The sequence below is a fragment of the Salmo salar genome, chromosome 26 (assembly GCF_965601325.2).
Source record: "Salmo salar chromosome 26, fSalSal1, whole genome shotgun sequence".
Classification (NCBI taxonomy): Eukaryota; Metazoa; Chordata; class Actinopteri; order Salmoniformes; family Salmonidae; genus Salmo; species Salmo salar.
The window spans coordinates 23,832,563-23,904,651 of NC_138316.1; the positions used below are offsets into that span (position 1 = coordinate 23,832,563).

General features: G+C 43.4%; 2 protein-coding genes across 6 annotated transcripts in view; both read right to left on the minus strand.

The window, feature by feature from the left end:
- Positions 1–13,502: 13,502 nt before the first annotated feature.
- Positions 13,503–14,204, minus strand: LOC106587443 (ribonuclease inhibitor-like). Its single transcript, XM_014175841.3, has one exon. The coding sequence runs from the start codon at positions 14,202–14,204 to the stop codon at positions 13,503–13,505; it is 702 nt and encodes a 233-aa protein (XP_014031316.3).
- A 38,710-nt stretch (positions 14,205–52,914) lies between these two features.
- The window catches only part of ppfibp2a (PPFIA binding protein 2a), a 26,756-nt gene continuing 7,581 nt past the window's right edge, over positions 52,915–72,089 (minus strand). Inside the window, exons 1-22 of one of the 5 annotated variants that reach the window (XM_082969534.1) lie at positions 70,919–71,082; positions 70,611–70,742; positions 68,970–69,152; positions 68,402–68,494; positions 67,467–67,575; positions 67,219–67,251; positions 66,551–66,612; positions 63,318–63,393; positions 63,021–63,145; positions 62,705–62,772; positions 62,531–62,591; positions 62,345–62,383; positions 62,020–62,149; positions 57,552–57,687; positions 57,282–57,410; positions 55,415–55,565; positions 54,990–55,101; positions 54,769–54,857; positions 54,490–54,612; positions 54,194–54,319; positions 53,812–54,000; positions 52,915–53,626 (exon numbers count right to left, since the gene is read on the minus strand). In XM_082969534.1, coding sequence (XP_082825660.1) covers positions 53,423–53,626; positions 53,812–54,000; positions 54,194–54,319; positions 54,490–54,612; positions 54,769–54,857; positions 54,990–55,101; positions 55,415–55,565; positions 57,282–57,410; positions 57,552–57,687; positions 62,020–62,149; positions 62,345–62,383; positions 62,531–62,591; positions 62,705–62,772; positions 63,021–63,145; positions 63,318–63,393; positions 66,551–66,612; positions 67,219–67,251; positions 67,467–67,575; positions 68,402–68,494; positions 68,970–69,152; positions 70,611–70,742; positions 70,919–71,065 — 2,517 coding nt within the window. In that variant the 5' untranslated portion in view covers positions 71,066–71,082 and the 3' untranslated portion in view covers positions 52,915–53,422. Of the gene's footprint in view, positions 53,627–53,811; positions 54,001–54,193; positions 54,320–54,489; positions 54,613–54,768; positions 54,858–54,989; positions 55,102–55,414; positions 55,566–57,281; positions 57,411–57,551; positions 57,688–62,019; positions 62,150–62,344; positions 62,384–62,530; positions 62,592–62,704; positions 62,773–63,020; positions 63,146–63,317; positions 63,394–66,550; positions 66,613–67,218; positions 67,252–67,466; positions 67,576–68,401; positions 68,495–68,969; positions 69,153–70,610; positions 70,743–70,918; positions 71,083–72,089 lie in introns of those variants that run through there. The other 4 variants (XM_082969532.1, XM_082969533.1, XM_082969535.1 and 1 more) reach the window with 4 other exon arrangements.

Consider the following 72,089-nt stretch of genomic DNA (forward strand, 5'->3'; position numbering starts at 1 on the left):
TGAGGTGGGAGGGCTGATGAATACATGTGGATGGGAGATCTGCTTCAATTGGCCCAATAGTTTTCTGTTGAGGGATAGCATACCGTGTGCTGTACAGTATGGGCTTTGTGCGGTAAGATACAGTTTATCTGTGTGGTGGACAGAGACCACAGGTCATACAAGGACAGAGTTTGTGAAATGTGGAATATGTTTATTGTCATGAATTGTGAGCTGAACATATAGATGCTATGGTATTTTTCAACATACAGTAGCAGGGATTAGAATTTTTCTAAATTCCATTTTCCCAGTCAATTGGTTGAGGATACATGCTAATTTATATGCAAATGATTCATTCCCTCACTGTAGTGTCTGCATTATGAAGCAGCATACTATATGCCAACACAACCCATAACAGGTATCATAACACATTACCCCTATCATCAGTCATAATACAACAGTCTACTGTGTATGTTCATCCAGGCTCTTTTCTCCGTGTTCAGTGAGGCGTGGCCCGTGCCTGGCCCAGGCCAAATGAGCACATACCAGCGTGCCATGATTTGGCCCCCCTGCCTCTCTCTCATTTCATTTGATCCTGTAGTGCTGCCAGTCTCAGCCCGCGCTCCCGGAGACACACTCACCAGATTAATGCCCCTTAATTAACAGTACAAAGTGACTAATTGGGGAGCATGTCAGAGGTATGTGTATAATTTGCACATCAGTAATGATAAGTTTGGGGAGATCCCCAGTGTCAAGAACACATCTAATTGCATCAGGGAATTATAGATACTGGTTGTTAATGCCACGGTAATTATACAGACATAGAGGGGGCACACACACACACACACACACACACATACACACACACACACACACTCACAAGCATACACACACACACACACAAATGTGCGTATACAAACATACACACACACACACAAGCACTGAAATGGTTGCTATACCGGTGTTTTACATATAATCTCTAAGCTAAAAATATCAGTAAAGTTCTGTGTTTGCCTAAACATTCCACAGGCTAAACTGCAATTAACAGCAGCGCTTTACCACACCTGATATTGTCCTTCTCTTCCCAACCTAATATTAATAAACCAACCAAATATTCATTAACCAGTGCAGGGCCAAACAAGTTAAAAACAAGAACCAATCATTAAATGACAGTTATTAGTTATTAGTGATTTTGTTCTTGTCAGTAGAAACCAGTTACCCAGTATGTGTAATTCCTAGCTACCATTACTGAAGCATTGAAGAATAAGATATGGTTAACCACAAAACATGGAAACATACAGTTGTTCAGAGACAGTCAACCATAGGCCTATCAATACCTGGCCAAATCTAAGGCTGTATGTGTGTGTGTGTGCGGGTGTGCATACCTCTTAGTGTATATGTGTGGGTGTACATACCTCTTATTGTATATGTGTGGGTGTGCATACCTCTTATTGTATATGTGTGGGTGTGCATACCTCTTAGTGTATATGTGTGGGTGTGCATACCTCATAGTGTATATTTGCGGGTGTGCATACCTCTTATTGTATATGTGTGGGTGTGCATACCTCTTAGTGTATATGTGTGGGTGTACATACCTCTTAGTGTATATGTGTGGGTGTGCATACCTCTATTTGTATATGTGTGGGTGTGCGTACACATGTGTTTGTGTGTGCATGAATCTGTGCCCTGTAAAAATGGCTGCTGTATGGGCAATTGCCAGACAGTCTGTTGCCAGACAGTCTGTGGCCACACAGAGAGAAGCAGCAGGGGCCCGACTCTTCCCCTAGTTTACAGCCCTCTGTGGAAGGAGGCTCATTCTCTCCCCTGACTGTCTGCTCCTGCTGCTGCTGGCTGCACTCTTTATTTTGCTGCTTATGCTACGGACGCTAATATTAGATCAGCCGAGACTATTGCTCAATAGAAAATGCTTTATGCTCGTTAAAATAATTGCTCTCAGTTTTCCAACCAATAAAATTGCCTTTGTAATTTGGTGAGGAATGTATCTTCTGAGACAATCACTCTCAGGCCGGAGCGATGGCAACAGTTTTAATTAGTGGCATCGGATTTCCACTGAAATGAATCCTGGGTTCTGCGCATAGCGGTAATTGCTGGATAATAGTCTTATTAATTCTGCCACACTAAAGGGGGTGAACAACAGCTCCACACCCCTCGCACCTCTTCGGGGTAATTTGGGCATTCCTACTTAATGGAATTCCGATCCAATGAATACTTGGCTACTCATTTTATGCAAGCACTCTCTCTCCAAAGGATGGAAACATGGGTGACTGCCGGGAGCATCCCGCTGTTCGGCTCACAAAGGCCGGGGCTCCCTTAGTCCCGCTGAAGAATTCCGGAGTGCCACGGGGCTGCCGGCCCACGCTGGTCGCCGCGGTGGGCTTTCACAGGAGTGGACCTCGCTGTTGTAATCCCATAATCCTGCTGCACAGGGGTCGGGGAGAGGGGGGAGGGGGAGTGGGGGGAGAGAGCTTTAATTAAGATCTGGAGTAGTGGAGGTGAGGGGGAGAAAGGAGACGTGTGGGGGTGAGAAGGGGGAACCATGTCAGGTTGACTTTGCGATGCAGAGTGAGAGGGCTACTTGTTCAGGGAAGGGGCAGCTCCACATTACTCCTGGTCCCTCATTGTTCCTTTATATTCAGAGAGTCTCTTACATTCAAGCCTCTACGTGGTCTGTGGTCAGAAATAACAGTGTGTGTCTTAATGTTCTCCCCAAACCAGCTGGATCACAAAATAGGTCTCATGCTTATGTATTTTACAAACATGTTCAACATGTACATTTGTCTAAAGTGGATTCAATTTAAAGTACTTACATTTTAATAACAGTTAACATGCTGTGAGTAAAATAAACAATATTTTTCTAGCCTCTGCAGTTGGGTTTGAGTTCCTTCAGGGGATCATATAATTCCATTGTTGACCACATGAGGCCACTGTCCTGTGTCGATGTGTGTTGTTCGTTTAATATGCTAAACCCTGTAGAAGAGGAATGGTTTACATTCCAAAATGGTGAAAGTCACACTGTGGAGCTTCAGATGTTGTCAAACTCCATCCTTCTTGCTATCATTTTGTAGAAGCATTGTCTCTAAGTAAAATTAATCATAACACATTTGTCATTCAATTCATTATTTGTAAATAAGAATGTGTTCTTAAATGACTTCATGATGATATTTTGTACGGGTGATCGTTTTAATGAGATTTATGAATCTTCTTGTTAGCCACATGGATATCTGTTCAGTGAATTTGATCTTGTCATGTTTTGGGGAATTATTTGCAGCCGATTTAATGCATAATACTGCTTATTTCTGTGTTTATGTACATGTGAGAATTAAGCCTAGTATTCAGCTAGCATATAATAAGTCCTACTCGTTGGTCTTTTCCTTCTATATTTCAGTTTTACTCATTTCAGTCACTATTACTGTATCTACGAAGCGGCGGCAATAAATTATCCTTCAACACTACAGTAGCTGTACCGGGTTTATCTATCTGCTAAGCTTAAAAAGGGGACTCTTTTGCGAGGGGCAGAATAAATATGGTAATTATATATAAATGGATCATTGTATTTGATGTGTCCTAATGTGCAATGGTAGTAAAAAGCATAATACTAATGCTGTGCTGTAGAACCTGGTCTAAAATGTAATGTTACAGGGCCAACTCTCACTCGGTCTCTCCGTAATGAAATGACATCATTTCAGTACAAATCCCTTTACTTCCCCCACCTGGCCCCTCTCCCTCAGTGAGATTTCATTTCCTGCAGTTAGCCTGTATTATTGCCTCCTCTCCGGGGCTATTGATTTTACTGAATATGGTTATCACAATGCAAAAGCCTGCTAGCTCTCCAACCATTCATTCTACAGCATCTCACAGCAACCAATCTCCTCTCAGATCTGCATTAAGTTTAGCTGGAAAACATTCATTTCTGTTTAGACGATCAATATTTCTTACAGACTAATTGGAATATTATTAATCTAATATGATTGTAACATTTTGTGTAATATGGATGTTCTACTCTTAGGAAAGTAGGGGAAATAGCTAAACAATTGTTTGAATATTGGGCTTTCAGCAGTGTGTGTGTGTGTGTGTGTGTGTGTGTGTGTGTGTGTGTGTGTGTGTGTGTGTGTGTGTGTGTGTGTGTGTGTGTGTGTGTGTGTGTGTGTGTGTGTGTGTGTGTGTGTGTGTGTGTGTGTGTGTGTGCACATGGGCGTGCATGGGCGTGCACATTCTGCATCTATATGTTAACCGATGTGTGTGAATAGGATTTGCACTTATATATTATCTTCTGTAATGCAGCGATAGTTATGGACCCAATGAGAGTCCAATTATTTGTCCTTCAGGTTACTCCAGCTCCCTTCCACACCATTCCCAGCTGAGAGTTTGTCAGGGCAGGGCGTAGGTAGGTCGGGGTACTGAGGGGCCTCCAGGGCCAGGAAGCAGGAAGCACCTGGGGTCTTCTTGGGGTCCTCCTGGAGCCGGCAGATACGCCCGGCCTGCTTTAATACAATCACACACTGACAGCAGGGCGACCTCAGCTCTGCCTGATGGATATTGCTCTTGTCAACACCGTGCCACAGATCCCAGGCTCTCCTATCAGGAGCATGACCTTGCCCACTGTTTGCGTTTGTGTGTACATGAGTGTGATGTGTGTGCGTCTGTGTATGTATGTGTGTACATGTGTCTTTGTATCCAGTATGTGTGTGGAGGGAATAGATCTGAGTGTGGCCCCTCTGATGACCTACTTCAGTTTCATCATGTTGGCTTTGTGTGGCATTGTCCACATTCCCCTGATGACAGATAGACAGGAGGGGGATGCTGTCTGTTTTGCCCCACACACAGATTCATCGAGCAGGTGCTTCACTTTGGGCACTTCCTTAGAGGTTTCCACCACTTCTGGTGTACCCTTTTGATCTTGACCTTTGATCTTGACCCCTTTGAGTATGGTGATCTTGACTTGTATCATTTATTAGCTCCTTTATGCATTAATACAGCTGTTGACTTCTGTGAGAGTACCAGGGCAATGTCACCACCGACCACATGACATGAATCAAAATCAAATCAAATGTATTTATATAGCCCTTCGTACATCAGCTGATATCTCAAAGTGCTGTACAGAAACCCAGCCTAAAACCCCAAACAGCAAGCAATGCATGTAAAAGAAGCACGGTGGCTAGGAAAAACTCCCTAGGAAAAACTCCCTAGAAAGGCCAAAAACCTAGGAAGAAACCTAGAGAGGAACCAGGCTATGAGGGGTGGCCAGTCCTCTTCTGGCTGTGCAGGGTGGATATTATAACAGAACATGGTCAAGATGTTAAAATGTTCATAAATGACCAGCATGGTCAAATAATAATAATCATAGTAGTTGTCGAGGGTGCAACAAGCACGTCCAGTGAACATGACACTAAACAGGTAACACATTAACTCTCCATGGACTGGATCCATCAAATCATTGTGACACAGTTCATACTGACAAAACAGGTTATCACACAGGAAAGGTCCAATGCTAAAGTCATTTGTACATAGCAACATAACATACTGTATATAGGTAAAAATATGCTGTAGATAATCAGACTACTCTTCTATCAGTCAGACCACCTCTCATATCAGTCAGGTTATCAAAGGGGAGACCCTATGTCATAGTGCCTGTATGTTATCATAAACCTGACATAACCTGACATATAGAGATCCAATGTCATCCACACAACGGTATCCTCACTGTAATTGCAGATTGCTAAAATGAAAGGTTCATTTCCCTAACTACCCTCATCAGATCAGATGTATCTATCCCCTATCTATCTCCATACATACAGGTACAGACACAGTTACATCAGGCGTGACAGGGAGCACACTCTCTCCCAGGTATATGTCAGAGGATGACTGTGAGCCTCGGGTGTTCCCTGGAGTTGTGCTTTGCTCTGCATTGGGAACCTTTGAGATGTCATTAGATTTTATCACCCTGTAAAAGAATGCTGTTAGGGCCAGCCGTGCGTGTCATGTGATTACAGCATGGTATTCTGAAGGGGCAATAAGAGAGAGGCATCTCTGGTTGGGGAAGAGGCAGGGATCTGGAATAAAGGGGCTTGGTTGTATTTCAGTGGGATAAAGAACACGTAAGAGTTATCGCAGTAAACCTTCAGTTTCACTATGAGCTGCAGGTACAGTATTACAGCTAATCTGAGGGGCAGTCTGAGTGGGACTTCAATCTGAGATTTTATGTCTAGCAGTTCAGCACCTACATTACTACACCAGGAGGTTTCTGCTGTTATACCTAGGATGTTATATTGTGTTTGTCATGTGCTAGGTTACATCGATATTCAATATTGTTATGAGTAGCTTTCATGGGCAAGCTACAGTAGAGGCTCCAATGGGAAATGGTAGGCCTGTAAATGATTTCACCAACATGTATTAAGTCAGAGAGCTAGAGTGATTCTCTGGCCTCCGTGTGAGGAAGAAGAGGATTCACTGAAAACCCCCAATAATTAGCTGATCTGATGTAAGGCTGATGGTAAAACTAAACTACATTACATTTACCACTCATTCTAAAGGCTCACAAACCCACAGCTAAACGGATAAAAGCAGGGCCTTAGAATGAAACAGAAATACATTTAGTCTCCTTCTGAGTGCTGAATACAGAAACTCAAAGCGAACGGGTTGTAAATTAGGAGATTCATTCATTACGCCGACTGTGAAGCTTGGTAGTATCAGTTGATAAGAGCAGGTTGAACACTGGATGATTCCCCAGTGCCCAGGCGGGATTACTCCCCTAATCTCTTCTGTCACATCCAGTGATGGCCCAAATCTCCCCTCGCTCTGAGGGGCGTTCAACCTGTCAATTCAAATGAGCAGGGTCTTAACCAACACCTCTCTCACACTCGCAGAGCACTCACATGCACCGAGACTTGTTTAACATAGGCCACGTAGTGTCTGCTAGCGGCATGCATGCTAAAGCCAGGAGATCAGAAACTCACTCCAATGAGGGGCAGGGTATTCAGGTTTAGGCTTGATGTTCCCTTTAAAATATAATTTGTGTGTCAGCCTGTGAACATGTGTGTGTGTGCATGTACAGTATGTGTGATATGTGTTGTGTGTGTGTGTGTGCGCGTGCGCGTGCGCATGTTTTTGTCCCATGTGTACTGTAAGTTCAACTTTATAAACTTCAACTACCAAAAGGGCTTGATGAGACTGACAACCATCAAACCACAAACATATTTACAAGACATTACAACATAGCAACTGCATTCTTCCTTATGACTCAAAGATACATCTCATTATTAGTTTCAACGGAATATCCCTGTAAATGTTGAGGAAACTACACAGAGTTGAGATAACACGTACAGTAGATATACCCATAACTTGGAAGTTTTTTGAAAGCCAAGCCCATGATTCCATGGGATATAAGAGTACTGACAAAGTGTTGCTCTTCTAATCTGCAGGTAGGGTTAAGGGTCTGAGGGTAGGAACACTGCGGCTCTTATCATTATCATAAATCATAGTATTTAGTCATTCAATATCACGCTGTCCCCCAGGACCATAATCTGTTTACAGGAGCGCTGTAGCTTTACATAGCACCTCCAAATCCATACTGAATGCATTTTTAATTGGTAAATAAATGCAAAATGCATGCTAACAGGCAACTGTAGTGGTGCTCCTGAATGCTTGAATATCATTCTGAACATGATGTGCCCATTATGGATTTTGTATCAATGTGTGTTTCCAAGGTGATTTATAATATGCAAAGTCTCCAGTCTTTTGAGGAAGCATCATGGATACTCTGGAACTGACATATTATTTCATCTAGCCCTTGTACAATGTCCAAAATCTAGACTGAAATGTGATGCCTTGTATACCTGTGAACCAAATAAAATGTGATCCAAATTGTTTTTTAAAACATAAAGTTTTAACCTGACCATTATGAAGGGATGAGAAATAGCATTGTTTTAAATTGTAATGTATTTAATTGCTTTTAAGAGAGTTTACAAATCAAGCAACATAACAAATAAGAATATAAACAAAGTACAATATAACAAAAGTGCCATAATAAAACAGTGGTATGTATAACAGATATGTCAGATACATTAGTAAAGCCAATGTATGATGACAGTTCCTTAATTCTTTCTCATTTTAATCAATTGTACAACAGAGAAGGACAGTGCTAGGTGTCAAATCCTAACAATGCCCAATCTCATATTTATATGAGTAGGGCACCAGGTCAAGCATAAACCCTGGGTAGAGGGGCTGATTGAATGTGGTCTGGAATGTATACAGGTGTGTCACTGTGTCAGAGGAGACTCTGTAGAAGGACAAAATGCCGGCCGGACAGTTCAGATAAACCTACTCTTTTGGCGGGTTGGGAGTCTCCCTGGGGTTTAAGGGAGTTGTTGGCGGGTGGGACTGTCATCGACGTGTATGTAGGTGGCAAGGAAGTCAGGCGCAGGAGAAACCAACTTAGTATAACTGGAGTTATTTAACCTGTTAGGGCTAGGGGGCAGTATTGACACGGCCGGATAAAAAATGTACCCGATTTAATCTGGTTACTACTCCTGCCCAGTAACTAGAATATGCATATAATTATTGGCTTTGGATAGAAAACACCCTAAAGTTTCTAAAACTGTTTGAATGGTGTCTGTGAGTATAACAGAACTCAAATGGCAGGCCAAAACCTGAGAAGATTCCATGCAGGAAGTGGCCTGTCTGACAAGTTGTGTTTCATCTTGGCACTTTTTATTGAAGACTGAGGATCTTTGCTCTAACGTGACACTTCCTACGGCTCCCATAGGCTCTCAGAGCCCGGGAAAAAGCTGAACGATATCGAGGCAGCCTCTGGCTGAAACACATTACCGCTTTTGGCAAGTGGCCGATCAGAGTACTATGGGCTTAGGCGCGTGCCCGAGTCGACCGAATGCTTTATTTTCTTTCGTCTGTTTACCTAAACGCAGATTCCCGGTCGGAATATTATCGCTTTTTTATGAGAGAAAAATGGCATAAAAATGTATTTTAAACAGCGGTTGACATGCTTCGAAGTACGGTAATGGAATATTTAGAAATGTATTGTCACGAATTGCGCCATGCTCGTCACCCTTATTTACCCTTTCGGATAGTGTTTTGAATGCACGAACAAAACGCCGCTGTTTGGATATAACTATGGATTATTTTGAACCAAACCAACATTTGTTATTGAAGTAGAAGCCCTGGGAGTGCATTCTGACGAAGACAGCAAAGGTAATAACATTTTTCTTATAGTAAATGTGACTTTGCTGAGTGCTAAACTTGCTGGGTGTCTAAATAGCTAGCCCTGTGATGCCGGGCTATCTACTGAGAATATTGCAAAATGTGCTTTCACCGAAAAGCTATTTTAAAATCGGACATATCGAGTGCATAGAGGAGTTCTGTATCTATAATTCTTAAAACAATTGTTATGCTTTTTGTGAACGTTTATTGTGAGTAATTTAGTAAATTCACCGGCAGTGTTCGGTGGGAATGCTAGTCACATGCTAGTCACATGCTAATGTAAAAAGCTGTTTTTTGATATAAATATGAACTTGATTGAACAAAACATGCATGTATTGTATAACATAATGTCCTAGGCTTGTCATCTGATGAAGATCATCAAAGGTTAGTGCTGCATTTAGCTGTGGTTTGGGTTTATGTGACATTATATGCTAGCTTGAAAAATGGGTGTCTGATTATTTCTGGCTGGGTACTCTGCTGACATAATCTAATGTTTTGCTTTCGTTGTAAAGCCTTTTTGAAATCGGACAGTGTGGTTAGATTAACGAGAGTCTTGTCTTTAAAATGGTGTAAAATAGTCATATGTTTGAAAAATTGAAGTTTTTGCATTTTTTGGGTTTTTGAATAACGCGCCACGGGATTACACTGGCTGTTACGTAGGTGGGACGATTTGGTGCCACCTACCCTAGAGAGGTTAATAAAGAATAAACAAACATGAACTCCAAAACCAACGTACATAAAAATAACATGGGTAAAAAATACCCGTAGCTCACCAATACAAAATACATGAAACCGATAACAAACAAAACAATCTCGGACAAGGACATGAGGGAAAACAGAGGGTTAAATACACAACATGTAATGAATGTTATTGAAATCAGGTGTGTAGTAAAACCAGACAAAACCAATGGAAAATGAAAAATGGATCAGTGATGGCTAGAAGACCGGTTACGTCGACTGCCGTGCACCACCCGAACAAGGAGGGGCATCAACTTCGGCAGAAGTCGTGACAGGGAGAGGTATATCATCCTCTTCCATGTTTTTCTTTCTCTCTTTGAACGAATACAACATCACCCGGTTGGAATATTATCGCTATTTTACGAAAAAAATCGCATAAAAATGGATTTTTAAACAGTGTTTGACATGCTTCGAAGTACGTTAATGGAATATTTTGAAATTTTTTGTCACGAAATGCGCTCGCACGTCACCCTTTGGATAGTTACCTGAACACATGAACAAAACGGAGCTATTTCAATATAACTATGGATTATTTCGAACCAAAACAACATTTGTTGTTGAAGTAGAAGTCCTGGGAGTGCATTCTGACGAAGAACAGCAAAGGTAATCCAATTTTTCTTATAGTAAATCTGAGTTTGGTGAGGGCCAAACTTTGTGGGTGTCAAATTAGCTAGCCGTGATGGCCGGGCTATCTACTCAGAATATTGCAAAATGTGCTTTTGCCGAAAAGCTATTTTAAAATCTGACACCGCGATTGCATAAAGGAGTTCTGTATCTATAATTCTTAAAATAATTGTTATGTATTTTGTGAACGTTAATCGTGAGTAATTAAGTAAATTCACCAGAAGTTTGCGGTGGGTATGCTAGTTCTGAACATCACATGCTAATGTAAAAAGCTGATTTTTTATATAAATATGAACTTGATTGAACAAAACATGAATTGTATAACATAATGTCCTAGGAGTGTCATCTGATGAAGATCATCAAAGGTTAGTGCTGCATTTAGCTGTGGTTTTGGTTTTTGTGACATATAGGCTTGCTTTGAAAATGGCTGTGTGATTATCTTTGGCAGGGTACTCTCCTGACATAATCTAATGTTTGCTTTCGCTGTAAAGCCTTTTTAAATCGGACAGTGTGGTTAGATTAACGAGAGTCTTGTCTTTAAAATGGTGTAAAATAGTCATATGTTTGAGAAATTGAAGTTATAGCATTTTTGAGGTATTTGTATTTCGCGCCACGTGATTCCACTGGCTGTTGACTAGGTGGGACGCAAGCGTCCAGGGAGATTAACTCAATCGGCGTGGCGATCAGAAGTAGCGGCTTACTGTACCCCACCATAATTTTATTGAGACCTCGATAATCAATGCACTGGCGCAGACCTCCATCCTTCTTCACAAAAAAGAAACTTGAGGAGACGTGTGAAATGGAGGGCCGAATGTACCCCTGACGCAGGGATTCGGAGACATATGTCTCCATAGCCACCGTCTCCTCTTGCGACAGGGGATACACGTGACTCCTGGGAAGTGCAGCGTCTATCACGAGATTTATCGCACAATCCCCCTGTCGATGGGGTGGTAATTGAGTCGCCTTTGGCATTTTCGGGGGGAATGCGCACGGTGGAGACCTGGTCTGGACTTTCCACCATAGTAGCACCAACGGAAACCCCTACCTGAGCACTCTCGGGACCACCCCGTGCGAGCGCTCAGTGGCCAAGAAAAAGTGGGGTTATGACAAATTAACCAAGGGAGACACAGCACCACGGGATACGCAGGAGTATCCATAAGGAAAATACACATTTTTTCCTTGTGACCCCCCTGCGTCACCATACTCAAAGGAGCTGTGACCTCCCTGATTATCCCTGACCCTAATGGTCGACTATCTAAGGTGTGAACGGGGAACGGCACTTCCACGGGTACAATGCGGATCCCTAAACTATGAGCAAAAGCTTGATCAATGAAATTCCCAGCCGCGCCTGAATCTACTAGTGCCTTATGCAGGGAAAAATCAGGAAAAGTAACAGACACAAACATAAGTGCAACAGAGGGCTCTGGATGAGAATGGAGCCTACTCACCTGGGGTGGCGCCAGAGCGCCCTGCCTGTTACCTCAATTCCCAGAGGAACCCACCCGGCACCGACCAGCAGTGTGACCTCTGCGGCCACAGATGGTGCACGAGCGGGAACCCCCTCCGGTCTCCCTGTGCACCCCCTCTCCCAATTCCCTGGGTCTAGGAGAGGGGGTGCGGGAGGATGGAACCACCAGACCCTGATCTGGACATCTGCGAGCAGCCAGCAGGTTGTCCAGCCGGATGGACAGATCCACCAGCTGGTCGAAGGTGAGGGTGGTGTCTCTGCAGGCCAGCTCCTGATGGATGTCCTCACACAGACTACAGCGGTAATGGTCAATTAGGGCCCTGTGATTCCATCCCGCACCGGCTGCCAGGGTCCTGAACTCCAGGGCAAAATCCTGGACGCTCCTCATCTCCTGCCTCAGATGGTAGAGGCGCTCACCCACCGCTCTGCCCTCGGGTGGATGGTCAAGGACTGCCCGAAAACGGCGGGTGAACTCTTCATAATGGTCCAACACCGCATCTCCTCCTCCACACACAGTGCTGGCCCAATCCAGGGCTCTCCCGGTGAGGCACGAGACGAGGGCGAAACTCTTCTCATGGTCAGATGGAACTGGATGGACCGTGGCCAGGAAAAAGTCTAATTGGAGTAGGAAACCCCAGCAGGTGGCAGCACTTCCGTCGTACCCCTGAGGCATGGATTGACAAATGCCACCGGGTTCAGGTTGAGAAGGGGCGCTCAGGATAGACCCCGGTTGGGCTGGTGGAGGCACTGGAAAAACTCCCTGTCTCTCCCAGTGGTCCATATTCTGGACAACGCGATCCATGGCGGCGCATAGATGGTGAAGCTTCTCCGCATTCTCCTGGATGCGCTCCTCTACCTCCATGTCCGGGGTACCCTCTCCTGCTGACTTCATGTTTTGGTCCGAGATTCTGTCATCGACGTGTGTGTAGGTGGCAAGGAAGTCAGGCGCAGGAGAAACCAACTTAGTATAACCGGAGTTATTTAAAAAAGAATAAACAAACACGAACTCCAAAACCAACGTACATAAAAATAACATGGGTAAAAAATACCCGTAGCTCACCAATACAAAATACACAAAAATACACAAAACACAAAATACACAAAACAAACAAAACAATCTCGGACAGGGACATGAGGGAAAACAGAGGGTTAAATACACAACATGTAATGAATGGGATTGAAATCAGGTGTATAGTAAAACCTGACAAAACCAATGAAAAATGGATCAGTGATGGCTAGAAGACCGGTGACGTCGACCGCCGAGCACCACCCGAACAAGGAGGGGCATCGACTTCGGCAGAAGTCGTGACAGGGAGAGGTATATCATCCTCTTCATTGTTGTGGCAGACAGAGTAACCATGCCAAGTGATATATTCTCCAGAGCAGTTAAGACACCAGGATTTGTCATTGGATCCAAGTTTACACAGACGGCTATGTCTTTTTCTGCTGATATCTTTATATGTCACCCCGATCTTAGTCTCAATTCTATTCCACTGTACACCCCAATCTTAGTCTCAATCCCATTCCACTGTACCTCCCAGTAACATCGTCCACTCAGACCGTCTTTACACAGCACCTGTGGCCAGTGTTCAAACCTCTCTGGATGATCAGGATATTGTTGATTATTTTCCATCACCCTCACCTGTTCGTTCCTCTCAGAGGGAAAGAGACGTCTGTGTGCTGTGTCTGGGTCCAGTGTGAGCTTGCAAGCATACTTCCTAAGTAGCCATGGTTTCACCCAGAACTCTTCATTATGGTCCACGTCGAGTTTCTCCAATCTACAGTGTGGATCCTCCAGCCTAGCTGAAAGAACCTTTAAGCCTGATTCTCCTGGGTGATTGAAGCTCAGGTCCAGCTCTCTTAGATGGGAGGGGTTGGACCTCAGAACTGATGCCAGATAATTACAGTCCTCTGTCACGCCACAGAATGATAGCCTTAGTATCTCCAGTTTACAGTTTGGATTCTGCAGACCAGCGGAGAGCCATTTCACTCCTGTATCGTGCAGGTCATCGTGACTCAGGTCCAGTTTTCTCAGGGAAGAGAGGCTTGCCTTGAGAGCTGATGCCAACATTTCACAACATTTATTGGTCAGGGAACATCTGTATAGCCTTAGTGTCTCCAATTTAGAGTGTGGACCTTTCAGTGAACTAAGGAGGATTGTCATTCTGCCATCATCATCATCATCATGATCATAATAATAATCATAATCATCATCATCAAACAGTTTAACCTGTTGGGGCTAGGGGGCAGTATTTGCACGGCCGGATAAAAAACGTACCCGATTTAATCTGGTTACTACTCCTGCCCAGTAACGAGAATATGCATATAATTATTGGCTTTGGATAGAAAACACCCTAAAGTTTCTAAAACTGTTTGAATGGTGTCTGTGAGTATAACAGAACTCATTTGGCAGGCCAAAACCTGAGAAGATTCCTTACAGGAAGTGGCCTGTCTGACCATTTCTTGCCCTCCTTGATCATCTCTAACAAATACAGGGGATCTCTGGCATGACGTGACACTTCCTACGGCTCCCATGGGCTCTCAGAAGGCGGGAAAAAGCTGAACGATGTAATTCCATCCCCAGGCTGAAACACATTAGCGCGTTTGGCAAGTGCTCTATCAGAGGGCCATTAGACTGAGGCTCGTGCATGAGGGGATAGCATGCTTTTACTTTCACTCTCTTTGTAATAAAAAACGATTTCCCGGTCGGAATATTATCGCTTTTTTACGAGAAAAATTGCATAAAAATTGATTTTAAACAGCGGTTGACATGCTTCGAAGTACGGTAATGGAATATTTAGAATTTTTTTGTCACGAAATGCGCCATGCTCGTCACCCTTATTTACCCTTTCGGATAGTGTCTTGAACGCACGAACAAAACGCCGCTATTTGGATATAACAATGGATTATTTGGGACCAAACCAACATTTGTTATTGAAGTAGAAGTCCTGGGAGTGCATTCTGACGAAGAACAGCAAAGGTAATAACATTTTTCTTATAGTAAATCTGACTTTGGTGAGTGCTAAACTTGCTGGGTGTCTAAATAGCTAGCCCTGTGATGCCGGGCTATCTACTTAGAATATTGCAAAATGTGCTTTCACCGAAAAGCTATTTTAAAATCGGACATATCGAGTGCATAGAGGAGTTCTGTATCTATAATTCTTAAAATAATTGTTATGTTTTTTGTGAACGTTTATCGTGAGTAATTTAGTAAATTCTCACAGGGTATGAGATTCCTTTGATAAAGTTTGTCAGCAACACATCCACTGATGACATCTCTGTTAGATCACTCAACTTCTTGTTCTGCCAAAAATCTAATGGAAGTTTGCTTTCATCCAGACCATCAAAGATGAACATTACTTTACGGCCAAGATATGTATTTGTGTTGGTTATCTCTTTAAGTTCAGGATGGCAGTAATGTATAAGTTCATGAAGACTGTACTGGTCATTTTTTTTAAATTCAGCTCTCGGAATGGGAGCACAAAGATAAACATCCTGATACGCTTTTCCGTCCGTCCAGTCAAGTATCAACTTTTGTACAGATACTGTTTTCCCGATGCCAGTGATGCCTTTTGTCATTACCGTTCTGCCTAATGTCCACTTAAGGGTTTGAAAATGTCATTGCAGTTGATTGGAATACGTGGTGGTTTGTTTCTCCTGGATTCATTTTCTAACATCTGAACCTCATGTTCTTTATTAACCCTCCCACTGCCACCCGCTGTGATGTAGAGCTGTGTGTAAATACTTTCAAGGAGTGTTTGATCCATTGACATACCTTCAAACACAAATGCAAACCTCTCCTTTAGACTGGCTTTATGTTTCTCTTTAACTCTCTGTATAATGTCACCCACTTTCATCTGTGCTGTGCTCCTAGTCTGTTGATCATGGTCCATGGCTGGCGACGTAGCTCCACCCAGCTCCTGGACCAAGACAGGTTCTGTCTTCAGTAAGATCCTGTGGAAGGCTGATTTGACTTTTATTCCCCCTGAATTTAAGGCCTTGAACAGCTCCCTCATTTGTTCCTCTCTGGTCCGGTCAGTGTGAATGTTTGAATACACCTCTTGATGGATCATACACTTCTGGAGCAGGTGATCTGCTGTGTGCATCACCGTGGAAACCCTCTGAATGAGATACGTGCCTGTCCACAAACTCAGCATCTTCATTTTCCTTTTCATTCAGTCTCTCTAGAGAGTGTCGCTCCATTGTTGAGATAGCCAGTGTTCCTCTTTTCTCTACTCTCTTCTGTGTCCCCATCTTCTCTCTCCTTTCTGACTCCTGTTCTTTCTCCTTCTCCTCTGTTCTTAGGTAGTACCCTCCATATCGCTGTATACCGAGTATCAATGCGAAACCTTTCTTGTAACATTAATGCACTTTTCACAGTGTGGTGTTGTGGTGCTCAACTTTGACTCTCTGCCTTACATTCAGTCTCTCTAGAGAATTGTTTCTCCATTTTTGGGACAGCCAGGGTTCCTCTCTTCTTTCTTCAGTGTCCCCCTCTTCTCTCTCCTTTTCTGACTCCTCTTCTCTCTTCTTTCTCATTCCCCTCCTTCATTTTTAAGGTAGTGCCCTCCAAATCTCTGTATCCCCAGTCTCAATACAAAACATTTCTTGTAACATGAATGCACTTTTCACAGTGTGGTGTTGTGGCGCTCAACTTTGACTCGCTGCCTTACTGTCACTGAGAGCGAGGAGTGTGTGGGCAACCCATTTGAGCAAACAGGAAACCAGCTATGCTGGTTGGGTGAGAGAGAGAGGAGGGGAGTTGAGAAAGAGTGAGAGACTCCTTCCAATTTTGTCAAGTGTGTTTATGTCTATATATAGGTTGCAGCCTATACCAGGGTTTTTTATTGGCCCTCCAATGCGTTGCATAGCACCACCCCATTTGATGCACACAAACACAAACATTCACATTCATTCACACACATTGCTGCTACTCTGTTTATTATCTCTGCAGAGTCATTTTTCACCTACCTACCTACAGTGGGGGGAAAAGTATTTGATCCCCTGCTGATTTTGTACGTTTGCCCACTTACAAAGAAATGATCAGTCAATAATTTTAATGGTAGGTTTATATGAACAGTGAGAGACAGAATAACAACAAATAAATCCAGAAAAACGCATGTCAAAAATGTCATAAAATTATTTGCATTTTAATGAGGGAAATAAGTATTTGACCCCTCTGCAAAACATGACTTAGTACTTGGTGGCAAAACCCTTGTTGGCAATCACAGAGGTCAGACGTTTCTTGTAGTTGGCCACCAGGTTCGCACACATCTCAGGAGGAATTTTGTCCCACTCCTCTTTGCAGATCTTCTCCAAGTCATTAAGGTTTCGAGGCTGACGTTTGGCAACTCGAACCTTCAGCTCCCTCCACAGATTTTCTATGGGATTAAGGTCTGGAGACTGGCTAGGCCACTCCAGGACCTTAATGTGCTTCTTCTTGAGCTACTCCTTTGTTGCCTTGGCCGTGTGTTTTGGGTCATTGTCATGCTGGAATACCCATCCACGACCCATTTTCAATGCCCTGGCTGAGGGAAGGAGGTTCTCACCCAAGATTTGACAGTACATGGCCCCGTCAAATGATGCGGTGAAGTTGTCCTGTCCCCTTAGCAGAAAAACACCCCCAAAGCATAATGTTTCCACCTCCATGTTTGACGGTGGAGATGGTGTTCTTGGGGTCATAGGCAGCATTCCTCCTCCTCCAAACACGGCGAGTTGAGTTGATGCCAAAGAGCTCAATTTTGGTCTCATCTGACCACAACACTTTCACCAGTTGTCCTTTGAATCATTCAGATGTTCATTGGCAAACTTCAGACGGGCATATATATGTATTCTTGAGCAGGGGGACCTTGCGGGCGCTGCAGGATTTCAGTCCTTCATGGCGTAGTGTGTTACCAATTGTTTTCTTGGTGACTATGGTCCCAGCTGCCTTGAGATCATTGACAAGATCCTCCCGTGTAGTTCTGGGCTGATTCCTCACCGTTCTCATGATCATTGCACCTCCACGAGGTGAGATCTTGCATGGAGCCCAAGGCCGAGGGATATTGACAGTTCTTTTGTGTTTCTTCCATTTGCGAATAATCGCACCAAATGTTGTCACCTTCTCACCAAGCTGCTTGGCGATGGTCTTGTAGCCCATTCCAGCCTTGTGTAGGTCTACAATCTTGTCCCTGACATCCTTGAAGAGCTCTTTGGTCTTGGCCATGGTGGAGAGTTTGGAATCTGATTGATTGATTGCTTCTGTGGACGTGTCTTTTTTACAGGTAACAAGCTGCAGTTAGGAGCACTCCCTTTAAGAGTGTGCTTGTTACCTGTATAAAGGACACCTGGGAGCCAGAAATCTTTCTGATCCCCTTTGCTATGAAGCCCCTAAGTAAGATCTGGTGTAACTAATTACCTTCAGAAGTCACATAATTAGTTAAATAAATTCCACCTGCGTGCAATGTAAGTGTCACATGATCTGCCCCATGATCTCAGTATATATGCACCTGTTCTGAAAGGCCCCAGAGTCTGTAACACCACTAAGCAAGGGGCACCACCAAACAAGTGGCACAGTGAAGACCAAGGAGCTCTCCAAACAAGTCAGGGAGAAAGTTGGGGAGAAGTTCAGATCAGGGTTGGGTTATAAAAAAATATCAGAAACTCTGAACATCCCACAGAGCACCATTAAATCAATTATCTAAAAAATGTAAAGAATATGGCACCACAACAAACCTCCCAAGAGAGGGTCGCCCACCAAAACTCACAGACCAGGCAAGGAGGGCATTCATCAGAGAGGCAACAAAGAGACCAATGATAACCCTGAAGGAGCTGCAAAACTCCACCGCGGAGATTGGAATATCTGTCCAAATCAAATCATATCACATTTGATTTGTCACATACACATGGTTAGCAGATGTTAATGCGAGTGTAGTGAAATGCTTGTGCTTCTAGTTCCGACCATGCAGTAATATCTAACAAGTAATCTAACCTAACAATTTCACAACAACTATCTTATACACACAAGTGTAAAGGAATGAATAAGAATATGTACATAAAAATATATGAATGAGTGATGGCCGAACGGCATAGGCAAGATGCAGTAGATGGTATAGAGTACAGTGTATACATATGAGATGAGTAATGTAGGGTATGTAAACATTATATAAAGTGGCATTGTTTAAAGTGGCTAGTGATACATTTATTACATACATTTTTCCATTATTAAAGTGGCTAGAGTTGAGTCAGTATGTTGGCAACAGCCACTCAATGTTAGTGATGGATGTTAAACAGTCTGATGGGCTTGAGATAGAAGCTGTTTTTCAGTCTCTCGGTCCCCGCTTTGATGCACCTGTACTGACCTCGCCTTCTGGATGATAGCGGGGTGAACAGGGAGTGGCTCGGGTGGTTGTTGTCCTTGATGATCTTTTTGGCCTTCCTGTGACATCGGGTGGTGTTGGTGTCCTGGAGGGCAGGTAATTTGCCCTTGGTGATATGTTGTGCAGATCTCACTACCCTCTGGAGAGCCTTACAGTTATGGGCGGAGCAGTTGCCGTACCAGGCGGTGATACAGCCCGACAGGATGCTCTCCATTGTGCATCTGTAAAGGTTTGTGAGTGTTTTTGGTGACAAGCCAAATTTCTTCAGCCTCCTGAGGTTGAAGAAGCGCTGCTGCGCCTTCTTCACCATGCTGTCTGTGTGGGTGGACCATTTCAGTTTGTCTGTGATGTGTACACCGAAGAATTTAAAACTTTCCACCCTCTCAACTACTGTCCCGTCGATGTGGATAGGGGGCTGCTCCCTCTGCTGTTTCCTGAAGTCCACGATCATCTCCTTTGTTTTGTTGACATTGAGTGTGAGGTTATTTTCCTGACACCACACTCCGAGGGCCCTCAGTTCCTCCCTGTAGGCCGTCTCGTCGTTGTTGGTAATCAAGCCTACCACTGTAGTGTCGTCTGCAAACTTGATGATTAAGTATCAACATTTGCACAGAGATGCCAGCGATGCCATTTTTCATTACAGTTCTGATGGTTGCAAAATTATAAACTGTGGATTGGTCAAGTTGATGAGAAAAAAAGTGTTTATTTCAGATTTCTATGCCATTAGACAATTGTCACGTCCTGACCAGTATAGGGGTTATTTGTTATTGTAGTTTGGTCAGGACGTGGCAGGGGGTGTTTGATTTGTGGTTCAGGGTGTGTTTTGTGTATGTGTTTATATAGATAGGTATTTGATTTTTGATTTTTCTATATTCTATCTAGTCTATTGTATTTCTATGTTTAGTTAATTGGGGTTGGACCTTCAATTGGAGGCAGCTGGTTATTGTTGCCTCTGATTGAGGGTCCTATAATTAGGAGTTTGTTTTTCATGGGTTTTTGTGGGAGATTGTTGCTGTGTATAGCTTTGTGCCTTACCGGCCTGTTCTTTGTCGTCGTGTTTTTTTGTATACATGTTTGTTTTGGTTTTTCCTTCTTTGTCCTTTAACCTGTTATGGCTAGGGGGCAGTAATTTCACGGCCGGATAAAAAACGTACCCGATTTAATCTGATTATTACTCCTGCCCAGAAACGAGAATATGCATATAATTATTAGCTTTGGATAGAAAACACTCCAAAGTTTCTAAAACTGTTTGAATGGTGTCTGTGAGTATAACAGAACTCATTTGGCAGGCCAAAACCTGAGAAGATTCCATGCAGGAAGTGCCCTGTCTGACAATTTCTTGCCCTTCTTGATTATCTCTATCCATTACAGGGGATCTCTGCTGTTACGTGACACTTCCTACTGCTCCCATGGGCTCTCAGAAGGCGGCAAAAAGCTGAATCGTGGCTTTGCAGGCTCTGGCAGAAAAAAAGTAGCGCGTTTGGATAGTGGCTGGTCACAGTACTGTGAGACTCAGGCTCGTGCCCGAGTCGACCCCGTGCTTTATTTTCTTTCGTCTTTTTACCTAAACGCAGATTCCCGGTCGGAATATTATCGCTTTTTTACGAGGAAAATGACATAAAAATTGATTTTAAACAGCGGTTGACATGCTTCGAAGTACGGTAATGGAATATTTAGAAATCTTTTGTCACGAAATGCGCCATGCTCGTGACCCTTATTTACACTTCGGATAGTGTCTTGAACGCACGAACAAAACGCCGCTATTTGGATATAACAATGGATTATTTTGAACCAAACCAACATTTGTTATTGAAGTAGCAGTCCTGGGAGTGCATTCTGACGAAGAACACCAAAGGTAATCAAACTTTTCTAATAGTAAATCGGAGTTTGGTCAGGGCTAAACTTGGTGGGTGTCTAAATAGCTAGCCGTGATGGCTGGGCTATCTACTCAGAATATTGCAAAATGTGCTTTCACCGAAAAGCTATTTTAAAATCGGACACCTCGATTGCACAAAGGAGTTCTGTATCTATAATTCTTAAAATAATTGTTTTGTTTTTTGTGAACGTTTATCGTGAGTAATTTAGTAAATTCACCAGAGGTTTGCTGGGGGTATGCTAGTTCTGAACGTCACATGCTAATGTAAAAAGCTGGTTTTTGATATAAATATGAACTTGATTGAACAAAACATGCATGTATTGTATAACATAATGTCCTAGGTGTGTCATCTGATGAAGATCATCAAAGGTTAGTGCTGCATTTAGCTGTGGTTTTGTTTTTTGTGACATTATATGCTAGCTTGAAAAATGGGTGTCTGATTATTTCTGGCTGGGTACTCTGCTGACATAATCTAATGTTTTGCTTTCGCTGTAAAGCCTTTTTGAAATCGGACAGTGTGGTTAGATAAAGGAGAGTCTTGTCTTTAAAATGCTGTGAAATAGTCATATGTTTGAAAAATTGAAGTTTTTATATTTTTGAGGAATTTGTAATTCGCGCCACGCCTATCATTGGATATTGGAGCAGGTGTTCCGCTAGTGGAACGTCTAGATGTAAAAGAAGATAAGTATACATTTTCCCGCTGCGTCTTGGTCTAAACCCTACGACACCCGTGACAGAATCTCTCACTGGACGGGGCTGGACCATGGCACCAGGCTGGGGAATATCGTCGCCCACCGGAGGAGATAGAGGCAGCCAAGGCGGAGCGGCGCCGGTATGAAGCTTTGTATGCGCCAATGGGGAAGCACGAGAGGCACCCCCAATAATTTTTTTGGGGGGGGGCACACGGGTAGTTTGGCTGGGCCAAGGGTGAGCTCTGAGCCAGCTCCCCGTGCTTATTATGGGAAGCATTTGGAGTGGAGAGCGCCGGAGTATGCGGTAGTGCGCCCGATCTCGCTCGTGCGCACGCACAGTCCGGTGCGAGCGATCCCAGCCCCTCGCAAGTGCCGTGCTAGAATAGGCATCCAGCCTGGAAGGAGGATGCCTGCACAGCGCATCTGGCCACCAGTGCGCCTCCTAGGCCCAGGCTACCCTACGCCTGCTCTACGCACGGCAACCATCAGGCCTCTGCACAGCCCAGTTCGCCCTGTACCAGCACTCCGCTTGTGCAGGGCTGCTATTTCCATCCAGCCAGGACGGGTTGTGCAAGAGGTGCGCTCCAGACCTCCAGTGTTTACCCATGTCCCGGTGTATCCAGTTCCTGCTTCTCGTGCTGACCCTGAGGTGCGTAGTCTGACGTCTCCTAAACCAGCACCACGCACCAGGCTTCCAGTGCATCAGCCCAGTCCAACTCGTCCTGTTCCTGCTCCCCGCACTAGCCCTGAGGTGCGTGTCCCCAGTCTGGTACCTCCACTACCAGCCCCACGCATCAGGCTTTCAGTGCGTCAGCCCAGTCCCGAGCTTCCGGCGACAGTACCTCGTCCAGAGCGTCCGGCGACAGTACCTCGTCCAGAGCGTCCGGCGACAGTACCTCGTCCAGAGTGTCCGGCGACAGTACCTCGTCCAGAGTGTCCGGCGACAGTACCTCGTCCAGAGTGTCCGGCGACAGTACCTCGTCCAGCACCGAGTGAGACGGCCTACAGTCCGGCACCGAGTGAGACGGCCTACAGTCCGGCACCGAGTGAGACGGCCTACAGTCCAGAGCTCCAAGAGCCCAGTCCAGGGCCTTCAGTGACTGGCCTCAGGCAGACGTTTGCAGTGGGGGTGGTTGGGTCCGGTAGGGGATTAAGGCCTGAGCCTAAGCCACCTCCACTGTAGGTTTGGGGGGGGGGGGGGGGTGTAGCACAGGAGCCGTCGGTGACGGCAGCCACCCTCCCTTCCCTCCCTTCAGTTTTGGGATTTTTTTTTCTTTTTTTTGGGGGGGGGGGGGGGGGGTTATTTGTGTGAGGTGCATCTGGGGTCTGCACCTTTGGGGTGGGGGGTACTGTCACGTCCTGACCAGTATAGGGGTTATTTGTTATTGTAGTTTGGTCAGGACGTGGCAGGGGGTGTTTGATTTGTGGTTCACGGTGTGTTTTGTGTATGTGTTTATATAGAGAGGTATTTGATTTATTAGTCCGGGGTTTGTTAGTCTATGTTAGTATTTTTCTATATTCTATCTAGTCTATTGTATTTCTATGTTTAGTTAATTGGGGTTGGACCTTCAATTGGAGGCAGCTGGTTATTGTTGCCTCTGATTGAGGGTCCTATAATTAGGAGTTTGTTTTTGTGGGAGATTGTTGCTGTGTATAGCTTTGTGCCTTACCGGCCTGTTCTTTGTCGTCGTGTTTTTTTGTATACGTGTTTGTTTTGGTTTTTCCTTCTTTGTCCTTTAATAAAAGAAGATGAGTATACATTTTTCCGCTGCGTCTTGGTCTAAACCCTACGACACCCATGACAACAATGTTTTCCATCGCATGCCTATTAAGTGTTTAAGGAAATAGCATTTAAGTTGAAAGGAAATTAAATATTTTCATCATTTGGATCTATATTGGGTTTTACAGTATCTCCTCGGAAGTACAACACTCAATGCTGCTCCTGATTCCCTCTGCTTGAAGGGAACATATAACCACCTAACTTCTTATATGACTATGTAGTAAAACAGTACTACTCAGAGGTCAATGTCACATTGGTACAGAAGGAAATACCAGCACGTTCACCTTTATGGAACTACCTACTAAAACTTTATTGCAGGGGACAGTTAGCTTGCAATAACTACTTTTCAACTACTGCGAGAGCTGGACTTGGGTATCCCTGTGCTATTGCAAGGGAGGTTTTCAGAGTCAAATCTAAAAGTCCTAGAATTCATACTATCAGAGTGGCAGCACTTAAAGGTGCACTGTACTGTTCCATAGAAATACCCTCCACTTTTCAGATATTCAGGAGTGCACCTTTAAGTCAGGTTGAACCCAGTGACTGTATGCAAGAAACCCACAGTATGGTATATCTCAGGCAAAGAGCTTATTTGATGATCTCCTAAACTGATGACCTGCCCAATCTCCAACTGCCTAATAACACCCGGCCAACCATACCATTCATTCATGAATGCATGCATTCATTCCCTATCCCTCTCAGTTCATTTATGATAGCACACTGCTATCTGTCCTATCAGGTCATTATCTTCTTATGAACGGAAGTTTCATTCTCCTCCATCCACTTCGAACACGGTTAATTATTTCTAAACTTGCCTGAACTTAACGAGTGTGCTCTGAATTGTGACCAGAACTCCAGAGCTATCACAGCAATCAGTGTCCAAAGGCCAAGGAACAACTCCATGTGTTGCTGCACATGCTCCTAACTCTGGTCCTCTCCAGGTTGGGATAAGGGCAAAGCTGTGAGCTATGGCGCATCAATTCTAGTAATATGTCAGAATGAATTAGACCCAAGGCCAATGGAGTGAATGTGATTCTAGTTGCTGTCACCCTGCATTTTGAAACACACTGTATTATATATTATACTGTATTATGCATATTGAACTATAAATTGCAACTGACTCCCATCAAACCAAATCTCAAGTAGCACATTTTTTTATAGAAACACATTTTAAACAAACATTTTCTCCTTTGCAAATTGCTAAACGGGATTCTCTTCTTAGAAAACAGCCTTTAAAGTTTAGTGAGCCAAGTCTAGCTAAAGCTATCGCTTGCTAGCTAGCTAAGTTACACCCAGACATCTCTCCCTGGTCGAGGTTTCCTTTTTCCTTGGTGCAAAAAGTTGCTGTACATCAAAAGCCGACAGTATTGTACTTGTAATTGTTTTATAGATATACATGTATATGCAATTTGCTGGAGTTGAGTTTAGCTAAATCATTTTTGCATGGCTAATTTCCCTATCTAGCGTGATATCCAAGGCTTACAACAACAATGACTTATCACACCACTTATATTCACTTAATTGATTGGTTATTCTCCTTGAATTTTCTAAGAGATGGGATTTAAGCGTGGTGTCGTACATTTCACAAGGAATCAGCCGTTTTTTTATGACAACCAAGACTTACAAAATGTAGTTACACAAAATATTACATGTCATAGAAGCCATTTTTGCCCCCAAATGATTTTTAATCAGATTTTTCAACTTTGGAGCTATTTTTGGGGCACATATTCTGAAGCAGTCTCCATTATAGTGTAAAATTTTGAAAGCAGCCCTATGCTTAAATTAAATAGTTTCATACATTAATCTAGATGCTATCCATACTCATAAATGACCAATAGTAAATGCATGCCTAACAGTGATAGATTGCTACTATGGCACAAGTAGCCCAGAGTAACTCTGGCAGGGATCCAGCAGACTGCAGCCTGTGTGAATGAGGTCCAAAGTTGAAATTATACTGTTTATTACTGTAATTGGCGAAAAATGGAGATCAACATTGACAGCATTCAGGTGACGGGCAGTAGTTACCTGCCTTTATGGTTTTACTGCTTATGTTTCCTTATTAGCAGCCAGCTATCAGCCTCCCTATAAAAAGGACACAATAATAAAATGTATGAAACATTGTAAAACATTTTACTCAAAGGGGACTTGGTACATACAGCTGCTATACTAAACTCTGGGAATGTGTACAGTTGGACCAAAGAATTCCAGACCAGGTTTACTGTATATCTGACAGATGACAACCGTTCAGCTATCATGCCCTTGAGCTCAGTGAGCCATATTGTGTGGACTATGATATATTCAGAAGAGAGCAGATGAAAGCACACAAACACCAAATAATTATGAGACCATTTACACATTGATTTGTATTCCTGCATTTGTGACAGCTTGCTTTTAATTCAATTGTACTACAGGTGATTAGGGACCAACATAGGTAGCAGCATTCAAGTTCCATTAAAATACTTCTCAATAACCTCACTATAACTAGGTCCTTCATTTAACCCATTAGTGTTAACGCTCAGTGGTTCAACTAGTCCAACCACATTAGGTAATTAGAGGTAATACAAAGACTAGGTGAACATGTCCTATCAGTTTGATTTCAGTTTGATTGTACCTATATTCTTTTACACCCCACACCTGAGGGGAATGTTATTACGTAATGTGTTTTTACCTTTCTGAGATCCTCATATCTTCAGGATGGTTTGGGGAGGAAGGAGAGTAGGGAGAGAAGGGTGCCAGCCGTATACAGACATGCAGTAAATCAATAAATCCACAGATTTAAGATACGGTCCTTATCAAATTCTTATCATGGCCTTATCAAAATATCAGCTCCTAAAGCCTTGTGGGTGATCGGTGAAAACATTTCTACTGCTACTGCAGCAACTAAAGGGCATCCTCTCACAGAGAGAGAGAAGAGAAATATAACAAAATAACCTCACAAATAGTTGGACTCTTCATTCAGTAAGTTAAACCATGTCGAAGCTGATCTAGTAAATCCAATTTCCATGTACTTTATATAGGCCTATATCAGACATTATGATGATTCAGGAATATCTCCTGGCAAAGTTGTCTTCTGGCAGTCAGACAGAGTCGTATTATCCAGGTTGACACTCTGGCCTACTGTTATTACTCTAGCATTCAGTCCCACCAGGAATACTATCAGTGTCTTATCTGTGGTGGAGTAAAGTTGGTGTGGGACATGAGTGTTTGATGAATGATTCACCCAGCTAGATAGAACAGTATGGTTAACATAATCCATAACTGGACAATAAGGACAGCCTCTTCACAATAATACACTTGTAATTGAGAATACTGTAGTGGACCATGTCAACAAAAATATTTTCTCATCAACACAAATATCACTTTTGAGGGAGACATTTTATAGAGCATAATACAACAACATGAGCTCTCACATGTTCACAATGAAAATACACCAAAATGCACCAACTTTAGTCACACATTTTATCCTCTGTAACATCAAGGTTTATAAAATAAAAAGTAGGTTTTGTTTGAACTGAATAAATAGCTGTTTTTAAAACCCAGCGAGCCTCAATGTCATGTAGCCCATGCTGCAGTGCTGAGGACGGAGGCGGAGGTAGACATCTTACACGGCCCCAGCAGAGGATCACCTCATCTGTCACTCACCCAGCGGGGGAGGTGAAGGGTAAGGAGGAGACAGGCACGCCAGCTAATCATTTTGTAATCAGGCGTCAAAACAAAACAAAAAAATGTTTATCTGATCAACGCGGGCGGCTGCCAGAGTTGACACAAGCGTTTTTTTTCCTCTCCCGTGTCAGAGTGTCAGGCCTAATGGACAGCGGTGCGGAGGGGAGTTAATTATTTTTGACGACGTTCACTGCTAATTTCCCATTTATATGGAGCCTCTTTTCTCCTCCACCGTCAGCGAGGATTTATCAATCAAATCAGGGCCCTGAAATGGGCCTGCTGTGTGTCCACACACACGCACGCACGCACGCACGCACACACACACACACACACACACACACACACACACACACACACACACACACACACACACACACACACACACACACACACACACACACACTAGGGTATCTGTACACCATCTATACACACGTGCGCACAAAAACACACACAATGGGTATTGTTCTCTCTCTCCCTGTTACCTCTTGAGGACATTTGTTTTTTTTCTGTCTTAATGAGAAAGGAGAGGCTGCATTGTCTGAGAGAAGGCAAAGGAAACAGGCATGCGTAGACATGCTTATGAAGCACAGACCAATTCCCTTCTGATAGTCAGACATGCTACACAAATGGCTCACTCATAGTGTATGGGTAAATATGCTCTGATTAAGGTACAACATACAATATAACACGTACATGCATTAGGATTGAGGAGTTACCCATGGTCATAAAGCACACATACAGTGCCTTCGAAAAGTATTCAGACCCCTTGACTTTTTCCACATTTTGTTAGGTTACAGACTTATTCTGAAGTTGATTACATAGTTTATTTCCTCATCAATCTACACACAATAACCCATAATGACGAAGCGATAACAGGCTTTTAGAATTTTGTGGTAATTTATAGAAAAACAACAACTGAAATATCACATTTACATAAGTATTCAGACCCTTTCTAAGTACTTTGATGAAGCACCTATAGCAGAGATTACAGCCTTGAGTCTTCTTGGGTATGATGCTACAAGCTTGGCACACCTGTACAAGTTAACCCACTGTTTCTAGGCCATCATTGAAAATACGAATTTGAAACTGACATGCCTAGTTAAATAAAGGTAAAATAAAATAAAATAAAACATTTGTGAAGTTTCTCCCATTTTTCTCTGCAGATCCTTTCAAGCTCTGTCAGGTTGGATGCGGAGCGTTGCTGCACAGTTATTTTCAGGTCTCTCCAGAGATGTTCAGATCGTTGTCCTGTTGGAAGGTGAACCTTCGCCCCAGTCTGAGGTCCTAAGTGCTCTGGAGCAAGTTTTCATCAAGGATCTCCTCTGTACTTTGCTCCCTTCATCTTTCCCTCAATCCTGACTAGTATCCCAGTCCCTGGTTGTGCTTTTAAACTGTTTTTTTAAACAGTCGGAAATAGCAGTGAGTGTGGGAATGGCTACGTCTGACAGGATCTCTCCAGAGGCTGGAGTTCCTCAAGGCTCCACCCTCAGTCCACTCCTATTTGTAATTGACATTTCAGATATTTATTACCCCAATCCTAGAGAGGACCATGTCTCTGTTTGCTGATGACCTGTGCTACTGTGCATCTTCTTTCAACTTCCCCCATGGAGCCAAAAAAGCTTCAAAGAAGCATCAATGAAATTGAATCGTGGTCAAACATGTGGAGAGTAAAACTGAATCCGCTAAAAACCCAGTGTCTTATTGTCAAAAACAAGAAAGACAAACAAAACAGTTGACCTCACTCTCTAAGGGCAAACACTTCAGACCAATCCTACAGCCAAGTTCCTGTGTGTCGCATTCCAAGAAGACATGAAGTGATGCACCCATATTTATACTATAGTAAACTGTAAAAACGACAGTATACTACAGTCATGTCCAAAACACCACAGTAAATACTACAGTCTCTATACCATAGTATACAATAGTATTTTTTCATGTAGGCACACACACACACACGCATGCGCACACACGCGCCAGGACTTTATACAGCTGTCAGGACCTGTGTATTTGGCCCTATTCCTAAACTGTATTTGAGCTGACCGGTCCTGTCGTCACCAGCTCTGTCACTGTCCCATCCAGTCTCTGAATCATCACTCACAAGAATGTTAGCTCCTCTACACAGGCACGCACGCATGCACGCACACACACACACACACACACACACACACACACACACACACACACACACACTCTTACATTTTCTCACACACGACACGACCATACCCACTCATTTTCTGTGAACCATAAAGTGAATCATTGATGCTCCTGAAGATACAATAAATGAGTGCGTGTCAGTGTGTGTGTTACAGGAGTAATGTGTGTGTTACTGAATGATGGTTCCGAAGTGTAAGATTGGTTTAGTTCAGGGTGACTCAGAGAGTACCAGTGGCCTTCAGCTTTGACAGCAGCTGTCTTACAGAGGAAAACCAGCGTGATTGGCAGGCAGGTGGGGCTGCTTGTGTTAGAGAGAGAGAGAGAGAGACAGAGAGAAGAGAGAGAGAGAAGGAGAGAGAAAGACTCCTTTAACAAACTTCCTCTGTCCTTTCCTCTCTGTCATTCTTTCCTTTTGATCCCCCTTTCCTTCCTCCTTGTCTCTCTAATGCGGTCACTTCATCCCTTTCCCTCAATGTATATCACTTTCTTTTGCAGTTCCTGTCATTTTTTCCCTCTATCTCCCTCTTCTCTTCACTCAATATGCCCTCTGCCCCTTTCTCAACCTCTCCATTGGTGAAAACCATTGGGGTTTGCTGACAGATCCACTTTGAGTGCCAAGACCTCTTATGCCCGGAGCAATCACTCCACTCCATCACTGAGCCGCACCACAGATACCCATATTTCACTTTGCCCTACCCTTGCCAATGAGCAGTACTGTATATGAGATGGATGGATGAAGTAATTGATGAGTAGATGGATGGTTTGATGGACCGACCTATGGATAGATTGATAGATGTCCATACCTGGGTTTACCTCAGTATGCAGACCGTTAGTTCATCCAAGAACCCAGAAAGCCCCAACCCCACAGGCTCTGTGGTGCAGAGCAGTCTCATTCCATCTCCCCCTAACGCCGCCAACCAGAGCTAAATCCAACCCACTGACAGCTGGCTCGCTGACCCAAGGAGCCTCTCTTAAACCCTTTTACATTATTATATGTTATCCTAATGGTAGCAGTCAGCATACTAAATAGCAGTATTGTGCCTGATAAACGATGGGCCTTTCAGCTGATATATGTGGCAGGGCCAAAAGTGAGGAGAGACATTTTATTTCAGGCCATCAATCTGGCCCACGATCCCTGGTCCTGGAGGAGATGGTGTTAATTCATTTTAAAGGAACTCGGCGGGGGGGGGGGGGGGGCTGAGGGGTGGTGATGGGCCCTCACCCCATGATTGAGATCCCCAAAGCGGAGCTGCTTTATGGGCCTCTTAATTTAGAGTGTCAGGCATTGCCACAGATGCCTTGTCTGTGAATGAAAGGGGAGAAGATGAGCACTTGGGGCTGACCACAGCAGGAGAGATGAATTAGCAGCAGTAGGACAAGCTCACCTCGCCGTGTGTGTGTGTGTGTGTGTGTGTGTGTGTGTGTGTGTGTGTGTGTGTTTGACTCTCTCCACACATTCAAAACAAAACAGGCCCCTTCAAAGAAACAAGGTGTTAGGGCAGGCTGAGGGACTGAGACCATTGCAGGTGTATTCACTCCACGCCAGACCGCTAAATTATTTATATTCCCCATCCATCTTTGATTGGATGGGAAGTGTTGACATCCATATATCTTGTAGGTCATAGATATAAATGACGATGCGCAGACACGCATGTCCCTAGTGTCCCGTCGCACTCCATATGAGGAACAATAATCAATCTCTCGCTCTGACATCGAATCCCTGGCAATGGAACAAACCAGATGCAGCTGAGAGACCCTGACTAAACAGTGGCACTGTAATACGTCTTTATTAAAACAACAATATATTACAAACCTGAACATTACCACATTTTTGGGGGAGATTGTTTTAAAAGTCTTCTTTTGAACAATTGACTTTTAGACTCATTCACTCCTCAAAATGATCTGTTGAACGGCTAAGCATCAATGTATGATTCCAATCAATCAGAGAGACAAATCCTCTGTGTTGTGCCAGCCGTGCTCCATTCTGTAAGAGACAGGCTTTCTCTTGTAATAGATACCAGATCCCCAATTTGTCAGGGACACAATGGCAACGCTAGCGGAGCCCATTTGCATCATTGTGTGAGCAACAAATAGAATTGATTTCATCATTGATTATTGTCTTTCTGGAGAGATGAGGCGTCCCTGAAGAGGAGTTGAAACTGTTGGACATCAATCAGATCAGTAAATGTATCTTCCCTGACCTTTTCTTGTCATTAAAAGATATGCAGAACATATTGCCTTGAGCAATGAGTAACATAGAACAAAATACATTCCAAGTTCCTTACTGTGAAATTGAATAACCAAAACTCCCAAGGAAAGTATCTAAGCGGTAATACTACTCTATGACTAATCTTTACCGAAATTATTTTAGAAGAAGACGAGGGAGAAATGTTATACTCTCAGTTGAATCAAAACAAAAGTCCTCTACTGTACCAAAATAAACAACATGGTATCAATAGCTCTATATTATCAATAGCTGTTCAATCGTTATCTTATCATGTGTCTCCTAAAACAAGGGAAACAAGACAGACTAATCTCTATTCAGCTCAAGTAAACACCAGTAAATGTGGTTATGTAAGACAAGAGGGACATGTTTATCCAATAACACCCTTTCAAACATGCCATCTCTGCCTGGCAACTGTACCGTTTAACCATTACCCCTGAAGAGTGTCCAAGCTGCATCACTTATCAGGGGTGTTTGCAGTACAGTATCAAAAGTCTTCATAGAATTGACTTAGCTTCACACAATGAAATATTGTGAAAGACAATTCAGTTACTTTTTAAATCATTGCACTCTGTGTATGCCCCTGCTGTTGGCTGCTTTGACCCAAAATGGAGACTTGTCAGTGTCATAATGTCATTACCCACAATGCATTGGGTCACACTGCTTGTTTCACACTGCTTGTTTGAGCAGGGCAACTCGGGTCTAATTGAAGATGCATATCACACTACAACAGTTGCATATTAACACAAAACCAGGGACCAATTGATCATTAGGCCGTCGATATGTAGTTTGCATAAAATTATTCCCCTTAAATAGTCTATGTTTGAGGTGACACAGGGTTTGCTCATCAATAATGCAAATGGGACATTAGGGCATTAACAGGCTGTCTATGGGAGTGAGGGAGCGCTGGTCTTCTGTAAGTTAATATCCAATACACCCTTCCATGCCAGAGAAAGGGAAAGGGGGAGACCTAGTCAGTTGTACAACTGAATGCATTCAACTGAAATGTGTCTTCCGCGTTTAACCTGAAACTCTCTGAATCTGAGAGGCGCGGGAGGCTGCCTTAAACGACATCCACATCATCGGTGCCCGGGGAGCAGTTGTTGTTGGTGGTTAACTGCCTTGTTCAGGGGCAGAATGACAGATTTTAACCTTGTCGGCTCAGGGATTCGATCCAGCAACCTTTCGGTAACTGGTCCAACTAGATGCTATTTATACTTATTGGAGAGTTTTAGAGACTTTGGTGCACCATTTTGGGTAAATAGTGTACTGAATTGGTTGAGCTGATAAAAAGGTCAGGACATTCTCAATATTGTTTATGCAAAGTTTAGGCAAGTTGTGATATCTGATACACATTGAATGAAAGAAAATGTCTATGTTGGCCATTTTTATTTATTTAAGTATACTTTCCAAATGGAATGCATTTGATTAACCTGTAAACTGATGCATTCTGTGTAACATAAAGTGAATAATTTCTGAGGAAATGTTCCAAACGGGAGTCCAATAATCCTGAGGAGAATTCCCAATGAAGACAGGGAGTCAGGGCCTGTCTCAAACCTCATCCTCCATCTCGATCCATAAATGCTCGTGGCTGCCAGCTGCAACCTTGAGACACCTCAGCTCCCTCCACCCACCCATCCCTCCCTCCATCCCTCCATCTTTACCTCCACTGGGTGTGCCAATAACGCGCAGAGAGAGAGAGAGAGTGGCAGCGGGAGGAAATGTCATCTGCTAAAGCGGTAGTGTCGTCTTTCGGAACCCCGGCCGCAGCACATGGGAAGGGGACGTCAACGCGATCTATCACGCCATTGATTCCCGCTGAAGGAAAGGATGCAAGGATGCAGGCCGAAATGGAGCGCCACAGCAGCAGTGTGAGTCCGCAAAATGTCCTCAACTCTCAGAGAGGGCTGGATGTATTCTCCATGCCTTCTTTCACACTGGAAGAGTATGGATATTAGAGGAAAAGTGGGGATAGTTTCACCACTCTCTTGCTCTTGAATGACTAATTTGCATAATCTGACTGCCTATACTGGAAGAGCAATGAGACCAGAGTAAAAACCCTGAGAGCGGATATGAAGTGCAGTGTCACCAAATACCGTCTAGTATTGTTCAAACAGTTGCGCTCTATACAGTATCACATTTGTAATAACACTGATTTATGGAAGGGGAAAGTGTTACAAACCCAGTGGAAAATAATATGAATTCTCCAATTGAGTTTCGATGACAGAAATAAGGAAAATAAAGGAACGGTGCTAATTAAATGTCCAATCAGTCTGATCTGTTAATCAGCTTCTGAAACCTGGGACAGAGCATACAGATATAAGGCAGCTAAATGAGATAAAGAGGTAGGGAACAGTGAACGCTGTGTTTTTTATTTGCATTCGCTAATCTGTAGATTTGTTGAAACCTTCAACAGTCCTATGCAGATATGACAAACGGTATCAGAATCAGAGATGAACTATGTGATCAGTTACAGTGCATTCCGAAAGTATTCAGACCTCTTGACATTTTCCACATTTTGTTACGTTACAGCCTTATTGTAAAATGTATTAAATAGTTTTTTTCCCTAATCAGCCTACACACAATACCCCATGATGACAAAGCAAAAACAGGTTTTGGACATTTTTGCAAATGTATTAATAATAAAAAACAGAAATAACCCATTTACATAAGTATTCAGACCCTTTACTCAGTACTTTGTTGAAGTACCTATGGCAGTGATTACAGCCTCGAGTCTTCTTGAGTATGACACTACAAGCTTGGCACACCTGTATTTGGGGAGTTAATTCGATTCATCTCTGCAGATCCTCTCAAGCTCTGTCTGGTTGGACGGGGAGCGTCGCTGCACAGCTATTTTCAGGTCTCTCCAGAGATGTTTGATTGGATTCATGTCCGGGATCTGGCTGGGCCACTCAAGGACATTCAGAGACTTGTCCCGAAGCCATTCTGCATTGTCTTGGATGTGTGTTTAGGGCTGTTGTCCTGTTGGAAGGTAAACTTTGGACCCAGTCTGAGGTCCTGAGCGTTCTGGAGCAGGTTTTCATCAAGGATCTGTCTGTACTTTGCTCCCTTCATCTTTCCCTAGATCCTGACTAGTCTCCCAGTCCCTGCCGCTGAAAAACATCCCCACAACATGATGCTGCCACCACCATGCTTCACCGTAGGGATGGTGCCAGGTTTCTTCCAGGCGTGACGCTTGGCATTGAGGCCAAATAGTTCAATCTTGGTTTCATCAGACCAGAGAATCTTGTTTCTCATGGTCTGGGAGTCCTTTAGGGGCCTTTTGGCAAACTCCAAGTGGGCTGTCATGTGCTTTTTACTGAGGAGTCTGGCCACTCTATCATAAAGGCCTGATTGGTGGAGTGCTGCACAGATGGTTGTCCTTCTGGAAGGTTCTCCCATGAATGGTACACATACACAATCCATGTCTCAATTGTCTCAAGGCTTAGGAATCCTTATTTAACCTGTCTCCTCCATTTAATCTACATGGATTGAAGTGGATTTAACAAGTGACTTCAATAAGGGATCCTAGCTTTCAGCTGGATTCACCAGGTCAGTCTGTATCGTGGAAAGATCAGGTGTTCCTAATGTTTGTAGAATAAGGGTGTTTCTTTGCCTAATCACCTTTGTATTTTTCACATTTTATTTTTGCAAAATTAGTTAACCAATACAATGTTTGTATCCCTAAATACTGTGTTCCATTCTGTTAATGCTTTGCGTTCTCAGAGAGAGAGGACTACTGGCTGTTGAAATACTGTATGTTATTGTCAAACTAAGGGGCCTCTCTCTCATTAAGGCAAACCGCTGGATTGTCTGTCTGTCTGTCTGTCTGTCTGTCTGTCTGTCTGTCTGTCTGTCTGTCTGTCTGTCTGTCTGTCTGTCTGTCCTGTCTGTCTGTCTGTCTGTCTGTCTGTCTGTCTGTCTGTCTGTCTGTCTGTCTGTCTGTCTGTCTGTCTGTCTGTCTGTCTGTCTGTCTGTCTGTCTGTCTGTCTGTCTGTCTGTCTGTCTGTCTGTCTGTCTGTCTGTCTGTCTGTCTGTCTGTCTGTCTGTCTGTCTGTCTGTCTGTCTGTCTGTCTGTCTGTCTGTCTGTCTGTCTGTCTGTCTGTCTGTCTGTCTGTCTGTCTGTCTGTGATATTGCCAGAGTGTGTTCCTGTCATGCATGTCATTGCCTTTGAGAGGTGAAGGCTTATTTAACACTAGGCAAATGGAGGTATTTGTAAATTTTTGAAGTACTGTTAAAAGTACTTTGCTGTCTGTGCCCAACACCATGGTTGTTTTCTCCTCCCCCGGAAACACCTTTACTCAGAACATCTAAACAGAAACAGAACATTTAAGATGGTTGTGTTGTGAAAGGAAAGACTAATGAAGGTGTGCGTGCACACGTGTGTGTGTGCATATCGTGCCAGTGTGTGTGCGTGTCTGTAGGGGTGCACATATGTTATGTGTGTGGCAGCACGGTAAAGAGCACATGAAAGAGAGATTATGCCAACACATTTCATTTCCATTAAAACAGACAGTTAGCGTTCTTGCATTACTCGCCAAAGTAAAGCGTGGAGGCTTACCTAAAACACCCTGTGTTGTCATTTCTACTGCAGGGACAAGCTTGTTTTCATTGTAAAAAGCAGTGGAACGGTGCAGTACTTAAATCACTTCAACCCAGCATTTATTAAGGAAAGAAGGCATACACATAAATCTCGGCCACCTTTAAAACCCTAATTACAGGAGCAGGCTAATGCATATGCAGTGGAGGGCCCAGCTAGGATATATAAATACAAGACCAACCCTGTTGATGTTCACTGGCTTTGGAGGTAGTCTGTATAATATTGGATTGACAGAAGGATACCAAGCCAGCGGTCCGCACTGGAGCATCCCATTACACGCATCCCTGTGCGCCGATGACGTGTACGTTGATTAAGGCGGCCCCCCCGAACCTCTCTGATTCAGAGGTGTTGGGTTAAATGTGGAAGACACATTTGAGTTGAATGCATTCAGTTGTACAACAGACTAGGTATCCCTTTTCCCTTTCACCAGATACTCACATAGTAGCCTACACATACGAACACGGATGCACACACACACACAACACACATGCACGAGCACGCACTCACACACACACACACGCACACACATGCGCACACACTAGGCATCCACAAACACTCAACAAAAGTGCAAACTTTGACTGAAGGGGAAGATTATGTATGGCCTAACTAGGGAAACACTAGGGAAACATACCTTTTTAAAGACTATTCATGCTTGTCTGTTTTGTTCATTACAATTTCATCTGATCAATTTTGCTGTTGAATTTCAAGGAGAAATTAGGACTGGTTGAATAATATCGTGTCAACGACAGTGTAACTTATACTGAAACTGTACTGATGATGTTCCAGTCAGTCTCCAGAGTGAGTCAGCCTGAGGAGAAGTGAGGGATAGGAAGGTCTAAGGAGCCTCTCTCTGGATCAATGGTGCTACTACACTGTTTCTGACTATATCTATGTGGACAATTTTCTGTGTAGAAATCGTAGCCCTTTTTTTCCTGATTCTCTTGGCAGTAAGAATACACTGGCACACGTCGAAATCTCTCTCTCACTCACTCACTCTACTCTCGCTCCCCTCCCCTGTCTCTCATTTCCCTCTCATCTCTTGTCTATCCCTCCCCTTCTCCCTCTCCCTCCCTCTGTTTTCCTCCCCCTTCCTTCTCTCTTTCTCCCCCCTCCCTTGTTCAAGCTGCCGTCTCAGTTTGTAACCTGGCCCCAGTAGCGTGTTTGACATTCTGCTCATTATCAAACACAGGAAGGTTTTTCGGAGTTCAAGACTCCGTATTGATCAGTCACAAGACCCTGATATCAACCTCTGTCTCTTGTGTTGGCCCAGTGTTAGCCAATCCTCCAACAAGGAACACAGCTATTGATAAACATTCTAATTCACCTAGCAGATATACTCAGACAACACCAACACAGCTTCAAAAAATGTATAACCTTCTCTGTTCTTTGCTAAGACATTTGTAACATGTTTCATAAAATCATTACACAAAACAAGGCCATGATTTTGTTATTTTTTTGGCGTTTTGTCTAACTTATTCTTTTACTTATTGTGTACATAATATTGCTGCTACCGTCTTTTATGACTGAAAATAACTTCCGGACATCCAAAAAGAGATTACTCACCACGGACTGAATGAGACTTTTTCCTTTAACGAGTCTGACAAGAAGGATATCCTGCTTTCACTGGAACAGGCCCAGATCCAAGCATTTTGCGTGAAGAAAAGATGCTGGAAAAGAGGCCTCAGATCCGGCACCCTTCTGAGAATCCAGAGGCAAGCGAGTAAACTCCTATTGCCTTCTATACATACTTATTGCTAAAGTGCAATCATTAGAAAATAAAATGGATGACCTACGATTTTACCAAATGTGCAACCAGGGAGAAAAAAACCCTAGACCACCTTTACTCCACACACAGAGACGCATACAAAGCTCTCCCCCGCCCTCCATTTGGCAAATCTGACCAAAGTTATATCCTCCCGATTCCTGCTTACAAGCAAAAACTAAAGCAGGAAGTACCAGTGCCTCGCTCAATACGGAAGTGGTCAGATGACGCAGATGCTACACTACAGGACTGTTTTGCTACCACAGACTGGAATATGTTCTGGGATTCATCCAATGGCATTGACGAATACACCACCTCAGTCATCGGCTTCATCAATAAGCTCATCGATGACGTCGCCCCCCTGAACCCATGGATTACAAGCAACATCCGCATCGAGCTAAAGGCTAGAGCTGCCGCTTTCAAGGTGCCGAGACTGATCCGGGCTCTTATAAAAATCCCGCTATGCCCTCAGACGAACCATCAAACAAGCAAAGCGTCAATACCTACTACACCGGCTCTGACGCTCGTCGGATGTGGCAGGGCTTGGAAACTATTACGGACTACAAAGGGCAACCCAGACGTGAGCTGCCCAGTGACACGAGCCTACCAGACGAGCTACATGCCTTTTAAGCTCGCTTCGAGGCAAGCAACCCTGAAGCATGCACAAGATCACCAGCTGTCATGGATGACTATGGGATAATGCTCTCAGTAGCCGATGTGAACAAAACCTTTAAACAGGTCAACATTCACAAAACCGCTGGGCCAGACGGATTACCAGGACGTGTATTTAAAGCATGCATGGACCAACTGTCAAGTTTCTTCACTGACATTTTCAACCTCTCCCTGACCAAGTCTGTAATACCTACATGTTTCAAGCAGACCACCATAGTCCCTGTGCCAAAGGAAGGGAAGGTAACCTGCCTAAATGATTACCGCCCCGTGGCACTCACATCAGTAACCATGAAGTGCTTTAAAAGGCTGGTCATGGCTCACATCAACAGTATCCTCCCGGACACCCTAGACCCACTCCAATTCGCATACCGCCCCAACAGATCCACAGATGACGCAATCTCAATCGCACTCCACACTGCCCTTTCTCACGTGGACAAAAGGAACACCTATGTGAGAATGCTGTTCATTGACTACAGTTCAGTGTTCAACACCATAGTGCCCACAAAACCCATCACTAAGCTAAGGACTCTGGGACTAAACACCTCCTTCTGCAACTGGATTCTGGACTTCTTGACGGGCCGCCCCCAGGTGGTAAGAGTAGGCAATAACACGCCTGCCACGCTGAACCTTAACACTGGGGCCCCACAGGCTATGTACTTAGTCCCCTCCTGTATTCCCTGTTCACCCATGACTGCGTTGCCAAACACGACTCCAACACCATCATTAAGTTTGCTGACGACACAACAGTGGTAGGCCTGTTGTCCCTGACAATGATGAGATGGCCTATAGGGAGCAGGTCAGGAAAGGCGGACCGAACAGGCCCTCATTAACATCTACGCGGCTGTAGTGGAGCGGGTTGAGAGTTTGAAGTTCCTTGGTGTCCACATAACCAACGAACTATCATGGTCCAACATACCAAGACAGTTGTGAAGAGGGCACGACAAAACCTTTTCCACCTCAGGAGAGTGAAAAGTGTTGGCAAGGGTCCCCAGATCCTCAAAAGGTTCTACAGCTGCACCATCGAGAGCATCCTGACCGGTTCCATCACCGCCTGGTATGGCAAATGCTCGGCATCTGACCGTAAGGTGCTACAGAGGATATTTCTGCCATAATATAATAGGTGGTGTCAGAGGAAAGACCATAAAATTGTCAGAGACTCCAGTCACCCAATTTATAGACAGTTTTCTCTGCTACCGCAAGGCAAGCAGTACCGGAGCACCAAGTCTAGGACGAAAAGGCTCCTCAACAGCTTCTACCCCCAAGCCATAAGACTGCTGAACAATTCATAAATCGCCACCGGACAATTTGCATTGACCCCCCCTCCCTTATGTACACTGCTGCTACTCGTTGTTTGTTTGTTACCTATGCATAGTCACTTCACACCCACCTAAATGTACAGATTACCTCAACTAACCTTTAACCCTGCACACTGACTCAGTACCAGTGCCCCCTGTATAAACTAAATGCATGCTCTTCAACCGATCGCTGACTGCACCTGCCCGCCTGTCCAGCATCACTACTCTGGACGGTTCTGACTTAGAATATGTGGACAACTACAAATACCTAGGTGTCTGGTTAGATTGTAAACTCTCCTTCCAGACTCACATCAAACATCTCCAATCCAAAGTTAAATCTAGAATTGGCTTCCTATTTCGCAACAAAGCATCCTTCACTCATGCTGCTAAACATACCCTCGTAAAACTTACCATCCTACCGATCCTCGACTTCGGCGATGTCATTTACAAAATAGCCTCCAATACCCTACTCAACAAACTGGATGCAGTCTATCACAGTGCCATCCGTTTTGTCACCAAAGCCCCATATACTACCCACCACTGCGACCTGTACGCTCTCGTTGGCTGGCCTTCGCTTCATAATCGTCGCCAAACCCACTGGCTCCAGGTCATCTACAAGACCCTGCTAGGTAAAGTCCCCCCTTATCTCCGCTCACTGGTCACCATAGCAGCACCCACCTGTAGCACGCGCTCCAGCAGGTATATCTCTCTGGTCACCCCCAAAGCCAATTCCTCCTTTGGCCGTCTCTCCTTCCAGTTCTCTGCTGCCAATGACTGGAACGAACTACAAAAATCTCTGAAACTGGAAACACTTTTCTCCCTCACTAGCTTCAAGCACCAGCTGTCAGAGCAGCTCACAGATCACTGCACCTGTACATAGCCCATCTATAATTTAGCCCAAACAACTACCTCTTCCCCTACTGTATTTATTTATTTTGCTCCTTTGCACCCCATTATTTCTATTTCTACTTTGCACTTTCTTCTACTACAAATCTACCATTCCAGTGTTTTACTTGCTATATTGTATTTACTTTGCCACCATGGCCTTTTTTGCCTTTACCTCCCTTATCTCACCTCATTTGCTCACATTGTATATAGACATATTTTTCTACTGTATTATTGACTATGTTTGTTTTACTCCATGTGTAACTCTGTGTTGTTGTATGTTGTCGAACTGCTTTGCTTTATCTTGGCCAGGTCGCAATTGTAAATGAGAACTTGTTCTCAACTTGCCTACCTGGTTAAATAAATAATTAAATAAAAATATAGCCTCGTTATTGTTATTCTTATTGTGTTACTTTTTATTACTTTTTATTTTAGTCTACTTGGTAAATATTTTCTTCTTGATCTGCACTGTTGGTTAAGGGCTTGTATAAGTAAGCATTTCACGGTAAAGTCTACACTTGTTGTATTCGGCGCATGTGACAAATAAAGTTTGATTTGATTTGATCAATACATTTTTAGATAGGAAAGTTTTATAAATTAAGTGTCAGAAATGAAAAATGTAGGCACTCACAAAGAGAATATATGCATGCCCCACCTCCACCCGCCATTCCACTCGTGATGCCCTAACTCTGCCATCCTCCTCTCTGAATGCCAACGCACCAGGGGTCTCGTTAGCCCTCTATTACAGATGTGACGAGCGTCCCATAATGGGCCAATTATCCCAAAACTCAAAATTTCACTCCAAAGGAAAACGACTGTGTAGTGATTAATGGGAAACACTTTAGGGGGAAGAGTAACACAACGCTGCTGGATGGGGAAGAAATATGTATCAGTCAGCCACCACTACAGATGCTTCCTCCCTTCTGACAACTGCAATTCATTTGAGATGCTATTAACATGCATAATTATGCTAATCAAGCGGTAATTAAGTGCCAATTCATCAGAGACTGTTTTTTGTCTGTAATTTTGTGGAACATGGTTAGTTTGTTGTTTTTTTCTTCCTCCATTTCCTTTCACAATATTGTCTAAGTGTTGTGTTCACGTTACATCCACTGTATCAGCCCTCTGCTCCATGTCTCCTCTCTTATCGGACTGTACACATCATCGCATCCAAGATTCACAATCAACCTTAACACTTTTCAAGAGAAGGCCTCAAATAGAAAGTAGCCTATGATTCTCAATATAAAAGGAACAGTTCCTACATAATTTACGCAAACTAAACATAGATTTGTATTGCCAAGCTGCCTACAGTGACTTTGAGTACATACTGTTAGTTACAAAGAAATTAAACTGACCATGTTTGATACAGCTGTGTTCTTAGTTTATCCTCTAACCCTAGCTCCACCCCTAGTTAATGACTCGTTCAATTTTGAAAATCTGATATAGGCCTACTTCATCCATAATAGCATCCACCACATGGATATCACTGGGAGTAAAATAATCCCTCTCTCCAGCCCATTAACTGTCACTCTGGTAGTCTAATCGTGCTGGGTCTGTCTTAAAGTAGCTGTAGTATATAAGACCATAGGCTTGTATGAATCTGATCTCTCTCTGTCACTCTCTCCTTCTCCACAGCTCACTGACTCTACAAGTAGAACCCTTTTGGTTCAATGTAGAACCCTTTTGGTTTCCATGTAGAACCTTTTCCACAGACGGCATGGAACCCAAAAGGGTTCTACCTGGAATCAAAAAGGGTTGTACCTAGAACCAAAAAGGGTTCTCCTATGGGGACAGCCGAAGAACCCTTTTGGGAAAATGATTTTTAAGAGTGCAGGCTATGCCTACTATCGTTATATGCAGGACTACTCTAGTGACCCAATTTGGTATACAAACTTCATAAAAAAGAACAGTATAAAAAAAATACTCCAAATATAGTTTGGCATATTGTCTACAATACAACTTGTTTCTATTTGTGTGTCCTAGTAATTTGTGTCGGTCAGTGCACTATGACATAGGAAAACACATATGAAACATAATTTGCTGTGGCATCCCTCTGTCCAGTTTCACCCTGAGAGTCGGACAGGTGTTCTCATTGGACATGAAGGTCTCTGATGATTGATGTCACTCTTGATCACCACTAACTCTGGCCTGGGGTTTATGAAACTGCTAGTTTCCCACCAACATGGGATCTCTTTGGAGTCAGCACTTTTAGGAGAATTTTGGCAGCTGCAACAACCTCCAACGGTACATCGAGATGGACAGAGTCTCACAACAAGGGGCATCATTTCTCTTTCCTTGTCTTTTGCTCTCTCTATCTCTCTCTCTCGTCATTTCTAAAAATAAAAATAAAACACTGTTGTAGAGTTTCTAAAATGACCTTTTGGACTGACAGAAGTGTACTCGAGGGCAGACGTTTATAGTTTTTATAATTTAAAGGGCACTAATTGCGACATGGAAGTAGTGCAAAAGTCCCAAAATTACCATAAAGCTCATTATAAACTGGCAGCTTAATTTAATTGGAATCGTTTCATCAACAATATGCGTTATGAAGAGGCGACTATTTATGTATTGCTCAATTTACTTCACTCTAGTTAAAGAATCGTCTCTTCATATCGCAAATTGTTGAATAAAAGTTTGAAATTAATTCATACTGCGAGATTATTATAATTTTTACGGTATTGTTTGGTCTTTCTATAATGCTTTTGCATTACGAAAATGGAAATGTAGCCCTAAGTCTTTGTTTCCAAAATTCATGGACATTGATTTAATTCTGCATCCTTAAATACTATACATGTGTGAAGCTGGCCAGCTCTGTTGTTGTGGCACATGTTGTTGTTGTCTGTGCTCCCCTCTAACAGTTAGCAGGCCTTGACAGATCTATTTAACCCAGGCTGTGCCCTTCTCTACAGAGCACTCTGGCCCGGTTCACAGGAGCAAGGCTGAGAAAACAGCCAAGCGATAGGTCACCATAACACACTGTGCAAATGTTTGACCTCTAAATCTCTCCTCCATCTCTCCCTCGCTCTATTACTCAACGTTTTCATGTCTATTTTTCTTCTCCTGCTCTCTCCTTCTATACTCCACCTCGTGTGTGTTCCTCTTTCTACACATGTCTGTCTCGCTAACCTGTACACAAACTCTCTTCTTCTTCTATGTCTCTCTAACACCGCTCTCCTCCTCTCCTTCCTCTCTATTCCTCCCCAGTTTGAAGACACAGAGGGCCCCAGGTCGCTCAGACTCCCCATGGTCTCCCCTGACCTTAGCCTATGTATGAATGATGACTGCATGGCCGGACACATAAAGACTCTTTATGGTGGTGGACCTGCAGCTGGTGCTTACAGGGTGTCATGTTTATGATGTGGAGGAGAGAGAGGAGAGGCTCTGAAAGGCAAGTCCAATGCGCTGAAAGGCACGGCTGCATGCTCCCGAGTTGGGGAATGTACTGCAAAATCAAGTCATGTTGCTTCATGTAATACATACTGGACTCAAAAGCCACATGGAGGGATAGTAATTTAGTATACATTTATCATAGATGATCACAGAGTTTAGGGAGAACATTTTCTATCATACTTTTTAATTTACACCAATATTGGCTATAATCTCCCATTGTTGCATGAAGAAAAAGGCCTCTGAAATACCCTCCTGTTTGAAAAAATGAAAGCAACAGTAGAGGAAGTATTCAATTTCTGTATTCAACTCCTTCGTCTGAGTGGATCAATCAAATCTCAATTATGTTTTCTGTACAGTAGGCTGTGGTTATGTTGTTCCATTAGATTCCACGAGTGGGAGAGATACAGTACATATATCCTATTCCTAAAGGTCTGCATGCAGCGTTTGCTAAATGTCCTCGGAGAGCAATGACATGATGCTCAATCTCTTGTGTGTTGAAGGACTCCTTAAATGTCTCTATAATTCTCTCATCTCTCCGTGACTGATCTCTCCCCTGTCTCAACATGTTCCCTCCACATTTTTCAGGCAGCGAAAAGGCCAGTCCTTTTTCAGCTCCTAAGCACACATGACAGGGATTTGTCTCGGGCGCCTGTAAAAAGGCCCTCGGGTGCCTCGGGCGGCCAATCATAACAGATCTCAGCTAGTCCTCTGAATCATACCCCGTCAAGCTTGTTTTGGGCCGTTAGTTGGCCTGTCTGTTGGTCTGTCCAGCTCAGACCACTGGGAGAGGGAAGGACAGATGGGCAGGCAGAGGTTGGAGAATCACTGAAAAGGCACATTCTGAAAGATTTCCCATGCTTCCAATTGCTCATTCGAAACATCCTAAAATATAACTACATTTTGAAGAATAAGACAACATAAAGGAATTCACTTGGTATATTTTAACTGGGAATTGATATTAAACATAAAAGATGCACTATGCAGAAATCGCTCAGCCATTTCCTGGTTTCTAAAATCCTAATTAATCTATAAGTCTTTGCTAGGTAAAGCTCCGCCTTATCTCAGCTCACTGGTCACCATAACAACACCCACCCGTAGCACGCACTCCAGCAGGTATATCTCACTGGTCATCCCCAAAGCCAACACTTTTGGCTCCCTTTCCTTCCAGTTCTCTGCTGCCAATGACTGGAACGAATTGCAAAAATTGCTGAAGTTGGAGACTTATATCTCCCTCACTAACTTTAAGCATCAACTATCTGAGCAGCTTACCGATCGCTGCAGCTGTACACAGCCCATCTGTAAATAGCCCATCCAATCTACCTACCTCATCCCGATATTGTTTTTGTTTACTTTTTCGCTCTTTTGCACACCAGTATTTCTACTTGCACATCATCATCTGCACATCTATCACTCCAGTGTTAATTAGCTAAATTGTAATTACTTCGCTACTATGGCCTATGTATTGCCTTACCTCCTCACGCCATTTGCACACACTGTATATAGACTTTTTCTATTGTGTTATTGACTATACATTTGGTTATTCCATGTGTAACTCTGTGTTGTTGTTTGTGTCGCACTGCTTTGCTTTATCTTGGCCAGGTCGCAGTTGTAAATGTGAACTTGTTCTCAACTGGCCTACCTGGTTAAATAAAGGTGAAATAAAAAAATACAAATAATAGTTTGCCTAATTTCAGTTTATGTGACAAAATAAGTATGTATAGTGTGGAGAATCATTGTACCATCTAAACCGCTGTGAAGTATCTTTCCCATAACCAAAATAATGCATTTTCAGCTGTTTGAAGCTGGTGAACAAAACTGAAAGTAAAAGATGCAAAAACTAAACTTAAGCACGGGAAGCATAGAAATAGCGACATAGATCTGTTCTATAACTTCTTAGATTTGCTTTCAGTGATAATGACAGATCTTTAACACACATTTCTATGTGCATTTGGTCAGGTCGCCCAAAAAGTTACATATTGCAGCTTTAATGCTAGAGAAACAGAAAATATAAAACCGAGAGACACACAGATAGAACTGCTCCATTTGATACAGTGAAGGTTGCGACAGACAGACAAGCAGGTTGGATGGAAACACAGAGGTCTTGACACAGCAAAGCCGTATAAGACAAGATAGGCTGTGAGGTTTGACAAGGCAAAGGGAGGCTTACGCGGACGTCTGGCTGCTCCTTTTGACGGCATGTCAGGCTTGGCTCGCAGGCCGCTTGGCCGCGTCCACATTACGCACTCATCGTTGTGGCAGGCCTGTCAGAAAACACTGGTGTGCGGGAGACAGATCCGACCTTGGCTCGCCCAGCGACCAGTGTGTGATGAACGTGCCACCCTGCCAAGGAATATGTTCCCCAAACTGGCAAGCTGGTGGCAAGCCTGTTGACGAGAACGACCAGTGACATCATACAACAACATGATCACGCTCCGCTCCAGACATCTGAGGGAGCTCAAGGATCAAACAGACAGACACACCGACAGGGTGATGAAGGGAGGTGCTTTGGGATTTGGTTGTTACTGGGACTTCTAACACTAACTCTTGATAGAGAATGCAAGTTTGCTCTTTACAGAAAGAACACAGGTTTGATTAAAAAAAAGTCTGTAACAATTGTAAAACACCAACACACACAAAAGCAAGCAAGCAGGCACACTTACAAGCACAATAGGACTATGTCAAGACGGTCATTTTTTCAATGCATTACCGATCCAATGTTTTTATATGTGATATATTTCAAGTGAATGGACAGGCACAGTGGGAGAATAATGTGTAATCATTAGCAAAGGGTTTACAAATTATTTATGTAATATAAGCAATGATAATTTACTCAGACTTTTTTCCCGACTGCCATTAACAAGTAACTTGGAATCCAATAAATGTCACAATCACTTTCACTTAATTAAAACAATAGATATCATATAGCAAGGCGTGCTGTCATTCATACCCTAGTTTCCTGCACACTGCCATTTACAGCCAATGCTTTATGAGAGAGGGTGACACAAATAATAGTCATTAAACTGTCAGCCAATGGGAGCTGGATCACATTACCGAAATTAGCTAAGACGCACCATTATAAACAAGGCCTTCCCTCTACACACACACACACACACACACACACACACACACACACACACACACACACACACACACACACACACACACACACACACACACGCAAACATTACAGGAGGGAAACAGGCCAAAAAGGAGGAGAGGAAAGGTCTTTCTACTTACTGCTAACACTTACAGGGCTGTTCAAAGGCATACCCCCAAGCTTTATGGTTGTTTCCACACAGAATGCTCTTTTGTCCCCACCATATTCGGGCGGTTGAGTTGAAAAACTGTGTCTGATCCCATTAGGGCATCTGTCTTCTGGCCAATGACCATCCTGAATGTGACGTCCCGTTAAATAAGTGTCCATCGGACCACGCAAGATGAGCCTTCGTGCTTGACCGTTGCCGTGACATCCAATCATGTCCTCTGTGTTGGCATCACACCCCCGTTCACCTCCTGCACGTCAGAGAGACATTTGGGGTGTGTTGTCATCACGTATCTCCTGACAAATGTGTTACATTGAGATGAGGGGTTATAACAGAGGTAGTATTACCATGACCCCCCTGACGCCCTGACTAACACCAGCAGGACTGGGAACTACCATTATAAAGTATGTGGGGAAAGGAACATTGAAAGACAAGAGTTATCATTTTCATTCTGTAAATCGACTATAAAGTGTTTACTTCCAGAAAGGTCCAACCTTTGTTAGATGACAATGGGTACTTTCAGTCAAAATTATTTGATGAATATCATTTCTCTTAGTTGTGAATGGCATTTGAGAGATTATAATGGCCTGACAGCACATTCCATAATTGTAGAAAAAGACACAATCAACGACATAACTCAGTGTTATAAGTGGTGTTAGTAGGCTTTGTCAAGGCAACCTCCTTTATTCTACAGACAACACTGACACCTGCTGGTGTGGAACATCAGTCCAATCTTCACAGTCCAACATGATATTTACATTAACGCCCTGGCCAAAGTTTTCTGAAACTACCACATGTATGAGGCCAATCACATACAGACAACCTCCTACAGTTTAACCCACAGACCAATATCTTTATATATACACCCCATCTCCCCTGCAGCCTCAGCCTCATCCCTGTCCCCTCAACCCATCCTCCACACCCACTTCGTCCCTCCTTTCTTCCTCTAATAAGCATTTAACATGGGCCATTGATTGGTGTGGCACACTATCGGTGGGACTAATTTATTTATGATCTTGTCATATCCAATCATTGATCTGGATGTCCTTCGTTAGGGAACTAATGATATGCAGAGGTAAAAGATTCACTAATTATTGTGTTTGGTCTAGTTGAGGCTGTTCTGCTAAAGGAGAGGGCTCCAGAGGGGAGGTGGCTGCAGGAGGAGAGGGCTCCAGATGGGAGGTGACTGTAGGAGGAGAGGGCTCCAGAGGGGAGGTGGCTGCAGGAGGAGAGGGCTCCAGATGGGAGGTGACTGTAGGAGGAGAGGGCTCCAGAGGGGAGGTGGCTGCAGGAGGAGAGGGCTCCAGATGGGAGGTGACTGTAGGAGGAGAGGGCTCCAGATGGGAGGTGACTGTAGGAGGAGAGGGCTCCAGAGGGGAGGTGGCTGCAGGAGGAGAGGGCTCCAGAGGGGAGGTGGCTGCAGGAGGAGAGGGCTCCAGAGGGGAGGTGGCTGCAGGAGGAGAGGGCTCCAGATGGGAGGTGACTGTAGGAGGAGAAGGCTCCAGATGGGAGGTGACTGTTGGTGACGGCTCCAGAGGGGATGTGACTGTAGGAGGGGTGAGTTCCAGAGGGGAGGTGGCTTCAGGAGGAGAGGGCTCAAGGGGGGAGATGACTGCAGGGGGAGAGGTCTCCAGAAGGGAGATGACTTTTGGAGGAGAGGGCTCCAGAGGGGAGGTAACTGTAGGAGGAGAGGGCTCCAGAGGTGTGGTGACTGCAGGAAGAGAGGGCTCCAAAGGGGAGGTTTCTGTAGAATGCAGGAAGAGAATGCTCCAGAGGGGAGGTGGCTGTAGACTGCAGGAGCAGAGGACTCTAGATGGAAGGTGGCTTCAGGAGGAGATGGCTCCAGAGGGGACATGACCACTGTCCTCACCGGCAAACTGCAGGACATTAGGACAACCACTGAAACAGAATCCTTTGCACTAACATGTGGTTATGGTCATCCGCTCAAGATGAACCAATCACTATCTGATCAAGATTTGTCACTTCTACACTTGGCATTAAAATGTGTCTCTTATCCGTCCACTGTGTCCACATTGTGACCAGATTTTTAGAGGGTGGGCTAATGATTATTTTAATGGTTTAACTGTCCAGTTCCTTCTACACTTGTGAGATATACAGACACAATTCATGCCTGACAACCTCCATGTGGTCTACACCGGTCTACAAATGTGGGCACAATCAGGATGAGGAAACAATCAGGACAAATAATGCATGTTAGCACCAGGTATGAACGGGGCTAGAGACGTTGACAAAAGGTTGCAGCCATAGAGAATGATAGATGCCTCTAGTGGTCAAAAGGCATGCATAGCGCCATTGAGGGCTTCCACCATTTTAATGTAGTCACAGATTATCTATTATACTGACCAGATTCTAAAGTGGCCGCACTAATGTCCCCCCCACATCCTGAAATTGCATTTTTGTCCCAACTTAGTTTTATCATTGGAATGTGATACAAAATGAGGCAACGGTGTGCTTCAGGACCATGCGGACGCCTCCGAGCGTCAGGTAGGCTGTTTGGAGTGTTTATCTGACTGGATAATTAAAAAAATTATAAACGTCCCCCCCGCTTTTAAAACCAAAGTTGCACCCCTGCGCATAGGGGTTGTTTTGACATGTCAGAGGTGGAACTGCTTTAGAGCTATAAAATCCACAAGTGGCTCCCAGCATTATACCAAAAGCAGACATTGTCATTGGCTGCACGGAGTCACATTAACAGAAATCCTTTGTTCACAAGTTTGAACTCTGGAAAGTGAGATGTAACCTACACCTCAGCTAGGATGATAGAAATCATTATTTAGTTTAATGATTTTTAAGTTTAGGCATTAACGCCGAATGGTTAAGTTAAGGGTTAATGTTTGGGATAGACTTAAAACAAAAATCTCAAAAACAACTTTCAATTGCTGGATTTGAACATGCATCTTTTGAAATCAGAGGCAGATGCTTACACCCATCCACCATCAGCATCCACAACACTCTGCAAAACTGAAACGTACTTGAAGGTAACAGCGCTCACTGTTGCCCCTAGTGGCCGGTTTCCACGTCATCTCCCGACATCCTCAGACATGGATGGACGTCGAATACTGACTTGAATCTAGGCCAAAGGATTTTTTTCTTAAAGTTGCCAGGATGTCACGTGTCCTACTTATATCAATACACTCGTACAACCTAAGCATTGTGAAGATTCTATCAGGAATGCTGTCACAGATGCTATTATGGCACAGATACAAAGATGAGTCCTCTAGCTATCTCTTTGGTTGCAGCACAGATAGTTGATATGCTATTCATTATTAACCATTATTTCACCAGATAACATGGGTAAGAGGTTGAGTGAAGAGGTGGGGGTTGAATTAACCCATAGGAAGATGGGGATAATTAGCTGACCATGGTATTATGAGCAGCAAGGTTGGTAATGTAGCCAGGATACAGGCTACTCACATGTATTGTCATATAACCCTAGTCTGGTTCTGTGCCTTCAACAATATTCTGGTTCATGTAAACTGGAAATGTGAGGCATTTTATTTTGAGATGCTTTAATACATCCTTGATGGTCAATAAAACTGATGTAAACTGCTGCAAGAGAGAAAGAAAGGTCTTTCTCTCCATATCCACTTACACAGAAGTGGTAATGAATTAGGTTGACGATTGGTGCCGCACTAGTAAACTAGACAGCAAATAGAACACATGGACCTATGCATCTACACAGAACTGCATAGGTCTTTGAGTTATGTAGATACTAACCAGGAAACGAGGTCAAACACTTGATATAGACAATGTATATTATGTATTGTACATGTCCTTGCCTTTTTAAACCAGTAGAGGGCAGTGCTAGACCAGTCATATGGATCACAGGACTTACTTTTTTTTCTCCTCTTTTCTTGTTTCAGACAGTCATGAACTATTCTTTGACAGGGATATAATTGCTCAGATTGAACAGACGTAGAATAACTTTTGCTGCCATGTCTACAAAATCAGTCGTGGACAGGTAGAGGAGTGAAGTGATTGTCTGAAGTTCGGTAAATCATGTGACATTCCAACTGCTAATTATGAAGTGCAAGAAAAGTCCTAGTGTAGATTGCGCTGTTGAATGTTTTTTTATTTATTTTTTGTACTTCTTTCCCAATAAAGATAACATACTGTCATCCTGTTTGTACTTTTCAAGATGTTGGTACTCTAGTGTGTGAAATGGTCATTCATGTTTTGTTCTTCCAATCTGACTGTTGGATACGTCTGCCGTTTTGTATTTATTTATGACATATGAAGGAAGTCACTCAATTTCATCATTAACGGAATAACATTTTTTGATCAAAGAAGTTGCATTGATACACTGTATATATATTTTTACAGCCACTGATTTCCCTCTATCATAGCTGAATAGATGGTGTGGGGTTTTGACCTAAAAATATTATTCAGAGAGCCATCCTCCACTTCTGATCTTCACGAGGGTGAATACACAGAGGGCTTTCTGCTGGTTTGGTTTTTGCTTCTCACAAGTTCCAAAGTAGAATCTGTTCACAGCGTTGTCTCTTTACACTGGAATAACACATATGTAGACTACACAGGTGTTAAGCATGACTTCATTGTGTCCTCGGGTCCATCATTAAAGACCATAATGTTGCAAAAATATGGAGAGAGGAGCATAGTCCAACATACTGAATTATACTCCACCTACTGTAGCATTGTAACTTGAGCCATAGCATCACAAACACCATGAGGGAAAATTACATATTGTATGATAAATAACTTATCTTCAGTTCTCTGAAAAACAATGCTGAAACTCACCAGGTTGTCCTCAGAGTCTGAGCTGGAAACAGAACTGTCCTCAGTGGATGCCTGATGGAACATTAATCAGCAATCTGAAAACTTTAGCATTCATGGCTTACCAGTCACATGATAGTATACATGTAACAATGCTGTATATTCAGGTGTGCATTGATGGAATAATTATTTGAAGCTGCTGTAGCATTATTATTGTCTATAATCCATGATGTGTGTTATAGTGGAGTCAGCAAGAGCACTTTGCTTCAAAGAGTCAACATTGCTTAGTTTGGCCAGTACCCCTAAAAATAAGGCATTTAGGGCTACAATTAAAATGAACTAAACTATCAAACATGCATACAAAAAGCAAGCACCTGCAAATTAATTTTATTTTCAATACATAATTATAGGCTAACTGAGTTGGGCATTGTGTGCAAACCTGAATTATCATGAGAGCACCTTGTATTTTGATGAACTGGTACCAGTTCATCAAAATACAACACAAAATAAATCAAAACAAGCTTATATAATTGGTATTAATTTTTGTACATTGTACCATAACTCAAGGCCGTTGCTAGCTAAGCTACAGTAAATCCAGCAAGGTAAGGAGGAAGGCTACAATGGTCAGTAACACATAGGGGTCATGTTCTGAAGCAATGGCAGAAGATAGGAAAGTTGAATCCATCTAATTTTTCCAGGAATGCAGAGAGCGGCTTTCAATGGGAACCATTATACAACCGTAACATTATGAATCCTCATTTAGCCGGTCAGGTCAGTCATGATTTCAACATATCCAGGTCAATTACTTGATAAGCATATCCAGTAAATAAGTAAATCCAGCTAATTATCATACAGGATGTCCAGCTAATACCCACATCATTATATGCACACACAGTAGCTTCCCCCGAATCACAAAATCAGCATCTTGATAGAGCGGGGGCATGTTTACATAGGCATGTGGGTCAGGGTTAAAAGCCATAAGATTTGCAGTCATTGGCTGAGGGGAGAGTCAGTGTCAGCTTTTGGGCCCCACCTGCTCCCGCCTCTCTGGCTCTCTGTCCAGAATGGGGCTAAGGCCTCGGACCCCTACGTACGGCCGGTGGGAAACCCCATTCATGGCTGAAAGGCCCCCACTGTCTATTGGGCAGATGTAGTCTGCCAAGTCATCCGGCCTCCTCTTCCTCAGGTGACTGAAGTGGGTGAAACCAAGCTTCTTGGGCTGAAATAATACAGGAAGACAAGAGCTTAAGGTAGGGTTCTCTGTACATTGAACAATAACTACTGTGGATTATTTCTAAAACTCAATACAAGAAAATTAGACAGATGTCATTACATGTACACAGTATTCACAGCACATTATAGGGTAATCACAGGCCCACTTCCATGGACACACAGCAGTCGTACCCGGACTTTGGCGGCGGTAGTGAGGGGTGCATGGCCGGTGGCGTTGGCATACTCCCGTTTCTCCAGAGAGGCCTGCGTCCCCACCAGGGCGGTGAAGGCGGTGGCCAGGTGGCGGCGGAGCAGGGTCTTCTGAGGGGGGATGTTCAGCAGCATGGCCAGGGTCTCAGAGCTGAACCGCAGCTCCAGAATCTAAAGTACAGGGGTAGAGGACAGGGCTGGAGCTCACTCAAGTAGGAACACAACCATTTAAGTGCTGCATCCCGATTCTCCTGTCTTCTTCCAAAATGTGTTCCTGCAGATGACGGGGGGTGTGCAGCTGCACACTTCAGAAAAGTTTGGGGAATTGGGACGCATGCATGGTTCTGAGGTGCAGTCCACTCACAATTAGACCTCCATGGACCCCACTGCCCCGTAGGTTGGGTGCATACTCAGCCAGGTCCACCGCCCGAAGCCACTCCATCACACGATGATTGGACCATTGGATCACCTCTGAGGGAGAGGGGTTCCTCTGACCAGGGAGAGAGCGAAATGAGAGTTCCTCCACTGAGCAGTAAAATCTTATTGTTAAACAAATCTTAACTAATTTCTCATCCATCATTCTAACTTTCTCTCATCCATCTTTCCCCCTCAGTCACTCATTTCCCTCCTCCCCCCACCTCAGGGTCCCCACCCTCTCACCTCCTCCCCAGGCCTTCGTCGGAGGCAGTGGGGGTTGAACTTGTTGACGTGGAGGACGTGGATAGCACACTTTATACTGAGGTGATGAAGCTGACTGGTCACCTTCAGGAAAAGCAGGTCATTCTGGGAAACAGTTTAGATTCTTTAGTTCAGTTGGAAAGCTAGGGCGTATTCACTGTTTGGGAACCCTTTTATATTAAATGGTGATATCAAATGAGAGCATTTACACTCAACATTTTTTGTACGATTCACTTAAAGACATTCATTGTTTGGCCTTACCACAGTGAGATACTGGAGCATCCTGCCATCTACTCGCCCCTCGTGGAACTGGTCCTTGTACTGAGGAAGGCCTATGTCATCCAACCATCCTGCATGTGACCAATCAGAGTTAACCATTTTAACTTCCTTTTAAACAAGGAATTGTGCACCTCAAATACCACACTTCTGGCAATGTCTGAATATAGTAGATTTTAATAGTACAGTTTAAGTTGTAGACGTACGTGTAACCCAGATGTGGTCCAGTTCAGAGGACTTTTCCATGGCTTTAGTACTGAACCCCCTTAGAGCCAGCTGTAATTTCTTCCTGTGTAGCGGGTGTTTGAGACCCATTTCCTGTGGACACGAAAGATTTACATTACAATAAAGTTCCCAAAAACATGCAAGGTTTTACTGTGGTTTCCCAAAACCAATCAATGACTATGTTTATATGTTCAGAACAACATGATCCTGATTCCTGCAGTGTTACATGTTCTCCAGAGAGTATTATGACAACGCAGTGTCCATATGGAATCCTGCTGAGATTGAAAAGTTCTGAGTGACTGACAACCTACTTGTGACCCTGAGGCTGTCCTAATATAGACACCATACAAGCAACCATTTTGTATGTTTTTAAGTTCAGAGTAGCAACTCGCTCTCCCTCAATGACCTTCTCAAAGTCCTGTGGCCTTGCGGACAGGAGCGTCTGTCCGTTGTCGACCCACTGCCGGGTCAGGTTGACGTACTGGCCCAGACCATAGTCCTCCAGCCAACCACACACCTGCTCTCTGGTCCACTGGCTGAATGGAGTGTTCATATCCCTGATAAAGAGAAAGAGAATACTGATAGATGCAAAACAAGGTTCTGTCTACATATATTGTATATGGCCTATTCAACATCTATACAACGTGAACAGTATGCCCTGTATTGAAACAGGTGCAGTAGCAAACATATGTGACTCATTTCAGGAAACTAGGCGTATCTCGCACGTCACTACTTCACAGGAGAGGCATTTGAATGTAATTTATATATTTTCTTATCAAAAAGCATTTTTGGGCAGAAATGCCTTCTGGAACATGTGAACTTTCATGTGCCTTAAAAACAAACTTGTATGCCGTCTGTAAGTAAAAAAAGTTTTGTTAAATTACGAGCCTAGTTGGTTTAACTATGGAAAAAGACAGTAAAGGGGGATAACTAGTCAGTTGTACAACTGAATGCACTCAACTGAAATGTGTCTTCCACATATAACCAACTCTTTGAATCAGAGAGGTGCCGAGGGCTGCCTTAAATCGACATCCACGTCTTCGGCGCGTCAGAATTTTTACCTTGTCAGCTCGGGATTCAATCCAGCAACCTTTTGGTTACTGGCCCAAAGCTCCTACCCGCCAGGCTACCTGCCGCTAGCCATGATTGGTTGAGAGAATGGTTGGGCTGGACATGCTGAGAGATGATTTCAGATTGTTCTGCCATGTAGCACTCCTGTCTATAACATAAGCTGCTAAATATGTGTAGGTAATTCTTTCTAAAGTGGATTTTTTGAAAGATATCACAAAAAACTGCCCAAGTGTTGCTAAGGCTCTCCACTTTCTGGAGGACTGAGTTTTGAAATCAGTGGAATGCCTGGTGGAAGCAGAGTATGATAGCGAAGGAGATGGCATTTGATTGCAAATACAGAGGGAGTCAAAAAAATAACACGGAAGGCTGTTGAATAAAACACCTGTCTGGATTACATTTTCAAACTAAGGGCAACCATGGCATTTCTGAGAAAGAGGGAGAAGCATTCATCCATGTATACGGGTAAGAGAGTCTAGCAAGCTACATTTTCAGATATAACATTTCTAATTTTGTTAGAACGTCGTTTTCATTGCACGTTAAAGGGTACCGTTAGCTAGCTAGCTAGCTACCATTGTGTGTATGATCTGTGTAGTAATGTTTTCATATTTCAGAGCTATTTACATTGCTTGTTATAGACTAGCTAACATTGAACTTGGCTAATTTGTTAGCTTTAGCTACCTCCCCTTCATGCAGGATAGTAATGTTATGAGTTGGGATTATGGTTCATTGTTTAGCTAGCTACATGTCTAAACAAAAGACGCCACTATGCAAGTAACCATTTCACTGTACCGTTTATACCTAACAAGCTAGAAACTAAGCAAATCATTGTTTAGAAAGTTACTTTTAATTCCCTGGTTTTCTAGATTTCTATATAATAAATGCATGGGATTATTGGTGTTAAAAGGCACCAGTTATGCTATTTTTATTTAATGTCAAAAACAATTTCCAATTTTTATACATAAGACCAAATCGAGGCGGTTGGTCACATATTGGGCACACTTTATTTATTTGTATAGATGGTCGTAGTACCAACAAGCCATCTGTTGATAAGCAACTGTTTGCTTAGGTTACGGTTAAGTTTAGAATAAGTCTTCGGGTAGGGGATAATGTTAGTAGAAATGTTACTACATTGTTAATTCATGCCAATAATCTATTGGGGAATTAGGTGGTGTCAAGGAGTTATCCCCCAAATCCAGTCTTACCGAACAGTGCTGCCAGACTCAGGGGTCCGGGTCAGTCTTGGCCCTGCTGTGGCACGTAGCCCCCCTCTCCTAAAGTGGTTTGGTTCCAGGTCCTCCCCCTGCAGACCCCCTGACTGGGTCCGCCTGATCCTGGAGGAGAGGACCGTATTTGATTTCATAAACATAATGTACATAATATTCAAGACTTGGGTGTCATTCACATCTCTAAGCTTGCCATTTTAGGTGAGGTATATGCTCAATTTACTAAATATATACACACACAAAACTCACTTTCCCCAAAGCTTTCTGATACTGTTATTGTTCTTCAAGTGTTCTGGTGAGCCAATAGTCCGTTGACCTGACTCCGCCCCTGAAGACTGGGGTGAAAGGTCAGAGGATGAGGTGTCGTCCATTTTCTCTGTCTTTCCTGTAAGGGGGGGAAGATCTTTATTTTCTAGTTGTGTATCTATCATTGAAACATTTAAAATTGGAAGTTTACATCTGGGCGAAGGTTCTGGTTAAGCTTTCATTTGAGTTTCTTTTGAAAATGTGCAATGCAAGAATAAAAACAATCAACTGGTTCAAAAAATGTATTTATTTCCGGGACAACAATACAAATAGCTGATGTCATCTTGGTGAAAAAAAGTTTCATACAGGCGGTGAACCTTCAAGAAGACTTGAATCTTAATGACTGAATTATGTTTATTGCCAATAGCCTGTGAAGAGAACTAGCACAAACATGTAAATTAACTCATAGCTAGTGCCATGGACATCCTACTTGTTCATATCCCTGAAATATAAGAAACATGTATGTATTGGAAATTCAAAATTGTATGCTGTCATCTTACACAGAGCACTGACACACACATTTACCCCAACTGACATTTTCCCAGTCCCCAGGTCCAGAATAAATTAAAGGAAATGTACAGCATTCCATCTTATGAGCACAAGTGAACAGCAAACTTTGTTTAACATTTTCTTTTATAAAGCAACATCTCACGGCACAACTTCTCTCCCCCATGTGACCTACTTGTGCATGTACAGACATGTGTAACTGATAGATGCACACGCACGCATTGAAAAGCATTAACATGATGTGCATTTCAAATGTAAAGTATTTTGTCTGTAATGTATTTTTCGACATGTGTCGAACCCCAGTAAGATTCACTGATAGGCGCATTAGGGGATTGGTACAGCTCTGCTTTCTCATGTTTGTATTGGAGGCCTTTGGCTCTAACCGACCACCCAAAAGGAGTGAGAGCACATAGAAAGGGATTCCAGCTGCTGGGCCTGCACAGCACAAAATCCCACCACTGCAGCCATAATATGGCACCAGTTACAGCTGGGAGGACAATATAGATTCATTTTGTGGGAGGATCATATACCCATGGACTTGAGTCCTGTCACTCCAAAGCCCAGGGTGGAGTTGGGGTGAATGTGGTCCGTGAGAGAGGGTGGGGTTGTGTGGACCTTGGTCATTTAGAAAGAGAAGGTGGAATTGGGGTAAGCGTGGTCTGTGAGAGAGAGGATGGGGTTGGGTTCAGTGTGGTCGATCAGAAAGAGGGTGGGGTTGTGAACATGGTATTTGTCAGGCAGTCAGGAATATCCCTGAAAACCTTTGCTCCGGCTGGGGCCTCGCCGCTATTAGCTTTGATCACAGTGCCACTAATCAGAGACCTGTGTATTTGCCCTGTCTCAAAGGGAGGACCAGGTCTTGGTCTGATCAGCTATCTGGGGCTTTGTGTTCTGTGGTGTAGAAGGGGCCAGAACTAAGCACATATGGTTTCTCAGAACAGGTCTGTCCATCATGCAACATAAGATACAGTGAAACCTACAGTATATTCTGAGGTGAAGGTGTCTGAAGCACTAATAGACAGTGTGTGGTGGAGGGGTTAACCTGTTGTGGTATAGGGGGCAGTATTTTCACAGCCGGATAAAAAAAGTACCCGATTTAATCTGGTTACTACTCCTGCCCAGAAACTAGAATATGCATATAATTAGTAGATTTGGATAGAAAACTCTAAAGTTTCTAAAACTATTTGAATGGTGTCTGTGAGTATAACATAACTCATATGGCAGGCCAAAACCTGAGAAGATTCCATGCAGGAAGTGCCCTGTCTGACAATTTGTTGTCCTCCTGTTGCATCTCTATCGACATTACAGCATCTGTGCTGTAACATGACACTTTAAGGCTTCCATTGGCTCTCTAAAGCCGCCAGAAAGTGGAATGGGGTGTCTGCTGTCTCTAGGCAAAGTACAGCAGCAGAGTTTGTAAATGGTCAGCCTGGGGACAGTGAGACTGGACATGCGCGTTCACGAGACTTCTCCATTTTTTTCTTTCAGTCTTTGAATGAATACAACATCGCCCGGTTGGAATATTATCAGTATTTTACAAGAAAAATAGCATAAACATGGATTTTAAACAGCGTTTGACATGCTTCGAAGTACGGTAATGGAATATTTTGAAATTTTGTCACGAAATGCGCTCGCGTGTTACCCTTCGGATAGTGACCTGAACGCACGAACAAAATGGCGGTATTTGGATATAACTATGGATTATTTAGAACCGAAACATTTGTTGTTGAAGTAGAAGTCCTGGGAGTGCATTCTGACGAAGAACAGCAAAGGTAATCCAATTTTTCTAATAGTAATTCTGAGTTTAGGTTGTCCCAAACTTGGTGGGTGTCAAATTAGCTAGCCGTGATGGCCGAGCTACGTACTCAGAATATTGCAAAATGTGCTTTCACCGAAAAGCTATTTTAAAAATCGGACATAGCGATTGCATAAAGGAGTTCTGTATCTATAATTCTTAAAATAATTATGTATTTTGTCAATGTTTATCGTGAGTAATTTAGTAAATTCACCAGAAGTTTGCGGTGGGTATGCTAGTTCTGAACATCACATGCTAATGTAAAAAGCTGGTTTTTGATATAAATATGAACTTGATTGCATGTTTTGTATAACATATTGTCCTAGGAGTGTCATCTGATGAAGAGCAAAGGTTAGTGCTGCATTTAGCTGTGTTTTGGGTATTTGTGATGCATGCTAGTTGCTTGGAAATGGCTGTGTGGTTTTTTGTGTCTATGTACTCTCCTGACATAATCTAATGTTTTGCTTTCGCTGTAAAGCCTTTTGGAAATCAGACAACGTGGTTCGATTCAGGAGAAGTGCATCTATAAAATGGTGTAAATTAGTCCTATGTTTGAGAACTTTGAATTATGACATTGTGGTTTTAAATTTGCCGCTCCGATTTGTCACTGGCTGTTGAATAGTGTGGGCGATTTTGTCCCACCTCCCCTAGAGAGGTTAACTTGTTACGGATAGGGGGCAGTATTTTCACGGCTGGATAAAAAAAACGTACACGATTTAATCTGGTTATTACTCCTGCCCAGAAACTAGAATATGCATATAATTAGTAGCTTTGGATAGAAAAAACTCCAAAGTTTCTAAAACTGTTTGAATGGCGTCCGTGAGTATAACAGAACTCAAATGGCAGGCCAAAACCTGAGAAGATTCTGTACAGGAAGTACCCTGTCTGACCATTTCTTGGCATTCTTTGTCATCTCTATCCAAAACAGAGGATCTCTGCTGTAACGTGACACTTTAAGGCTCCCATAGGCTCTCAGAAGGTGCCGGAGCGTTGAATGATGACTCTGCAGTCTCTGGCTGAAAAACAGTAGCGCATTTGGATAGTGGTCGATCTGAGAACAATGAGACGGGCGCGCGTGTGCACGTGAAGAGGCCATTTTACATTTTCACTCTGAACGAAAACAACGACTCCTGGTCGGAATATTATCGCTATTTTACGAGAAAAATCGCATAAAAATTCATTTTAAACAGCGTTTGACATGCTTCGAAGTACGGTAACGGAATATTTTGAAATTTTTTGTCACGAAACGTGCCGGCGCGTCACCCTTCGGATAGTGTCTTGAACGCACGAACAAAACACCGCTATTTGGCTATAACTATGGATTATTTGGAACCAAACCAACATTTGTTGTTGAAGTAGAAGTCCTGGGAGTGCATTCTGACGAACAGCAGCAAAGGTAATCCAATTTTTGTTATAGTAAATCTGAGTTTGGTGAGTACCAAACTTGGTGGGTGTCAAAATAGCTAGCCTGTGATGGCCGGGCTATCTACCTAGAATATTGCAAAATGTGCTTTCACCGAAAAGCTATTTGAAAAATCGGACACCGCGATTGCATAAAGGAGTTCTGTATCTATAATTCTTAAAATAATTGTTATGTTTTTTGTGAACGTTTGTGAGTAATTTAGTAAATTCACCGGAAGTGTTCGGTGGGAATGCTAGTTCTGAACGTCACATGCTAATGTAAAAAGCTGGTTTTTGATATAAATATGAACTTGATTGAACAAAACATGCATGCATTGTATAACATAATGTCCTAGGAGTGTCATCTGATGAAGATCAAAGGTTAGTGCTGCATTTAGCTGTGGTTTTGGTGACATTATATGCTAGCTTGAAAAAAATGGGTGTCTGATTATTTCTGGCTGGGTACTCTCCTGACATAATCTAATGTTTTGTTTTCGTTGTAAAGCCTTTTTGAAATCGGACAGTGTGGTTAGATAAAGGAGAGTCTTGACTTTAAAATGGTGTAAAATAGTCATATGTTTGAAAAATTGAAGTTTTCGGATTTTCGAGGAGTTTGTATTTCGCGCCACACCCTATCATTGGATATTGGAGCGGTGTTCCGCTAGCGGAACGTCTAGATGTAAGAGGTTAATGCTTCTTTAGGCTTACTTGAGTCTCCATCTTCACTCGCCTCTGGAGACCTCTGACTCTGTGTCTCACTGCACTCTCCCTCTCCATTATGCTCTGGGAGGGAGCCCTTCACCGGCAGGGTCTGGCACCGGTTATCTACAGGCCCATTCTGGAGAACAAACAGACAAATGAAACAATTAGACCAATAGAAAATGTTTTATTTTACTTTTAATTAATTGATTTATTTTCTATAAAATTCTGATTGACAAGACAAAACAATCATGTGGTCAGAAGTGTGACCCAAACGCAAGAGAACAGTAATGATTAGATATGAAAGTGAAGAGTTTGTTCATAGTAATAATACCTCAGACACTTCAGCCTCTACAGGAATCACCACTACATGCTAGAGGTAGGGAAGGTGAAGAACAGTCATTAGATGACAAGAAGTTAGTGCTGTGATACAGATTGGGGAGAAAAGTGTAATGCCCTTTCTAGTCAGATTCTCTCGCTCTGGGCAGTAAATGGTGTCAAGTGAAAATGTCCCTACTACCGTCAATGAAGATCCATTCTGTAGGTTGTCCATACTGCTTGATAAAAGTCGGGGATGTGTCCTGATAAAAATACATTATCTGATCATTCAATTCACACATAAGAATATTGATTAGTGCAGCCCCATAGATCTCTTAAAGAAGTCCCATAAAAGGTGTTCCACTCCCAGTCTCACCAGAGTTCCCTCTCCTTCTGGGCTGGCAGGTGGGACACGAGCTGGGGGGACGAACTGCTGAAGGACATCTGGACCAGAGGAGAGACAGATGAGAAATATGACGTAGCGCCGTAAACTCTAGTTCAACAGTCAGAAGACTGGTGGAAATGAGGCTTCTGATCCATATTGGGCAGGATCAAACATGTTTTAATCCAAAAGGCACGTTCTACCTTCATATTATGCTGATACTGAAAACTGGAGTAATTGTCAGTGTATGCTTGGGGCTGAGAGAACAATTTTTTCCCCCCATCTGAACATTCCCCTTCCTCTGACCCACCTCAGCCTTTTTGTTCTCAGGGAGTGCACTGGGAGGAACTGTCCTTATCACCACTCCATGCTCCCGTTCCTCACTGCTGTTCGATGGAGTACTCTCATTGGATATTGAGAGGATAGTGGGTGGAGCTATCAAAGAAAGAGTGTCATTGCTTCATACCATCATGAGTAATGGAAGTGTTCTGCTTTCTCTAGTTCATTATACATTTGAATGCGAGGAATGTTTTACCCTTTTGGTGGCTTTTCATTAAAAACAATCAATAACTAGAGTAGTACAATGTATGGTAAGGGAGATGGTTACCTTGTCTTGGGGTCACAACGTCTCTGAACTGTCTGTACTGGACTAAGAGCAGTGTGAGCTCCTCAATACGCCGGTCCTGTAACGGAGATTAATCCATACAGTACCTTGCAAAAGTATTTCTTCACATTTTGTGATAAAATGTGGGATTAAAATGTATTTAATTGTAAATTTACACAAAACACTAAATGTAATAAGTAAAACTTTGTTGTATAAGTGGTCAGCTCCCCGAGTCGAAACATGTTAGAAACACCTGGGATTGGGACATATTTGTCCATTATTTTTCAATAACCATTGACACTTCTTGTTGAACACGAAACGAGGGAGAGCTCAGTTGTGTTTTGAAAGTGTACTGGAAAGTTTTAGTAGCTAGCTAACATTTTAGTTTGGATCTCACGACGCAGTTGGCATCAGTTGCTGGGACTGATGGTCTCTGTCCAGTGATCCTGCCAACTAAGACCGGGTCTGAAGATCTAGTTACCTAGCAGCCCATCAAGCCAACTGGGTTTTCTTGAGGGCTTGAACGCAGTTAGCCAGTGGCTGGGACAAAGGATTGTCCCGGGTTTGTGACTGTCTAGATCCCTGCTGTTCGTCAAGTTTAATCTTCCCGGTGACCTGCCTTGTCTGGAACTGTGGAATAACAGCGTAACCTACGTTGCTAGCTACCATGATAAAGACCAAAGCCGGTGGGACTACCGTTGAGGACAGTGGTGTCTATCACACGTGAAGGATCTTTTAAAACAAACAAAAAGAGTTCTAAAAGCAGTTGTTACAAGAAAACAGCATTGTGTTTTGTCGAAATACTGGTGGATTCAACTAATAAAATAATGGTCAACCGGGTCCAGGACATGAACAGGTTGCAGTTCTCCCAGGGTCAGCTCGATGAGTTGAAACAGGAGAACAGCAAGATGAAACTAGTCTAAGTCCTTGAGAGGGGACATCAGTTCTGTGTGTGAATCCATGATAACAATGATGGATAAATCAATATATATCAAGGCGGAACTACATGGTTGTGGGCAGAACCTCCACGAGACCTGGGTGGAGGTCGATAGTGGTCAAGTTCCTAAGGTTCAAGAACAAGGTAGGTGTTCTGGAAAGAGCCAAGAACTTGAGGAACATACAGTTGAAGTCAGAAGTTTACATACACTTAGGTTGGAGTCATTAACCTGTTGGGGATAGGGGGCAGTATTTGCACGGCCGGATAAAAAAAACGTACCCGATTTAATGGTGCCCAAAGACACGACAACAGGCTGGTCATGGCTCACATCAACAGCATCCTCCCGGACACCCTAGACCCACTCCAATTTGCATCATCTGTTGGGGCGGTATGCAATCTCATTCGCACTTCACACTGCCCTTTCTCCCGTGGACAAAAGGAACACCTATGTGAGAATACTGTTCATTGACTACAGCTCAGCATTCAACACCATAGTGTCCACGTAGGTCATCACTAAGCTAAGGACTCTGCAACTCGATCCTGGACTCCCTGACGGGTTGCCCCCAGATGGTAAGAGTAGGCAACAACACGTCTGCCACGCTGCTCCTTAACACTGGGGCCCCACAGGGGTGTGTACTTAGTCCCCTCCTGTATTCCCTGTTCACCCACGACTGTGTGGCCAAACACAACTCTAACACCATCATTAAGTTTGCTGATGACAACAGTGGTAGGCCTGATCACCGACAACGATGAGATGGCCTATAGGGAGCTGGTCAGAGAACTGGCAGTGTGGTGCCAGGACATCAACCGCTCCCTCAATGTGAGCAAGACTAAGGAGCTGATCATGGACTACAGGAAAGGGCAGGCTGAACAGGCCCCCATTAACATCAACGGGGCTGTAGTGGAGCGGGTCGAGAGTTTCAAGTTCCTTGGTGTCCACATTACCAACGAACTATCATGGTCCAAACATACCAAGACAGTCGTGAAGAGGGCACGTCACACTTATTCCCCCTCAGGAGACTGAAAAGATTTGGCATGGGTCCACAGATCCTCAAAAAGGTTCTACAGCTACACCATCCTGACCGGTTGCATCACCGCCTGGTATAGCAACTGCTTGGCAAGGCGCTATAGAGGGTAATGCAAACGGCCAGTACATCACTGGGGCCAAGCTTCCTGCCATCCAGGATCTATATAAATAGGAGGTCTCAGAGGAAAACCATAAAATTGTCCGAGACTCCAGTTAAAGACTGTTCTCTGCTACCGCACGGCAAGCGGTACCGGAGCGCCAAGTCTAGGACCAAAAGGCTCCTAAACAGCTTCTACCCCCCAAGCCATTAGAATGCTTTACAATTCATAAATATCGCCACCGGACAATTTACATTGAACCCCCCTCCCCCTTGTACATTGATGCTACTCGCTGTTTGTTACCTATGCATAGTCACTTCGCCCCCACCTACCTGTACAGATTACCTCAACTAGCCTGCTATATAGCCTCATTGTTATTCTGTTACTTTTATTTTAGTCTACTTGGTAAATATTTTCTTCTGCTTGATCTGCACTGTTGGTTAAGGGCTTGTAAGTAAGCATTCCACGGTAAAGTCCTCACTTGTTTTCGGCACATGTGGCAAATAAAGTTTGGTTTGATCCATTTTAATCCCACTTTAACACAAAATGTGAAATAATCCAAGTGGTCTGAATACTTCAGCAAGGTACTGTAAATGGCTTTCTCCATACGCTTTTAACATAAGAGTTGAGAAGTGTGGAGTGTGACATGGGCACAGCTGGAAATCAGAGTAGTGGTAACTGAGTGCGTGTGTGTGTTTTGAAGTTGTGCCAGTGCCCCTGGCCTGGTCTAGTTTCTCTTAACAGACCAAACTCCAGAATTAGGTCTGGCATATTCAGCACTCATTAATTGTGGCTTTGCCTAAAATGGATGGCTGCGGGGAGAGCGAGCGAGCATAAGGCCCATTTGTTCAAAGATCCAAGATTCCACCCGTGCGTGCAACTGTAAGAGTACAAAAGCCCTACTGTGCTATTAATGACCTGTGGGTGGTGCTCCTGGTGTGTGGATACATACACCATCGGCTTTCCAGCAGCCCCTGCCATCCAAACATTAATGATGGTTGTGCTGTGTATGCCAACACTGCTTAATGTATACAATGGTACTCAACTATATACAAAGCAATGGGATCACACTGTTCAATGTTTTATTTTGTGATGTATGCCAAATTACATTTCACTACTGGACCAAGACAGAAAAACATACATTTACAGTAACCTTTGACAGCCGCCTACTCACCTTTTCATCATTGGCAACCAGCAGTGTCTCCATCCCCGTCTTTAACCTTTGGAGCTCCTGATCTGTAGAAAGGAGTCATACTGTTGTTGCCATCATGTACCTTATGTATGCAGTACTATAATATGACAATGTATTTGCAATCTTTCATTTTCTACCACATTTAAGCATATATTAGGGATATGTAAAATAGATGGCGCAGAACTTCTCTCAGATGGAAAAGGTCTCATCTAGCCAGGGAAAGTCAACAGTATGAGCTAGGGGTCCATACACTAAAGCAGAAATGAAGCATAGAAAGTTGACAGGCAGCCATGGACAATGGAAAAGACATCTTCTGAAAATGAAACTTAAAATCACTCAACTACAGTATACCCCGAGTAGCAAGAGCACAATGCCATAAAGGTTATGGTACTGGACACCAGTTGGCTGACATTAACAGATCAAGAGTCCCTTCCCAGTGGAAATTCTGATCAATATACTCAGTTGAAGAAATGTGAGCTCATTAAAATGTTGGCAGACAGAGGAAGCCAAGGTCCATTCCTGGGTTTGATTTTCTTGGAGCCCCACAACAGGGTATGCATGACAGTTTGAAAGGAGTGCATTTAGGGAAGGGATAAGATGGTGAGGTTGAAAGCAATGTGTTAAAGTTGTTAAATAGTGTTAAGGCTTACGCTTGTTGTTGAGCCTTCTCCTGTACATATCCTCTAACAGTGGAAATTATGCAATGTGGAGAGAGAGAACCATTGTTAGACACCACTCACATGCAGGCACACCTTTTGCTACCACTGTTGCAGCATGTTATTGATCCATGACTGACAAAAACCTGTTGACTAGTCACCAAGAATGGACACAGCTCCTTCATTACAGAACAACAATGTATTAAAGTTATGCAGTTTGGAAGAAGCGTTTGGGTGCTTACCTCTCTCTGAGGTCTCAGTGGACAGTGGTCTGGCCAGGAGCTGTGTGTGCAGGCTGTCTATCTCAGCATTCTTACTGAGCAGGAGCTGCTGGAGGTCTGATAGCTCTGCCTGTGTGATGGGGGGGGAATAAAAAAAAATAAAAAAAATCAGGAGCATGCATAAGCTAAAACACACTTATGCTCTCAGAAAGACAACATACTGACACAGTTTAAGTCAACACATTCATAACATAGTCTCCAACAGTTGTATGAGGATTAAGTCAAATCAATGTTTATTGGTGGCGTAAACTGTTTAGCAGATGTTATAGCAGGTACAGCAAAATGCTTATAAATACACACTCAAGCTTGGAATCTAAAGCTGATATTTACATGATTTGGCTGGTTCATCTTTCCAGAGCAGGCTATATGTTTATATAGGGACTGAAGTTCATAGTAACGCAACCACAACCAACATGACCATATATAGCCTGATAAGTCAAAAATGTGTTAGACTAGCAGTGATTAAAGTTAAAATACATATGACCAAAAAGAAGATTCATGTCTTCATGTCTGTCCCGAGTGAAAGTAAAAAAATTGCCTGAACTTCTTCATTGAGCTAAGGTGAAATTGAGGGGTGGAGAGTGCAGGGGAGTGAAAGAGTGAGCCAGACAGGTATGGCAATGGGGTGTGTTAACCAAGGTATTGTTTAACCGCCAAGAGAAACCACCAAGGGACTGTGCCACCATTTAAATCTATTTCTACAAAGAAAATGGTCAGCAGATTTGTTAAGAAAATAAGCTTTTGTGAATGACTTTCGTGTCTGTATGACTCATCTAACTGGGCAGAAAAGTAGATTGGACAGAGTTTAGGAAAACTGCAGTTAGCAGAGGAATCTGGGCACTACTAATACAGTCTAGACATTACAGGAGAGGTAGGCTAACATATGTTTGTTATACCTTTGTTGCTTTGAGTCTCCTCTCATACTGGGACTTCTGGTCTTCAAGATGGTCTACTTTCTCCTTGAGAAGTCTGAGCTCTTGAAGTATGACCTGGGGACATTGATAAGAGGATATCCAACTTGTAAATGTCATTGTCACAAATGTACATCAACAGATAATGGATTGTTTTAATAGTCTGGAGACTGTCAATTAGTCCATGAGTTCTATCTGTTAACTATTCTCACAACACCACAATGAAATGCCTCTTAAAAATGATGCAGTACTGTGCATGGATCAACCCCCTTATCTACACACTAAATGGGATTGCATTGGGTCTCATGAACTATGCATGTGCAAGTTTGGTGGTGAGGGGTTCATTAGTGCAAGCACAGATCTATGTGTCAGAGCCTTGGGATCATGCCATACACAGTGATGGACGACTACATGCTTAGGATCAAAGGTCATGCAGACATTCTCTGCCTACACTCCCTCTTCCACAGCAGCACTGCTCCTCAGTACTGGAGCTATTATCCATGCCTGAGAATGGGATCACGTCAGGAGACTCCTCCAGCCCACTGTCGTGTACCTCCTCTGGGCTACCATCACAGGCGAGCCCATGGTCTGGGTTTTGGGCATCCGTGGACCCAGTGTCGCAGGCCTTCTGTAGGCTGCTATCAGCCTGGCCTGTTTTCTCCCAGATCCTGCAATTGATTTCCTGCTGAAACCTACACATCTGCTCCTGCAACTCACTAATCAAGTTCACGACACTCTGACACACAAAGGGAAGAGGGAAATAAGGAAAATTATTATTTTTTAAAACACAGGATGAGAGGAAGAATGAAAAAAGGGAAGGATTGTGTCTGGTGTTCCTCAACGATATACTAACACATTTTTTTACACCCATTTAGTTTATAAATTAACAAATGAAATGTTTAAAGCCATGCACTGTTTTGGGTTTATATGTCTGAGTGAACCACAATGAGAAACACAGCTCTGTGAGGTCTAAGCACACTCTGGGCCTGTGAAATAGTCTTGTCAGGATAAATATGCTTTTGACCTACTGGAGTGAGAACAATAGGTGCCTAATCTCACATACACGTGTATGCTACTGCCACATGAAAGAAACAGTCTAGTCCATTAGAGCAAGGCATGTTCTCATACTTAGAGTGTAAACAACCATCGAGCTATGCCTGGACCGTGGAAGTATCACATGGTGTCCAGTATAGAGGATATGACAGATATGGAGAGCTGTCCACGGCTATGTATAACCATGAGCTTAGTGACTCCGCTCCAGAGCAGGGAGGCCTCCAAAGTGAGTGTCAATGTGTGTGCGTATTCACACGCATACTGTATGCTTGAATGGTCACATATGGCACATCAGTGGAATGTTCAAAGCAGAGGTCTCATTCTCTCCAGTCAGCTGTCATAGGGAAGGCAGTGTGTGTACATGACCAGAGCAGAAAGACTATTGCACCACATGTCCTTACATTACTAAACCTACTGAATATCCTCTACATTACAAACCACAGGTATGGATAATTTCCTGTCTAAAGTGTTATGCTACCCGGTCTTGAAAGGGGTAGGGTTGCCTCATTTAACACCTTCCTCTGCAGCTCATACAATAGGCCAGTCATGATTTCAACAACATCAGGACTTTAGACTGAAACGTAAAACCTGTTGCCGAGTTAAAGCCTACTCACCCTCAGGTTTACCCAGCCATCCATCATGCCAGCACGGCTTCACATAGTATGGATGTGCTCTGGGGCACAAAGGCTCATTGACAAGCCATGTGTTGCAATAGTTCTGAGGAAAATGTTGGAACTTACCATCATGTGGTGATGGGTGTAGGTAACCCAACATACCATATGGGCTTAAGCAAACAAATTTCAGGTTGAACTAAAAACCACAGAGCTAGGACTCCATGGAGAGAAGTTTCATGCCTAGGTAGTCCAGGAAGAGGGTAGAGTACATTTTACTCTGTCTTTAAAAGTATGTTTGTCATAAAGTCAGCTGCTGAATACATGGTTGGGTCTCCCAAAATTAGACTAAAAACAAATAAAAACCTGTCAGTTGTTCTAATCACAGACATGCTACTCTGTCTCAGGTACTGCATCTGTCTCTCTGACCGCCTCAGTCTTACCTAAGCTTAGTATTACACTCATCACCCCTCCGTGTGTGTGTGTGTGTGTGTGTGTGTGTGTGTGTGTGTGTGTGTGTGTGTCCTTACCTCTGCTTTGTGCTGCCTCTCTACTCCATGAATCTGTTTCTCCTCCATGTCCACCAGCTTCAGTTTCAGGTAAGACACCTCTCCCATCAGATCCAACTTCTGACTCTCCAGTGACGTCCTGCTAAGGCACTCCTGCCACCAGGGGAGACACGTGTTAATACACCAATCATGCAAATGGTTAGAGACCACACACACACTGACCGTTAGAGACAGAGGTACAAAGACACCAAGCCCAAACAGAACTTCAATTCTGGACACTAAAGAAGCTATCGTCTAGCTCTGCTCAATTCTCTCAAAGTCAGACAAACCCCTCTGCTGTCAGACGCAGTCCACACAGCTAAATATACACAGCTTCTGGGCACTATTTTTACTGCCCCTCTCAAAGGCAAACACATAAGCACAAAGCATGCAGAGGAGAGCGTAAATGAGCCCACAGAACCCTGCACAGTTCCCATACAACAACAAATAGAAGTACTGTAGAGGGTCAGCACATGCCTTCCTATTTAAATGAGGATTGCTATCAATCAAACATGCTGATTAGGACCTTGCTTGAAACACTAATTATCCCTCTTCATCAGAAAAACTGTCCCCTTTGAAAGTCCCCATTTCTCTCAACAGCTAATTATGTTGATTTCAGGCAGGTGCAAATTCTCAGAGGCTGCCCAATTCTGATATTTTTTTCACTCTTTTGTATTTTGACCAGAGCAGCTCTGAAAAAGCTCTGATGTGAAAAGATCTGGGGCCTGTTGCACAAAAGTAGAATTAAGACATCCGGGATAAATGACTCAGCTGAGCTCAATGAAGCCAAAACATGTGCGTCCAGGCTTAATTGGTTGCACAAAGACCAAGCCAGGATGAGCAGACACGGATTCATTAAGCCAGGTGAAACCAATCCTGGATAGGTGCGCGCTCACGGCTCACTCAAATAGACCCCGCCACAGATCACAGATTAACTGATTTACCATGGCAACTAGAGCCGCGTACTTTTCCCCGTCGGAAGCACAAATCCTCATGGAGGCATACGAGGAGGTAAAATATATAATTAAGAAGAAAGGCAACACCGCCACAGTGATAAAGCAAAGAGAAAAAGCGTGGCAAAGTATTGCAGACCGCCTGAATGCGTAAGTAGTGCACAATTACACAGTCACCGCTCCGCTGAAACATCACAATTACAATTCAAATATTTAATTCACATCTCCAAAAATGCAGTTGTACTGTAATTATGAAACGGTAAAATTTTTTATTGAAATGCACTGCAGATATGAGTGAAATTGTGTAAAGTAACTCCATCACACTGTATAAAGCTATGATAGATTTTTTGATATTTTTACTGAAAACAAGACAAAAATACCAAGTAATTTTTTGCAGTGTGACTCCATTAAATGTGTGTGTGTGTGTGTGTGTGTGTGTGTGTGTGTGTGTGTGTGTAGATTAAACATGAACGGGCCAAAACGGACATGGCAGCAGGTCAAAATCAAA

Coding starts and splice junctions, on each gene's coding strand:
- LOC106587443 (XM_014175841.3), bottom strand. CDS start 14,204: ATGACAATCCTCCTTAGTTCACTGAAAGGTCCACACTCTAAATTGGAG.